We start from the raw sequence: 72,089 nt of genomic DNA on the forward strand, positions 1-72,089 counted from the left end.
TAATCTGGAAACCACACACTATATCTTTATTTTTTAGTAATCTTATTTAACCTAAAAAAATCAAGTATCAGTAAATTACTTTACTTTTCTAGAATACTCTTATTGTGGTCAGCTTTTCTATTTATATAAAATTTTTCAATTTAATTCTATTATATTTTAACCCCTCCTAAAATTAGTATTGGTTTTTTTGCATGAGTTTCTTTGAACTAACCACAGATTTCTGCTTTTTCAGTTCATTTCTTATTACATTTTGAACCTTCCATATGAAGCCATTTCAACTAAGAAAAAAAAAAAACGACATACTTACAAAAGCAAGGTGGTGAAATAAATAAGTATGAACCAAGAATTAATTTATTTGGATATTAAAGTGTAATCATTTTAATCGAAAATTTGTTCACTTAAAAGTCTAATAAGGTAGGCAAAGCCATAATTAAAGATAAAATAATGAAATTCACTCTTAAAAATAGATAATATAAAATTTAATGTTAAAAATTTTGAAAGTCTCCATCAATTACAGGAAAATTTTGATTACCAAAATCAACCCAAGAAGATGCAGAAAGCCTGAATAAATTAAAATTCATAAATAAAATAGAAGAAGTTAAAGAAGTTCCTTTAACAGAGTGCTAGGCTCAGACAATTTAAGGTATGAATTATTAAAATTCTCAAAAAACCAAATAAATAAACCTTATAATATGATTTAAAAAACCACAGCATAGAAAAATGATAGAATATTTTAGAATATTTTTTTTGGTCCGGCATAACATTAATGCCAAAATATGACAGACCATTAGAGAAAAACAGGATTTAGACCAAATTTTTATAAAAATTATCAAATTGGGGTGCTTGGATGGCCCAGTTGGTTAAGCGTCTGCCTTCAGCTCAGGTCATGATCCCAGAGTCCTGGGATTGAGCCCCACGTCAAGCTCCAGGGAGCCTGCTTCTCCCTCTTTCTCTGTGCTGCTCCCCTGCTTGTTTTCTCTCTCTCTCTGTCAAATAAATAAATAAAATCTTTAAAAAATTATCAAATTGAATTCACTGCATTTAAGTTTTAATATTCATATAAGGCTTATGTTTTAGAATTTATAAATAAGCCTATATTGATATATCTATTAGCTAATTTGTCATATCAAAGCATCAGAGGAGAAAAATATCATATTTACATGTTGAATATCTGTATAACTAGATCCATGATGTATTCTGGATATAAGGAAAACCGAGTAAATTAGAAAGATGATTATACTTCATTAATCCAATAAATAATATTAATTTCAAACCTGTGGTCAATGGCATCATTAACCATAAAACACAAAAGGTATATTGATAAAAATCAGAAATGAACAAAAGTACTTTCCTCACTATTACGTATCACTGCTTCTGACAATTTCAGCCAATGCAACAAGGCAAGAAAGAGAATAAGTTGTTTAGATACTGGCAACAGGAGATATAATTATTATTTGCAAATTTTGTGATTCACTCGGTGGAAAAACTTGAAAACTCATCCATTGTATTATTTCAGTTAAGAAAGATTTAGTATTTGATTAATCGGAAAATAACTAGTCCCAAAATCATAGCTTTTCTATTTAACGGTAATTACCAGTTAGAGTATATGATCTATAAAACATTTACACTAATAAAACTTTAAAAAATGAAAAACAAATTTTAAATAGAAAAGATTTAAATGAATCATGATGTACTAAGGAATGTTTTTTCTTTGTTATTCTAATATAACACCCAACAAGAGAGATCCATGTATGTTTCACCCCTTTCTTCACTTTAAGATCATCAAGGTAGCTCATCTTTGAAAGAAACAGGTCAATATTTAGGATTGTCTTCCCTAAAAGGAAGTGAGATGCATGGATTTATAGTAGCTGTCCTTGGATTGTTAGATTACATTACAGGAAAGAGTTTTTTCAGCCTTTTATTTCTATAGAGTGTAATAAATCATGGAATCCTGAGGAATTACTGGCACAGGCAAAAGGGCAAGGGTTACACACATACCAATTGAAACATGTCTGATTCCTTCCAGATAACACCTCTAGGGAACACCTTCCAAAGAAGGTGACTGAGTGAGTCAGTAAGACCTGGGTGTGGCTGAGTGAGGAATTCCTGACTCCAGCATTAGTAAGCAGGATATGGATTCAGTGTGTGCCCACTTCCTTTGTAGGAGCAGTTGATTTGGGCAAGTGGCTAAGCAAAACAACCCCATTACAGCACAAAAGAAGCAAAGCAGAGTGCAGATGTTTGCTGACAGTGCATCCTGTTCCATAAAAGGATAAAAAAAGGATAAATAGGGACCATGGACAGAGAGACGACTTCTCCCTGACTCTAACGTTGAATGTCTAGAGCTATCATTTGCAACTGAAGAAGCTTGTCAGCTCCCAATAATCTTAAATTATCCCAAGTTAAGGGAAAGAATTTTCATAGATTGGTACTAGACCTTCCACCTGTCTTGATGATAGGATCTAGAAAAACATCATAATACAATTTGATAAAATAAAGAAGATGGAAATATGACCCTAACTGTATCCTTTATGTTATATATATATATATATATATATATATAGTAAATGAGGCCCTTTTTGCATGATGGTGTGTCTTCTACTTTCTGTGACTCTTACTTTCTGTGAGACTCTTGCTTTCCATCGTTTTCTTCCTTCTTCCATTCACTGTCAGATCTTCAAAGGAGATCTAACTTGGGCTGTCACACTTCCACCCTAAGCACCGCCTTCCCAAGATTGCCACCTCTGGTTCTGCAACTTCCTATCTCTTCTCTCTCCCAACTCCTTCGATGGCTGTGGCTTTGATCCATGGGGCCTCAGACTCCCATTGAGGTAAAGCCCTCTTTTTTGGAAGGTAACATTATCATATTTCACCAACTACAGGACCCTACTACACTCTTTTCCTGCATAATCTTCACATTATTTCCCCGGTTACATGTAAATGAACATTTGTGTGTTCCCTTTCTCTTAGTTTTGCTGATTATATATATATATATATTATATATATATGTATATATTGTATTATATATATATATATATATATATATATATATAATATATATATAATACAAATCCACTTAATGGTATGGGATTATTTTTAACATGAAAAACAGATTCTAAAATTAACTTAAAGAACAAATGTATCCAAATAGTGAAAAAAATACTTTTTAAAAAAAACACTGTGATATTATTATAAAAATTTATACAAATCCTTAGAAAAGAAAGTCATGAAATAACCATTTGTCTGTTTTTTAGGAAGGGCAAATACCTGGCCTTTAGTAGATAAATGTTTTTATATATCTTAGGACTATTGGCTCAACTTAGAAATATCCTGATTTTAAAGATAATTGTCTCCTTGAAGCATAACACTTAATATTAAGCTAGCCTTGATTATTAGTTATGAGAAGTGGCATTTACACACAAAAGGTTGATTTTAAAAAATAACATTTTACCACATTTTATTATAGACAGCAATATTTGTTAAAAAGTTGTAAATAGCTTTGGTTGTTCACTTAAAATTGTAGACTATATTTGAAACAAAAGTTTGTTTTTAGCAGGTAATAATTAAACTGGTGATATACCATCATTCATCTAGCTCCAGTAAATTCAAGGAATATAAAAGACCTAAGAATATATTAAAAATTACAGCTGAACAACTCCACTATTTTTTTATTCTTGTAAAAAACAGTATGTTTTACAAGTAAAAGTTATCTGAAAAGATTAACTTTAAAACATAATGCAGAATATCAATTTGTCATGAGAATTATAGTGCTGTGATTCAGATGAAAAATTTCCAGAAGAGGATGGCTAAGAACAAAGGGCAGACCTCTTCAGTATCAGATATCCAAAGAATTGTCTAAGCAAAACATGTAAGATTAATAGAAGATTAACCTCCATTTTAGTCTCAGAGGGGAACTGCTGGCCTCTAATGCAAAACTCCAGTCTAGGACTACATCAGTTTATGTCTTTGCTGAAGAATCTATTAGCATCAAATGCTAAACAAGCTAAAGTTACGAATGCATTCATGGGTTAGGGATCTTAGGCTCTGAAGGTAGTGTCAACATATAATTTATATTCTGTAAGCATTAAGAGATATGAATATAAAAATCAAAGTAGGTTTAAAAAAGGGAAAAGGAAAATAATCTATGGTTTTTAAAACTTGAAATATTATTTTAGTTTTAGCATAATGTTTTGGACTTCATATCTCCCTAGGATAATTCTGGATACTTAAATAGTAATCCCTCCACACACCCTTCAAAGACTGTACAGATCCATAAAGAGATCTAATAAAACCACCCACAACTCACATGTAGAGCAAAACTAAGAGAAAGGGAACACACAAATGTTCATTTACATGTAACCGGGGAAATAATGTGAAGATTATGCAGGAAAAGAGTGTAGTAGGGTCCTGTAGTTGGTGAAATATGTTAATGTTACCTTCCAAAAAAGAGGGCTTTACCTCAATGGGAGTCTGAGGCCCAATGGATCAAAGCCACAGCCTTCGAAGGAGTTGGGAGAGAGAAGAGATAGGAAGTTGCAGAACCAGAGGTGGCAATCTTGGGAAGGCGGTGCTTAGGGTGGGAGTGTGACAGCCCAAGTTAGATCTCCTTTGAAGATCTGACAGTGAATGGAAGAAGGAAGAAAACGATGGAAAGCAAGAGTCTCACAGAAAGTAAAAGAGTCACAGAAAGTAGAAGACACACCATCATGCAAAAAGGGCCTCATTTACTGAAGACTTTATACTTCTGAGTACCAACAGAAGAGTATGTTCTTGAGCTAAGAAACCTAGTAAGCACCCAAACCCCTCATAGTTCTCCTCGGGGATGCGGGTTGTTGCTGACTTAGGAAAATCCAAGACATTTAAAAAGTGGTCAGAAAGTCAGACAACATCCTCATTAAGCTATAATAAAAAGAAAGGAAGATGCAATTTTTTCATTGGATGAATATATTCCTAAAAATGTAGCAGAGAAAAATTATAACCCAGCACTCAAATATAAAGTCCATAATACTGAAGTAGGAACGGCAAATAAGAGAACACACCGTAAAAACAAAGATTTAGAAATAAAGAATAAGAAATGACATGAATAAGAATAAGAAAGAAATGACAAAATATAGAAAGAAAAAGTAGAATTGGCCAAACTCAGGAAAGAAATGGAAAAAAAAGTCATTTTAGAAATAAAGACAATTACAAACTGTTCAACAGAAAATAGCTCCAGCAGTAAAATAAGGAACATTTGAATAAGGAATGAAAAGAGCCAAGAGAACATACACAAAATAGGAGAGAGGGAGAGAGAGAAGGGTATTCAAAAGAAAAATTCTAGATACAGAAAATAAGTAAAGCAAGTAGCGTGTGTGTATGTCACAAGAAGAAAAACAACTATGAAATTTAAATTTTGGTCAATTATGATACAGTATCTGGTAAAATTAATAGGCTCTAAAATTAAAGAAAAACCTCTGGGGCTTCAGGCAAAAAGACTGTCGGGAAAATATTAGCAATGTATTTCTTTTTTTAAACTTTTATTTTAATTCCAGTTAACTTACAGTGTTATATTGGTTTTATGTGTACAATATAGTGATTCAACACTTCCATACATCACCCCATGCTCATCACGACAAGTACATTCCTTAATCCCCATTACCTATTTAACCCAACCCCCCCGCCCACCTCCCCTCTGGTAACCATCAGTTCTCTATAATTAAGAATCGTTTTTTTTATTTGTCTTTCCCTCTCTCTCTCTTTTCCCCTTTATTCGTTTGTTTTGTTTCTTAAATTCTACATATTAGTGAAATCCTGTGGTATTTGTCTTTCTGTGACTTATTTTGCTTAGCATTATACTCTAACGCCATCCATGTAGTTGTAAATGGCAAGATTTCATTCTTTTTGATGACTTAATATTCCATTGCGTGTGTGTGTGTCTGTATACAGAAGATATATATATATATGAATAGATATATGTGGTATATATATATACACCACATCTTCTTTATCGATTTATCTAGTGATGAACACTTGGGCTGCTTCCATAATTGGGCTATTGTAAATAATGCTGCTATAAACATCGGAGTGCATGTATCCTTTTGAATTAGCGTTCTTGTATTCTTTTGGTAAATACCCAGTGATGCAATTGCTGCATCATAAGGTAGATCTATTTTTACTTTTTTGAGGAATCTCCATACTGTTCTCCAGAATGGCTGCACCAGTTTGCATGCCCACCAACATTGTACGAGGGTTCCTTTCTCTCCACATCCTCGCCAACACCTTTTGTTTCTTGTGTTGTTGATTTTAGTCATTCTGACAGGTGTGAGGGGGGTATCTCATTGTAGTTTTGATTTGCATTTCCCTGATAAGTGATGATGAACATCTTTTCATGTGTCTCTTGTCCATCATGTGTCTCCTTTGGAGAAATGTCCTGCCCATTTTTAATTGGATTATTTTGTTTTTTGTTGAGCTTTAGAAGTTCCTTATATATTTTGGATACTAACCCTTTATTGGATATGTCATTTGCAAATATCTTCTCCCATTCCTTAGGTTGTCTTTTAGTTTTGTTGATTGTTTCCTTCGCTGTGCAGAAGCTTTTTATTTTGATGAAGCTCCAGTAGTTCATTTTTGCTTTTGTTCTTCTTGCCTCAGGAGACCTATGTAGAAAGAAGTTGCTATAGCTGCTGTCAAAGAAGTTACTGCCCATGTACTCTTCTAGAATTTTTATGGTTTCGGATCTCACATTTAGGTCTTTAATCCATCTTGAATTTTTTCAAATTATTTTTGTGTATGGTTTAAGAAAGTGGTCTGGTTTCATTCTTTTGCATCTTGCTGTCCAGTTTTCCCAACACTGTTTATTGAAGAGACTGTCTTTTCCCATTGTATATTCTTTCCTGCTTTGTCAAAGATTAATTGACCACATAATTGTGGGTTTATTTCTGGATTTTATATTCTGTTCTATTGATCTGTGTGTCTCTTTTTGTGCCAGTACCATACTGTTTTGATCACTCCAGCTTTGTAATATAACTTGAAGTCCGGAATTGTGATTCCCAGCTTTGCTTTGCTTTTTCAGGGTTGCTTTGGCTATTTGGGGTCTTTCCTGGTTCCATACAAATTTTAGAATTGTTTGTTCTCTGAAAAATGCTGGTGGTATTTTGATGGGGATTGCATTAAATGTGTAGATTGCTTTGGGTAGTATAGACATTTTAACAATATTTGTTCTTCTAATCCATGAGCATGGAATGTCTATTTCTCTGAGTTGTTTTCAGTTTTTTTTTTTTTCAGTGTTCTATAGTTTCAGAATACAGGTCTTTCACCTCTTTGGTTAAGTTTATTCCTAGGTATATTGTTATTTTGGGTGCAATTGTAAATAGGATTGCTTTCTTAATGTCTCTTTCTGCTGTTTCAATATTGGTGTATAGAAATGCAATAGATTTCTGTACATTGATTTTTGTATCCTGTGACTTTACTGAATCCGTTTACCAGTTCTAGCAGTTTTTGGTGGAGTCTTTTGGGTTTCCTATATACGGTATCATGTCATCTGCAAATAGTGAAAATTTTACTTCTTTCTTACCGATTTGGATGCCTTTTATTTCTTTTTGTTGTTTGATTGCTGTGGCTAGGATTTCTGGTACCATGTGGAATAAAAGTGGTGAGAGTAGATATCCCTGTCTTGTTCTTGACCTTATGGGAAAAGTTCTCAGTTCATTAAAGATGATGTTAGCTGTGGGTTTTCACAGATGGTCTTTATTGTGTTGAGGTATGTTCCCTCTTAACCTACTTTATTGTGAGTTTTTATCATGAATGGATGTTATGCTTTGTCAAATGCTTTTTCTGCATCTAATTGAAATGATCATATGGTTCTTAACCTTTCTCTTATTAATGTGATGTATCACATTGATTTGCAAATATTGAACCACCCTGGCAACCTAGGAATAAATCCTACTTGATTGTGGTGAATGATTTTTAAAAATATATTGTTGAATTTGGTTTGCTAGTATTTTACTGAGAATTTTTGCATCTTTGTTCATCAAAGATATTGACCTGTAATTCTCTTTTTTACTGTTGTTTTTATCTGGTTTTGGTATCAAGGTAATGCAGTCCTCATAAGATAAATTTGGAAGTTTTCCTTCCTTTTCTTATTTTTGGAATAGTTTGAGAAGAGTAGGTATTAACTCTTCTTTAAATGTTTGGTAGAATTAACCTGTAAAACCATCTGATCCTGGACTTTTGTTTTTTGGGAGTTTCTTGATTACTGACTCAATTTCTTTGCTGGTTGTTGGTTCCTTTCAAATTTTCTATTTCTTCCTGTTTCAATTTTGATAGATTATATTTTTATAGGAATTTATCCATTTCTTCTAAGTTGTCCAATTTGTTGGCATATGGTTTTTCTTTTTTTTTTAAGATTTATTTATTTATTTGAGAGAGAGCATGAGCAGGAGGGGCAGAGGGAGAGGGAGAGAGAGAGAGAATCTCAAGCAGACTCCATGCTGAGCCTGACTCTGGGCTTGATCTCACAACTATGAGATCACAACCTGGGCGGAAACCAAAAGTCAGATGCTCAACCTACTGACTGCACCACTGAGGTGCCCCAGCATATAGTTTTTCATAATAATTTCTTATGATTGTATTTGTGTGGTGTTGGTTGTTATTTCTCCTCTCTCATTTGTGATTTTATTTGAGTCCTTTCTCTTTTTTTCTTGATAAGTCTGGCTAGAGGTTTATCAATTTTATTGATTTTTTTTTCAAAGAAACAGCTCCTGGTTTCATTGATCTGTTCTATTGTTGTTGCTTAGTTTCTATGTCATTTATTTCTGCTCTAATCCTTATTATTACCTTCCTTCTCAGCAATATATTTTAATAGCAATATACAATAGACTGAGAGTCTATTGAACCTACCACTTTTCACTCTTTCTTCATCTAGCTTAAATTTCATAGATAGTAATTATAATCATATCCTGCATCTGTTCTTCTCTCATTTCCATAACTCTATCCTGTGAAACTCTCAATATTGTGCTAACTTCACAAAAAAATCACAACCCAGGTTAAATTAATCTCTCCTCTTGCTTTATGTTAACCCCATGAGCTGGTAATAACTGTAGAAGAATTCAAAACCATATTCGTGACCACACACTTCAGGTGAGCCATCAATGCTATCAGATCATCGATATATATGTCACAAGTCTATTCATCCTCCTCTTCTCCTGAAGGAATATTGCATATCTTCTCTACTTTCCTGAAACCACTTAAACTTCCTCTCCCTTCCTCACCTCCAGCTGATGACATGCTTCCTTACTGAGAAAATTAAGCAATTGGAAGAGAACTTCCACAGACTCCAACCACCACATTTCCTCACTTACAAGTATCTGCACTCACATACTTGGCTTTCCTATGTGTTACTACAGATCAGCTACCCATGAGCCAGTCTGAGGCAGATCTCCTGGCTTGTGCTCTAGAGCCCATCTCCTGTTGCCTACCCAAAAATATAGCTTCAATTTTTCTTTCTTTCCTATATCAGCTCTTTACTAGATCATTCCCCTCAGCATATAAATATGTCATTTCTCCTAACATATAAAAAAAGAAAAATTCTTGGTCCCATTTCTAGGTGGCATAACTTTTCCCTCACTCTCCTTTGCATCACAACTCCTTGAAAGAGGTGTCTACAGGAATGTCTCCAAGTGCACCTTTTTCCTTCTCTTTCAAATTACTCCATTCAGATTTGCATTCCTTCTATGTCACCTAAACTGCTTTTTCCAAGGTCATCAATAGTATCCTCATTGCTAAACTAATATTAAATTCTCATTCCTCACCTTACTTATCAATGGCATCTGATGAAGTTAATCATGCTCATCTCCTTGATATATTTTCATTATTTGGTTTCTAGGACATACCACTCCTCATTAGTGGCTCCTTCTCAGTTTCCATTACCTTGCATTGCATTTCCCTTCTTCCCACTCTTTGACATGACAGTGCACCAGAGATCCATCCTTGCTTATATTTGCTATCTATCCTTATTCCCTTGGTGATGGCATTCAATCTAAAGGCTAAAAATGTCATCTATATGCCAGTTGACAGTTTGCTCCTAAACTCCAGGCCCCTATTACCAAGTACACCTTGAATTGGAGATCTGATAGGTATCTCAAACTCAGCATGTTCAACACTGAGCTTTCAATCTAACCCATAATATATATTCCACCCATACCATTCCCTATCTCAGTTAATGATAATGCTATCTTTCCAGATTGTAGGCCAAAAAAAAAAAAAAACCAAACAACAAAAAACCCTTGGAATCAGTTCTAACTTATCATCTTGCAAATCTCACATTTGAATCTGCTTTTATTTATTTATTTTATTTTATTATGTTATGTTAATCACCATACATTACATCATTAGCTTTTGATGTAGTGTTCCATGATTCATTGTTTGCATATAACACCCAGTGCTCCATTCAATACGTGCCCTCTTTAATACCCATCATCAGGCTAAACCATCCCCCCAACCCCCCTCCCCTCTAGAACCCTCAGTTTGTTTCTCAGAGTCCATAGTCTCTCATGGTTTGTCTCCCCCTCCGATTTCCCCCCCTTCATTTTTCCCTTCCTACTAACTTCTTTTTTTTTTTTTTAAACATATAATGTATTATTTGTTTCAGAGGTACAGGTCTGTGATTCATCAGTCTTACACAATTCACAGCGCTCACCATAGCACATACCCTCCCCAATGTCTATCACACAGCCACCCCATCCCTCCCACCCCACCCCCCACTCCAGCAACACTCAGTTTGTTTCCTGAGATTAAGAATTCTTCATATCAGTGAGATCATATACTTGTCTTTCTCTGATTGACTTATTTCGCTTAGCATAGTACCCTCTAGTCCATCCACGTTGTTGCAAATGGCAAGATTTCATTTTTTTGATGGTTGCATAATATTCCATTGTATATATATACCACATCTTCTTTATCCATTCATCTGTTGATGGACGTCTTGGCTCTTTCCATAGTTGGGCTATTGTGGACATTGCTGCTATAAACATCAGGGTGCACATACCCCTTTGGATCACTACATTTGTATCTTTGGGGTAAATACCCAGTAGTGCAATTGCTGGGTTGTAGGGTAGCTCTATTTTCAACTTTTTGAGGAACCCCCATACTGTTTTCCAGAGTGGCTGCACCAGCTTGCATTCCCACCAACAGTGTAGGAGGGTTCCCCTTTCTCTGCATCCTCACCAACATCTGTCATTTCCTGATGTTAATTTTAGCCATTCTGAATCTTTTTAAAAATATTTTTTCATAATGCTTTTTGAAACTGAGTTATAAGACATACAGTAAAGTACAAAAAGTGATTTTTTACTAATTTATGCCCCTACAAAACCACCATCCAGATTGAGATATAAACTATTATCACCACTCCAGAAGCCTACCTCATTTCCTTTTAAGGTCAATACACTTTCTTCTGACATTTATCAAAATAAAGAGTAACTACACTACTTTTTTTTTTTAATTTTATTTATTTATTTGACAAAGAGAGACACAGCAAGAGAGGGAACACAAGCAGGGGGAGTGAGAGAGGGAGAAGCAGGCTTCCCACCGAGCAGGGAGCCTAATGCGGGGCTCGTTCCCAGGATCCTGGGATCATGACCCGAGCCGAAGGCAGACGCTTAACGACTGAGCCACCCAGGCACCCCAAGAGTAACTACACTTCTGACCTTTATCACAATAGATTAGTTTTGCCTATTCTTGACCATCATATAAATGAAACTACACAATATGTATGTTTTTTGACTCAATATTGTGTCTGCTAGATTTATCTATGTTGTTGTGTTCAGTAGTTGTGGGGTTTTTTTTCCATTACTAGGTACTATTTATTCACTATCAAGTTGATGGATAGTTGGAATGTTTCTAGATTTTTACTATTATGAATAAAGGTAAAATGACCATTTTTACACAACTTTTGATAGACATACACAATAATATTTCTGTTGCACATATACTTAGAAGTATAATTGCTGGGTAGTATGGGTATACACATGATCAGCATTAGTAGATTCTGCCAAAGAATTGTCCAAAATTGTTCTATCGATTTATACTCCTTTCAGCAATGTGTGATAGCCTGATTTCCTGTACATCCTTGCCAACACCAGATATTGTTAGTTCTTTTAATTTTAGTCAGGCTTGTGGGTGTGTAGTAGTATTTTATTATGGCTTTCAAATGTATTCCTGGTGGCTAATTCTGTTGATCGCCTTTTTATATGTTTATCTGCAATTTCTACATTCTTTTTTATACAGAGTCTGTTCATATTTCTGTCCCATTATCTTTTTTATTGTTTTTTACCTATTGATATGTTAGAAATTTTTTATATTCTGGATATGGGTTCTTTGTGCGATATATGCACTGAAAACTTTTTCCAGTGTTCAGTTTACTTTTTACTTTTAAAATCTCTTTTGATGAATAGAACATCTTAATTTTTATGAAGTTCACCAATTCACCAACTATCTTTTATAGTGTGTTGTTTTTTTTTTAAAGATTTTGTTTATTTATTTGACACAGAGAGAGAGCACAAGTAGGCAGAGCGGCAGGCAGAGGGAGAGGGAGAAGCAGACTCTCTGCTGAGCAGGCAGCCCAATGTGGGGCTCGATCCCAGGACCCTGGGATCATGACCTGAGCTGAAGGCAGTCGCTTAACCGACTGAGCCACCCAGGTGCCCATGTAGTGTGTTTTTGATTCCTATGTCCTTTAACTACCCCAAGGTCCTGACGATGGTTTAGCTTTCACATTTCAGCGTATGCCCTATTTCCAGTTGATTTTGTTTACTATGTAAAGTCCATTTTTTTCAACGAGTATACAATTGATTCATTACTGTTTATTTAGGTCTGCTTTAATTTCTCTCAGCAATGACTGTAGTCTTCAATTGTGTTACATTTATTCCTAGGCATTTAATTTCTTGGAAACTTGTTTATGTATCTTTATATCTCATTTTCTAATTCCTTGTTCCTAGTATGTAGAAATATAATTTGTTTTTTATATTGATCTTGTATCCAGTGACCTTGCTAAATTCACTTACAAATTCTAATCATTTGTAGATTCCTTTATATTTTCTAAATATTCAATATGTTACTGAAAATTATGATGGTTTTACTTTTTTCTGTCCGAACATAGATTTTATGTTCTTCTCTTGAATTTTTACAGTGTTTAGGAGTTCCAATAAAATTTGAATAGACCAATTTGTCTTATTCCAAATTCTTAGGGAAAGTGTTCAATATTTCATTATTTATTATAATTTAACCATAGGTTTTTGTGGACATGCTTTTTCAGATGAAAGAGGATGTCTTCTATTCCTATTTGTGAGATTATTTTTTATCATGAATTGATGTTCAATTTTATCAAATGCCTTTTCTGCATTTATTAAGATGATTGTATAATTTTTGTCATTTATTTTGTTAATGTGGTCAGTTACAATTATTGATTTCTCTTATGTTGAAAACTATCTTACACCACTGGAATACACTTCACTTAGTCATGAGGTATTATATATTGCTGGATTTGATTTGGTAATATTTGCTCAAGTTTTGTGCATCTATTCACAAGGAAGAAATTGGCATGGAATTTTGCTTCCTTGCAATGCCCTTGCCAATTATTACCCTATGAGAAACACAAGAAATGGGAAGTGTTCCTTTTTAATTATTTGTTGGAAGTGATTTCTCAAATTGGGATTATTTCATGTTAAATCTCTGGAAAGTTTAAAATTGTGGCTTCATTTTCTTTAATGGATATAGGAATAAGCAGAATTTCTATCTATTTTTATGTCAGTTTTGGAAGCAAGTCTAGCTTCATGGGCATAGAGCCTGTGAAGTCACATGCACTTATAAATGTCTTACACTTAATTTAATGCTTCATTCTCAACATCTTTAAATTTTTTATTAATGTTTGAACAAAGAAACTCCTCATTTTGCACTGGACCCCTCAAGTGATAGAGTTATTCATGTTTTGTTATATGTGGTTTTAAAGGTATTCACTTATTTTATCTAAGTTATCAAATTTATTGGTATTAATTTGTTAATAACCATTAGTTCTATTTTCAGTATCTTTAGAATTTGTAATATCTGTTTTTCTACTTACTATATTGATAATTTTTTTAAAGGATTTTTGTTATTTACTCATTTATTTAAGAGAGAGAGAGAGAGCACAAGCAGGGAGAGAGGCAGAGGGAGAGGGAGGAGCAGACTCCCTGCTGAGCAGGGAGCCGGATGCAGATTTGGGACTTGATCCCAGGACCCTGGGATCATGACCTGAGCCGAAGTCAGCCTCTTAACCGACTGAGCCACCCAGGCGCCCCTATGTTGATAATTTATATTCTTCCTCTTTCTTTAATATCTTGCTATTAAAAAAATACTTCATTAATCTTTTTTGAGAAACAATTTTTGTCTGCGTTTATTTTCTTTAAAATTATGTCTGCCTTTTGGGGTGTCTGGGTGGTTCAGTCAGTTAAGTGTCTGCCTTCGGCTCAGGTCATGACCCCAAGGTCCTGGGATCAAGTCCCAAATCTGCATCCGGCTCCCTGCTCAGCAGGGAGTCTGCTTCTCCCTCTCCCTCTGCCTCTCCCCACTGTGCTCTCTCTCTCTCACTCTTGTCCTCGCTCTCTCTCAAATAAATGAATAAAATCTTTTTAAAAATTATGTCTGCTTTTTGAAATTTTAATTACTGTTATCTTTATTAACTTCCTTCTACTTTTTAAGGAGTATTTAAATATGTTTAATTTATAGTTAATTTTCTAGTTTCTTGAGATAGTAGATTGGATTTTCAAACTTTCTTCTTAATATACTAATTTAGAGCTAAAAATTTCCCTTTGGTCACCATTTTAAATGCATCTCAGAATTTCTGATACGTCAGATTTTTTTCATTCAATTTAAAATATAATTCATTGTGATTTTTTTTTTGACATGTGTTATATAATAGTGTGTTTAATCTCCAAACCCTTAGATATTTCCCAATAATCTTATAATGATTTCTAGTTACTCTATAGGATATCAGTTCTTTGGAATCTACCTATGTACATTGCCTACATAGATCAGCAAATGGTCCATTTGGTAAATATTCCAAATGCACTTGAAAATGTTTATTCTGATTATGTTGGGTGTACTGTTCATTGTGTTGTTTAAATTTCTTATGTCTTTAATTTTTTTCTTGTTCATTTACTAAAAAGTTTTAAAATATCAAATTACAATCATAGATTTGTATTTCTTTTTAGTTCTCTGTGTTTCCTTCAATGTATTAACCTTTTTAATAGATGTGTAAACATTTATAATTATTATTTCCTCCTGTTGGTTAAATTGAACCTTTTATCATTGTGAAGTGTTCCTCATAAACTTAGTTAATTCTTGTCACTCTTCTTTCTCTTCTGTTGATAGACTACAACAGCTTTATTTTGATTTTTGATTGCATGGTATGCATTTTCACCTTTTTCTTTCAGATATTTGTAACTGTATATAAAGTATGTCTCTTGTAAACAGTATTGAGTTAAATTTTGAATTTTTATTTTTTTTGTTTGTTAATCTAACCTGACCGTTCTCCCTTTAACTGGAGTGCTTAGTCAATTTAATTTCATATTACTGAGATGGTTGAGTTTGAGTCAACCATCTTGCCATGATTTTCTAATTGTTTCATCTTTGTTTCTTCATTTATCTTTTCTGGCCTTCCTTTGGATTAATCATTGTTCCATTTTTTTATTCATTCTTTCCTCTATTAGCTTTCTAGATATATATTTTTTTGTCATTTCATTGATTACTCTTAAAATCACTATATGAATTCTACATGGTAAGTTGTAATACTTCCCAAGGCATACAAGAAACTAAAATAGTTTAATTCCATTAACCAAAACACCTTTGGTGCCATCAATTTCATATATTTTAAATATAAGGTTTTATATGCATAAGATATAATAGTTAATAATTTTAAACAGAATGTTTTGTGGGTTTTTTTTTTTTTTACTGGAAACAATAAGCTGTAGGAAACTAAAAAGGAGTAGAGTGAGAATTCCTTATAAAAATAAAAAGAACATATACAATTGTATCTTCAAGAATTTTCATGGAACATTATGACCCATCAAATTAAGGTATCCCCATTCTCTAACAAAAACAAACTGAGAAAGGGCAGCATGAAAATATTCTAATGCAGTGCTGCCCAACACAACTTTCTGTGATGATGGAAATGTTCCATTATCTCTGTGTTGTCTAATATAGAATCTATTAGCCACATGAATACTCACAATGTACCTAATGTGATTGAGGAACTGAATTTTTAATATAGTTTAAATAGCCACATGTGGCTAGTGGTTACCAATTGAACAGCACAGTTCCAATGCCTCATGGCTCAAAACCAGTGGTTTCTTTGGGGGACTTCTCTAATCACTGCTGAAGGGTGTAGAGGGTTGAGGGTGGAAAGAGAGGAAAGTTCTTAACAGATCTATTTAGTTACTTAAACAAGTTCCACAGCTTTCAGGGGCAGGGACTGAGGAAAGGACTCTAAGGGAGACCTGAGTATGCCCTTGAACTCCTGGCTAATGCCAAAGGGAGTAAAAGGCCTAGGATTTGGCTCTTGGATAGGAAGAGGCCTGTGGTGCCACACACAGAATCTGAGGCTTGGGCCATCTGTGCATGGAAATCATCCACTATGGGGCTGTTGGGAGGTGGGGATGCTCATTTCTGGACAGGGTTTCTGGGGCTAGAAGAGGATTTAGAGGTGGAGGGAGGACCTGAGGGCCCTTTCTGGCCAACTGCAGGCTGGATAAGCCCTTTCTTTTTAGGGAGCAAGGTCTTGTTCTTGCTCTTGAACACTTTGCTGGGATCCAGCTTGTTCACAAAGGAGTTGGTCTCTTCTGCGAGCAGGTTGGGGTTGTAGGTGATAGGTTTATGCAGGTTGAACCATTGCTTGGCCTGTGAGCTAATGCCGTAGCTGGTGAAGGCATACTACCACTGCGGCAGGCCCAGGTGCATGATGAGGAGGCAATAGTAAGTGGTAAAGGTAGCCGTGAGAAAATGCCAGTATAATGCTCTGTCCAGGAACCAGATCTCAGTGTCTCGTGAATGCTGGTTTTCCTCTTTTGTAGACAAGGCCAACCTCCCCATTCAGATTGCAAGGATCCAGCTCAAAAACCACACTGGGAGAATCCAAGTGAGGCTTCTCTGGCTGGTTCTCACTGGCTCCAAGTGCATCAACTTCCAGGTCTGCAGAGTTGGTGCATTAGGGAGTGCATACACAGAAGACTGGTTGGGTTGAGTCGGTTTTGAGATGCTGTTAATTGCCATGCTGCCCAGTGGAATGGTGTGGGCTTCATGCTCCATGTCATGTGGAAGCCATTTGTCATCAGGTAGCTTCATGCTCCATGTCATGTGGAAGCCATTTGTCATCAGGTAAAAATACTTCACATTCTCAGGTAGCACACAGTTTTTTTGTTGTTGTTGTTGTTGTTGTTGTTGTTCCTATGAGGAAATCATGACACTCAGCAGGTGGCTTTTCTAAGATAGTGACTTCTGTCACACCTGGGGAAGATTCTAGGCTGCAGGTGATCCCCAGGGTCAGCTTCTCCTGGTACAGCTTGCTGCAGCCTGGGGGAGCATCCCCGCCATGGCTCACGTCCCACTCTGAGCTCATTTATAGTTTTCCATGTTTACATCTTCAAGTGCTCTCATTCCATTTTGCAGTTATGTGCTTCCATCTGGGATCATTTTCCTTCAGAACTCCCGGTAATGTTTCTTGTAGTGCAGATTTGCTGGCAACAAATTCTCTCAGCTGTGTTTAACTGTAAACATCTTTACTTATCCTTCGATTTTGAAGGATTTTTTGCTGGATATAGAATATTGGTTTGCAGGGTTTGTTTGTTTTCCTTTAGCGCTTTAATGTTAATCTTTCATTTTCTGACATCCATAGTTCCTGTTGAAATGTCAGTCATTAGTCTTTTTGATGCTCATTTGGAGGTATTCTCTCTGTTTTTCTAGGTATGCAAAGATTGTCAGTCTGTTTTTAGCTTTCATAAGTTTAACTATGATGTGCCTAGTTGTGTTTTGTTTGTTTGGTTTTGTATTCTGTTTGGGGTATATAGAGGTTCTTGAATGTGTAGTCATATGTGTTTTAATTAGTTTGGAGAAATTCTTAGCCAATATTTCTTCCAATATTGCTTTTTATATCCAATATAATATTTCTTATTGTACATAAAACCTTTGTTATCTCTTTGTTCAAATGTTACTGTGTTTTACTGAGGAAATATCTCCTGATCTCCTGGACTTTGGCACAAATATCATACTCTCTGCTTTCCTGTAATGAGGTCACATAATCAATTTAAGAGTTGAGAAAGTGTTAAATTAACCCAGCTTTCTGACACTTCATGCAGTAATGTAACATCATAATCCAACAGGCAGAAAAACCAAATAACATCACTTTTTCCACAAATTAGAAGAAGGTATCTATAAATCATATAACAAGGAATTCTTACTCAGGATGCATAAAAAATACATGTTAATAATAAAAGACACAGAGTAAACTGGAAAAATGGGAAAGGAGTATAAAGAGGCAATTTATAGAAGAAGAATAGCCAATAAAATGTGAAAAAAATAATTTTCAATCCCATTACTAATCAAGAAAATAAAAATGAAAACAGTAATGAAGTACAACTTCTCATTTATATGAATGACAGTAAAGACTTCAGTAATGCACAATGTTGTAAAAAAAACTTGAAGAAATATAAATTCTTATACATTGCTGGCTACAAATATTTGGAGAGCAATTTGGCAAGATATAGTAGGTCAAATGGATATGTTTTTAGCTATTTCACTTTCACATATATATGTACAATGAGCTATGTATATAAATATTGTAATAACCAAAATTTGGGACTAAACTAAATAGCCATCAACAGGGAAATGAACACACTGTGCTATATTTATGTAACGGAATACTAGAAAATAAATGAAGCAGATCTTCATGAAACAATATGGATTTATAGGGTATATCCGAAACATAATAGTAAAAATGCATGATGGCAATGGATACACATGGTGTGACACCATATATAAGTAACTCTGAAACACAAAGAATGATACTTCATATTGCTATGGGTTATGATATTTATAATACAAGCATTGAAATATGCACAGAAAGTATACACTCCCAACATCAGGAGAGCAGTTGCTTCTCATGAAAGTGAGAAGAAATAAGAAAGAGGTGCATTTTGAGTCTTGAGTTCTGTTAAAATAGAAAAAGCGCCTGAAACAGATCTGGCAAACTCCTATCATGTTTGTTAAACTGGGTTGATTATACTAGTTTCCTGTAATTTTCTGTACATTTGAAACCTTTCACGATTAAAATTAAATTGTAAAATTTAAGCTCTATTTTTATGTTTAAAATTTTAAGCTAAGTTTAAAGGGAAGTATTAACCTTTAATGGAAGAAAACATAAAATTTTTAAAGGTTCAACCTTAGTAATAATCCTGGAAATACCAATTAAAATAATGATGAGCTACCATTTTATTGTAACAAAGAGTGATTCGTTTTTCTGTTCCTTTAAAACCCAATGTATTGGGCATTTGCATACATTCTTAGATTCTTAGATGGTGATAAGCTGATACAACTTTAATGTAATTGGTCAGTACATTCTGAGACCATTAGCATGTTTATACCTCTTGACTGAGCTACTTACACTTCAAAGAAACAGAAATGTGGTTGATAAACATCTAGTGCTGAAATTCTGGATTATTTTTATTTTTATCCTTTTATATACTTTTAATGTTTATACAGTATGCAATATGTATAATAACCCATTTTAAAATCGAAATATAATCTATCAATTTTGCATGAAAAACTTGAACACCCTAACAATAAAACTCCTAGGAAAACAATTAAGTGCTGTATTAGTGCAACCGGGAAGCTGTACTAGATACAGGCAAACCCACAGGGCACATGGTCAGGTCTGCTCGAGGTAGGCCAAGGAATGCTGTGCCAACCAGAAGATTCAGCTTATCAAGAGGATAGTAAGGAGGGAATGATATTCGTTTCAAAGGAAAAAAACCTTACACTGGCATAAAATAGTGTTCCTCAAAGTATGACACAAGTGTACCTCCTAATCATCTGCAGTCATTGTTTGTAGTGTACATCTCTGCCAACTCAAACCCACTAAATCAAAACTCCAGGGCATGGGGCATAGGACCCTGCCTTAGGCCTGGCTCCCTGGGTGGTTCTCACACACAAAATTTGCTAACTACATTACAAAAAACCAAAGCAGTATGACATTCTTTGGAAATTGACCGTAATTTAGTGCAAACTGAATTGTAGCTTACAGGTGATAGTGGAATGGGGGGGAGATAAATCTGGAGAGGAATGTCATGGTCCAGTTGTAGGAAGACTTAAATGGCACAGTAGGAACTTTGACAGTTAACATGAAGATCCAATAGGAAACCACTGAAGAGTTTTAAGAGTAGTAACCTGATACGATTTTTTTTTTTTTTTCAGAAAGATTACTCTGGCATCAGCGTGGATGACTGGATAGGGAGCAGACAGGCAGGAAGGAAACTTGGGAGAATGTATTAATTTTCCTGGAATAAGATAGCAGCATTAGTGTAGACTTGAATACATACACTTGGTGACCAATTGAATACTGAGTGAAGGGAGAAATAATTTGGGATGAATCCGATTCCCACATCTGCTTGCCTCCATTCTAGACTTATAACAGAATATCTAGACAAAGAATATCTTAAAACTACAAGCTGTACTTTTCTGCCTTTGCTTATTTTTATCACAAGACCTATATTTTACTGGAAACATGAAGCCTATAAAGATAAGCTTGTGCAGCCACTATAATAATACAAGGACAGACACTCCAGAGGACATTCTCTTACTGAATAATATTGTTAGCTAAATGTCTACAAGACTGTCAGCAGAGATAGGATGTATACTTGGAGATACTGTGATCCAGGCAATCTTAAAGGCTCCATTGCAGTTTCTGTGGTTCAACATGTGACAGTGTGTGTGCATAGGGGAGGAATGAGTGGTGGTCCAGAGTAATTTTTTTTTCAATAAAAGACTATTTTATTAAAAGCCAGCCCATTCTTTTTTGCGTCATTTTGTGTCCCACAATGAGACATTCCTTTTAATCAGTCTGTCTGGTAAAACCACAGCAGTGACTTGTCTTCAGGCTGATTGTGGCAAGAAGGAATTTCCCTTAGACTGCAGGATGACCTACGACAGCTTTATATATTTCCTCATTAAAATAAAATGGCAGACGTTTGGGGCATTAGAAAATTGTTTTCCAGAGGCTCTAATTCCTACCCAACCTGAACAGACAGCTACAGCTGTAGCCTGAATGTAGGCTGAGCAATCTCCTGAGGTCTTTGGCTGCAGGGGAGTTAAAGGGAGCAAATACCAAATCAAGCTTCCCTGTAGCACGAGGAATCCCCAGAATTCCCAAAGGCTCTGTATCACTCACTGGACAATCCCAGAGCACATAAGATCCTTCTGTTGTAATCATTCTCAAAAGCCACCAAAAGTAGTCCAAATACAGGCCTTACTCAAACAAAAACCTTTTAGTGATATGCTGCTTTTTGGTTACATCCCATATAGAAGCTATGAAAGCACTCCTCCTCCCACTCCTTTTAAAAACGTCACTGGTTTCTTGGAGAACCTAACGTATCTGTCCTATAGAGTGTCCAACATTATGGATTTGGCCGATTGACCTTCCCTGGTTTCTTGTAAATTGTGCCTTTATCCCCAATATTGCCTCATGATCTGGCAATATGATAGTGAGATCTAGAGGTTTGATTAACTTCTGGTTCAATTTTTTCTTTTTTCTTTCTGCAAGATTCCTTCATGGGGAGGAGGTGTGCATTACTTATTGCATCATATCAAGAAGCAAGTAATGTCTATTGGCACATTTTTATTAATGTTAAAATCATCCATGGATTCAGAGACATAAGCCTAATTTCTCCATCAACCTTTCATGCCATGGTTTTAGCATCCACAGATGATCATTACCCAGATGTATACTTTCATTAGAGCTATCTTCTCACATTTTAGTGCATGTGGTAGGTGAGATTCTTCTGTGAATAGCTTCCATATACTAGTTAGTTTCCTGATATAATTTTAAGGATAAACAAAAAAGGATAAATGCTTTATTCTTTCTGTTAATTTATCATTTTTCAAAGTAATGAGAGAGTGCCCTAGCAACCTCCAAAAGTGACCAAGGAGGTGTGTATGTGTGTGTAATTATTAACTTGTTTTGTACTCATTTTTATATATTTATATATATTGCAGTCATTTGTTTTGATGTTCATAGTGCCTCATTTTATTTATTTTTTTTTACGATTTTATTTATTTTTTGACAGAGAGACAGCGAGAAAGGGAACACAAGCAGGGGAGTGGGAGAGGGAGAAGCAGGCTTACCGCCGAGCAGGGAGCCTCATGCGGGGCTCGATTCCAGGACCCTGGGATCATGACCTGAGCCGAAGGCAGATGCTTAACGACTGAGCCACCTAGGTGCCCCCATCTTGCCTCATTTTAGATCACTGAAAGGCCCTTAATGTTACTCTCCTGTTTTTGTGACATGATTCAAATAGCTTCTTGCTATCTGGAATAAGATGGCCCAGGTTCATCTTATATATTTCCTGTCCCAGACCTGGATTCAGTGATTTCTCCTAAGAGACCTGGTTCTTCTTAATGAGAAATCATATTTAGAGACCACAATCTGAATGGGAGGTGTACTTACTGGATTGTCATTGCTTCAAGGACTTTTCAATGAGAGAGTGGAAAATACTTTTTTTTCCCAAAGAGAAAATAAATTTTGATTTCATGCTAATATTTATATTCCAATTTAAATGTTAAAGATTTTTTCTTAATTTCTTAATTTCATACTTTTTCTCTTAACACTGAAAATCTTGACTTCTAAAGAAATAAATTCTTATATTTTCTTACAGAATATATAGTATAATGTAGCATTCTATGTAAGTTCAAAATAACAATATCAATATTACTAATAAGACTACTAAACGTATTTTCAGATTTCTTCACAATTTATTTGACCCTTAGATTATATCCCTTAAATGATAGTCAAAATACTGGCTTTGAAAGTCACCAGAAATAATTATGTATTCTCTCTGTAGTTAGGCAATTATCTGATATTCATTTGGGTTCAATTGTTTTGGTTTGTTTTCAATTGTAGAAGGAATGCTTTCTATTCTTTTTAATTTTGCTTTCTTATTATGCAAAATGTTTATATGGTCTAAGATCACAAGTATATAATAAGGTATATTCACATAAATTTTATCTCCATGCCTGTCCCATCCTGTTTCCTCCTTCCTGCTATAGGTAACTATTTTTAGTATCTTTATGTCCTCTGTGATGTGTGTATTTATTCATGTTGTTCTAGACCCTTTTTAAAAATGTATTCTGAGGATCAGATGATATCCATATATAGATATTTTGCTCATTTTTCATCCATTTCTTCAATCCCCTACTGATGATTATCTGGTTTGTTTCCAGTTTTTGATTCTTCCAAATAATACATCAATGAATGTCCTCAGGAATATACCATTTTGTATTTTTGTCACAATACCTCTGGGATAGATTTTTTTTTAAAGATTTTATTTATTTATTTGAGCGAGAGAACACAAGTAGGGGGAGCGGCAGGCAGAGAGAGAGGGGGAAGCAGGCTCCCCACCAAGCGGGGAGCCCAATGTGGGACTCGATCCCAGGACCCTGGGACCATGACCTGAGCCGAAGGCAGACGCCTAACAACTGAGCCACCCAGGTGCCCCTGGGATAGATTTTTAAAAGAGGGACTGCTCAAGTGAAGGGCAAATGCACTTACAATTTTGCTAGATTGGGGGCATATTTTAAATATATTGATCTTGCCATGAAAATGTAGGAATTTTTAAAAATATTCTTATTACAGAGAAAAGAAAAAACTTTAACTGGAATGATCACATTTATCAAGAATAATTCATTAGTAGAATTTAAATTACTAAATTCATGGTCTGTAATTTAAGTGAATGCCTTGAACAGTTCAAAAATTTTAACAATTTTAGTGGTTTCCAATCTAAATATCTTTGGAAGTAATGTAAGATCTATATGTATAAACAAATACATACATGTGAGTGAGGATGGATGGGTGGCAAGGTAGATAAAGAGAGAGAGAGAATTTTATCCCCAGAAGAAAGCATTTCTGATTTTAATAAATTTACTAACTTCTTATTCAAAAAAGTTATTTTATTATCTTCTAAATGACACAGTAGATAAAGAAGTTAGTCATGTCTATATAACAGCACTTGTAATATTTTCTAAAGTGTTGGTAAATCTGCAAGTTTGTTTCCTTGGACCTAAAATATAATCCAACTTTTAAATGCAAAATAAAATGTATTTGCTGGTCCTTTTTATGATCATATGTGTTAAGAGAATATGACTATATTGTCTCATGCTTTTCAGTTACTTTCACCTTCTGAAATCATGAAGAACAACTCCAAGAACTGGGTGAATCATATTTGCTTTTATATCTTATGCACAGTAAGAATTCAACTACATTAAAATATATGTGAACAGTAAATTAAAAATAATAGATTCACATTTGAATAGCAGCTAGTGATGTGTAAAAATACACAAAAAAGTAACCTGTAGCAATAAAAACTGGTGTATAAATCATTAATGATTCATTTCCCCATATCACCATATTCTTCTTCAGATATAACCATAGAGGCAATAGCTCCACAAGATGACATATAGGGAAAAAGGTTAAAATTACTTCTTCCAAGTTTTCACCCTTCTATGAGCAAAGACAATCTTTGGCATCTTCTTATCCTTTTGCTTCCTCACAGCTGAAGTCAACAAAATAAAAATAAATATCATATATCTCCAGTCCATAGGCTTACTTTAAATAATCAACATTTCCAATATGCTTACACACTCACCTCAACTATTTTTAATGATTATAAAGTCAGTTTTACTCACTATCCACTCAATAACTTTCTACCTCTAAAAGGCAAGGATACAGTTACGGTCTTTGGGAGCTAGGCAGTATGAGCATTTAACCAAATCGATCAGTCCTAAAGTGCTCTTTATGTAGAAGTGGTCTAGAAATGGCAATATGCTATTAGGAACATGGATATATAAAATATAATTTTGCTTATGAATTATTTATAAAATTAGTTTAAAAATTGAATAAGAAAAAGACCTACCTTTTATACAAGCATATGTGCAGTCCTCCATGTTAACAAAGTTATTGTCATTCCCTCCACAGCCAGTATAAGTGAAGGTCTCACAGGCTTTGTGTCTTGGATTAAAATAATAGCGAGTCACATTAGCAGAGCATAGTCCCCCATCTTTCGGACTGTGACAGTATGACGGAACTTGATGAAAAGGAAAACAAAATTAGAAATGCAATAATACCAAAATTAATAAACTGTGATGATTACTGAAGTAACTGAAGAAAATCTAATCCCACTGAAGCTTCATTCTGAATTCAAAATATCATACTAAACCATTTAAAAATTGTGTCTCAATTTTCAAGAAAGCTTACATGCTCTAGTTTGTTAATTCTAAAGTTTTTATAAAGTGGAGAGAATTTCTTCTGAAGCTATGTCCTTGTATCATTTGAATGTGTTAAGAAATTAAACCCAAGAAACAGATATGGTCAGGTAGAAATCGGCTGGGTTTCAAGGATTGATATATGACATGCTTTAGTAAACCTTCTTGTGTTGGTAGGTTTATTTTAAATGTTTTTATCAGCTCTCCTTCCATCATTAATCAAGAATACATTTATGTAATTCCCAAGTAGGCACTGGAACATTTACCTTTATACAAAAAATTTAAGGAAACAAGCAACAACCATCTCCTCATTAACACAAGCTTTTGCACACAGTATAGCTATAGAGCTTCCTCAGATCTCTCCCAAAGCAAGTTTTCCTTGTTTGTTAAGTTAATATATCTTTGGGTATGTGTGTCTCCGCTGTGCCTAGGGAAAATGTCTGTATTGTCTCTCTCTACAAAAGTATTGCCCAAGTAAGCCATCATTTCAGGACTGAGGGGGTGGGGATGTAGATAAGAAATCGGAGTGGAAAAAGGAAGGATAGAGAGGTCTTTGTCCTGCAGTTTGCAGTTGCTAAAGGATGCAGAAATCTAGCTGAAGACTTTAGACAGAAATTATCAAGATTCACCATCTGAGGTCTGTATATATTCCGCTATCTCCTATACACAAGTGATTCCTTACAACCCTGAGGTCATGGCGTTCAGAATACTGTGATTAATTTAAAGGTTTTATTTAGTTGAGAGAGAGAGAGCAAGAGGGGGTGGAGGGGGCAGAGGGAGACAGAGAGAGATCATCTCCACACTGGGCATGGAGCCCACCTTAGGGCTCAATCCCAGGACCCTGAGATCATGACCTGAGCCTAAATCAAGAGTTGGATGCTTAACCGACTGAGCCACCCAGGCACCCCCAGAATACTGTAATTTTTATGTGTAAATTAAGTAAATGAGAAATAGTTCTAAAGAAACAATCCAGAACAGGAAGCAAAAACTTCCTAGCCCTGAGACTTCCTAGCCCTGAGAACTTAGCAAGTCATTTACCTCTGGTAGCCTGTACTCTCATATGTAAATGGGGAAATAATAATACTCCCTCACAGGGCACATATATATAGTAGGACTGATATCCTACTGTATGTGAAATCATCAGAACACAAGGCATGTTAATTATACATCAAATTATTTATCTTTTCACCCTAAGATCTTAAAGAAATGAAATAGAAACCCCATAAAAATAGTATTTACTTTTCTTTGGTGCACAGAAGCCCATACAAGTATCCTCATCCGGGAACCTGTTCTTATTGCTGTGACACCCGCCAGATATGAATTTTTCACATGTCATGGAACTTAGATTGAAGAAATACGCTCCTGTGTGCGCTCCACACTGCCCCTCACTGACTTCCAACCTGCAAATTTTGGGAACTTCTAGGAAAAGGAGGGCATAAAACAATGCTAGTCAAAAATTAGCTTTCTTAGTATGACTTAGTATTACTTGCTTTTAGTAAGTAATACTTAGTATTAACTTCAAAACTTTACTGTATTTTCAGAAACAACTAAGGAGAAAACAGTATCACATTTAGTACTGGGATAGTAAATCCCCAAAAGACTTTTCCTTAATCCAGGTATTCAGCTCTTTTTTTTTTTTTTTTTTTTTTTTTTAATAGTGGCTCCAGACCTGAGTCAGCCAAATTCAGTGGAAATTCTCTCTGTTCTCTCAGGGTGCTCTGATTTTTCTACATATGAAGTTAATCAAACTTATTCACAGGAATACATACACATTTTTCCTTGGCTTAGTTCCTTGAATGGCAAAGTCCCATGTTTTGTTACTGGCCTTAATAAATACAATAAATATGATTAAAATGAAATAGAAACCATGATCATGAATCTCTACTATATCCCTGTACTAACCCAAAACAAGTTTGGGTGTCAGGGGACAAAAGGAAAAGTTACAGTTAGCTAAATCACACTTTAACAATAAAATCCGCTGAAAGTATTTCAGATTGATGGGTAATTGACACGAGGAAATGGTGCTCTCGAGGAGGCATAAAAACCATAGGTTTAGAACTAGTGATAAAGAAAAGTACCTATGTGGCACCCAATAATACATCATACCCCTGCATCATTATGCCCTACGGTGAACTCTTGCCCTGAGTCTGCGCGGACACTGAATTATGATAAATGCCACTTAGGAGAGAAATTTGTTAGCCAGTGTAAACTTGTGATTACTTTCTGGAAATAATAAGTTAGCCTTACTTAATGTTTGAGAAAATGCAGGCTACGACTTACTGCGGAAAATGGGATCTGGGAAATTAATTTACTAGCAGCCCTTCTGTGTAAGGAGCCGTGCAAGGGTTCTGAGCTTGAGCGCGGCCACTTACTCTCTATCCTCCAGCAAGCTTCGTTGCAGTCCTCCAAAGTTTCGAAATTGTTGGCGTTGCCCTGGCAGCCCCCGTAGAAGAACATGCGGCAGCTCTGCGTGTACCTGTCGTAGTAGTAACTGGGGATCCGGGCCCGGCACGGCCCCACGTCGGGGGACAGGAGGCAGATGTCTGCATTGTTTCCTTCTGGAGGAGCAGGAGAGCCCGAGAGAGGGAAGGAGGTCAGCCACGTCCCCGGGAAGGTAGAGGCTTCCCAGGGACTTCTGTCCCTCCGTTTCCCAGCCCAGGGGGGTTTGCCCAGAGAGAAAGTACAAACTTCGGCACGAATATCCCTTCCCGCGGCTCCTAGACGCGCCCTGTGCAACAGGGGCCCGGGGAAAGCCGGGCGGAGAGAGCGGGTGCAGGGGACCCCACAGCTGCAGCGCCCGCGCTGCCTACTGCGGGGCGGAAGCCCGGCGCAAAGAGGGGGTCCCGGACCCGCCAATACCTGGCTCCTCCTGAGCACCGTTGCCCAGCGCGGTCCCCATCAGGAGCAAAGGCAGAAGCAACAGCCCGAGGGGGCGAGTAGAGTCCATGCTGTCCGGTTTGAGTGGCCCTGGGGGCGAGGCGTTCCTTGAATGTGCCGGCGGGAAGAGGGTGCACGGAGTCCAGCCTCCAGGCAGCCTGGGTGCCGATGTGGTGGGTGCCTGCTTTATGTAGGGTGAGTGTCCTCCCGACCCCGGACGGGGCGGAGCGTGCCTGTGCGGAGCCCGGGAGGCTGATTCATGCCCCACAGGCTGTGACCCACAGCCCTGTGTTGGAAAGTGTGCGGGGGAGAGGAATTCCCCACCAGGTTGAACCTGCCTCCCAAACTTTCTCCTGTCTTGGCCAGAGTGACTAGATGCGGCATTGTGTCGGTGATGGGAAGTGGGCAAGCTAGAGGAAAATGACCTGGGGGTGATTGCACAAGGTTCAAACTTGCAGCATCACTCCATTATGAAAGCACGAAGTCCAAGTATTTGAAGGGCAGAGACAAAGTGAAATTCAGTGGACTGAGGGGAGCCTGGCTCCTTGCAATAGATTCCTTTATTAGATTAGAAATTTAAGTATGTGTATTTATTTACATGTATACATACGTACATATTTCAATCGAGATTTAATTTAATAAAAGGCTCATAATATATCTTAAGTGTACAGCACCATTCCAATCAAGAATTAGAACACTTGCAACACCCCAGAACATTCTCTCATACCCTTTCCCAGTCAATCCTCCCAATCCCAGGCAGGGGCAACCACTTCTTATCACAGGAGATTGGTTTTGCCTGTTCTTGAATCTCATGCAAATGGAATCATAAAGTGTGTATTGTTTGTACTTCTTTTGCTCCACTCCTGTTTTAAAGACACATGATGTTATTGCATAGTTCATTTCTTTTAAATGCTGAGTCCATTCTTCCAATGTATGAATGTACTACAAATGTCCTGTTACTGGACATTTGTGTTGTTTCTAGTGTGAGACTGTTATGAATAAAGCTGCTTTGTGCATACATGCAGCTTTTATTACTCTTGGGTAAAATATTTATAAATGTTAAAAACTGCCACTTTTCCAAAATGATACCGTTTTATACTCCCCCGCCCCTATCAGCTATGTGTAAGTATTGTGGCTATGTCTTTTTGAGCTGGAACATGAAAGTCCATAGAAAGGTGGCCGTAGGGGATCCCAGATCAATCCCTTCCTGCACATTTCCTAATTGTCAGTGCATTAACGTTCATTGTTCCTCTGACATATTAGCCTGAGTCTAACTTTTTTCTTTATACAAAACAAATTATTTATGCTCGGATTTCACATGAAATATTGAAGCTATTTTTGGCGAACATTTTAATGGATTCTCTTGATGACTGTGTCTTCCTCCCCTTTTTCCTCTTGTTGTATTTAATATTCTCAATTTTCAGGAGAAAAGTTACTTCAAGTTTTCATTCTTCTGAATATGATTTTCATTCTTCTGAATGTGATTAAATATATCTCCCATATGGACTAAAATAAATTCAAGGACTGATTCAGACTTGTCACTTAGCATTGACTATTGTCACTTCTGTTCTTTGTTCTCAGGTGCTGGTACTTTTTGATCATCTTTTGCTTCATATAAAAAGAGGAATCTTTTGTTTGTTTTAAGATTTTATTTATTTATTTGACAGAGAGAGACACAGCGAGAGAGGGAACACAAGCAGGGGGAGTGGGAGAGGGAGAAGTAGGCCCCCCACTGAGCAGGGAGCCCGATGTCGGGCTCGATCCCAGGACCCTGGGATCATGACTTGAGCCGAAGGCAGACGCTTAATGACTGAGCCACCCAGGCACCCCAAAAAAGAGGAATCTTTTGAATTAGAGCAGGCAATTTTGGGAAATTGCATGATGCAATGGGAAAATGAATTTCATTCCTTGCTCCTTTGGAGAGTCACATAAACTCTCTGAGCCTCAGTTTCCTTCTCTGTAAAATGGATATAATGACTGTACTTTACATGGGTGTTATGAGGATAAGGCCAAGCGCCTAAGCACTCAAAGGGATGGGCTTTAGCGTCTTACTCACAGGCACAGACTCCAGCCTGATTATCCATGTTTTGATTCCCATTGAGAGCCTTTGCACAAAACTTGAAGATGGAGTGTCAACCACAGTCAGGAAACAGCACCGTGAACTGGCCTTGTAGGACTGAAGCCTGCAACATTGCTCTCACCAGCTCTCCTCTTTGGCTGAGCTCAGAGGCCACCTCCCTGCCTAGGAAACTGTCACACAATCAGATATAACTTCATGATGGTTTCTTCTGGGGAAATGAGCTTAGGGTTCTTTCAGCCAGAGCAGAGTCCTTAGTCCTGCTAAGGACTCAGGATGCTCTGGAACACCTGGAGAGGAAGGAGAATGGGGAAAGGGCCAAAATCAGGCTTTTCACCCCTCTGTGGTGTAGAGTCTGTGGACACAGGGCAAAACTCATGTTCAGAGGTACTCCAGAAATGTTAACTTCCTTCCTTTATTCTATGCCAAATAGGGTGCATCTTTAACACCCCTGTGACCACTGAGCAGAGACAGGGAAGGAGAATTCAACAAGTGGGGACAGTTAGAAGTTTGAGATGATCAGGCCAAGTTATCAGGAAGGAAATTACGCCTCTTAATTGCAAACAACTTGAGTATTTTTATATCCATGAAAAGGATATCTTCCAATGTAAGGGGAAGCTAAATTTTCTGGGACTACTTTAAATTACTGAATTTCTCCTTAGGACCATGTGGAAGGAGCCATGTGACCACTGCAACCAGCCTCCATAGGGATGTCACAGTACTTCTGTATCCTTAAACCAGTAACTAAGCCAAAAGGTTACCACATAGCAAAGGAAAAGAATTCCTTTATCCAAAGTCAACAGGACGTGCAAGTCTGGAGGGAACTGCAAAGAACAGTCATCCAGATTGATTTGTCATTGTTACACCAAGTAATAGCTTTAGTGGCTATGGCTAAAAATTGAGGTTCAAAATAGTTTGGAGTTCTGTGAAATAAGGCATGGAGTTCTTATAATTTGAGTGTTGAAGGAACTGTAGATATCGTCTATTCCACTATTTTCATTTTACAGAATTATACATTGAGACCTGGTCATGTTTACTTACCTTAGTTGTTGGCAGAGCTGAGACTAGGACCGAGGTTCTTGATATTCAGCCTTGTATTCTTCCTAACATTCCCATACCTGGACTCTTTCTACTGTACCGAGACCTTAGAGCAGAACAGTAAATACCAGAATGAAAACACACAGAGGCTACAGTGATTTCAGGAACACCTGTGCATGTGTCAGATCCGTGCTTCTGTTCTTTCTCACCAACCCACTCCCGGCCCCGTAAAAAAAAAAAAAAAAAAAAGGATATGAAGTTGATTTGGAACACATTAGCTCCTAGAATTTCCAAGTCTCGAGTATGATGTTCTGTCTTCTGAGAGCCACACATGCCTGGACAGTGATCGTGAATTTAAGGGGAGGATTGAGGCAGATGGTCTTCTTCTCTGTCAGACGCCTTAGAGAGAGGTGGCATGTTTAGCTCATAAATGAATGAGGAGAATTCATCCCCAGTGATTTGGGGATATATATTACATAACATAGTCACTCACCGAGTTACATTGATACCTCCCCAATAAACAAAATTGTCGCTGCCTGTTAGCTTAAGCCAAAATAAAATCTGAAGTGAGTCCAGCTGGCACGACCAAGAACTTTACGCATTTGATAAGAAAGGCAGTTCATCTCTTCTGAGAGATTAGGGATCACGAGGATTTTGTTCAAGTTTAGGCAACTCCTTCACCGACAAGGTGTTTTTCAAGTGAGTTGGGTCACGTAGGAAATGTTTGCTCTAGTGCGCCCTCTGTCGGAAACAGAGTGCATCTGTGAGCATTGTATAATAAGGCGGAGCCACGTAAGAGGATGAGACATTCTCTATGCCTAATTTTATTATTCTTGTTCTCCTTAGGGGAACGATATAATGGGGTATTTAATGTGTCTCTTACCGTGATCATTTTTTCATCCATATATTTTTAAAATAAGCAGAATTACTATTTAATATGTGCCAAACCTTGTGCTAGGCGTTTGGAATACAAAGACAAATAACATGTAGGGATCTCATAGCACAATAGAGTAGACAGATGAACATCACATAACCCAATTGCAATATAGTGTTTTTTAGTACAATATTAAAGATATGTACTAGGTTTTATGGGATCATAGAGGAGGAAATGAAATTTTAGCAAGCGCTCAGTTCTAAACAAAAGCCAATCTACACAAACAGATCTAACATTATATTTTTTATGCCTATGGGACACAGAGACTCACTCCTTCAACAGCTGGTTGCTTTGGTCGGTTTTTTTTTTTTTTTAAGGTGTTGTGATTCTAGCAAAGCATTGCCTTCTGCAGGAAGGCAGAATCTTAGAAACCCCCTTTCTCTTCTACCTAGATGTATGTTCACTCAACTATCATGCCTACTTAAGAGGCAGACCATCTTTCCTCTTACTCAGATTGCTGCATACTTACCTATGTAGGGCACCCAGAAGGCTGGGACAGAGTTTGGACCATTTTATCCAAGATGTTTCTGGCACAGTATGGCCTTACCACCTGCCCAGAATTCTAGCCTGGGCTACCAATCCACCAGAGAGTGGCACGTCAGGAAGGGGGGAAAGACAGAGAAAATTGCCCCTAATGTCTGTATATCGTGTGGGAATAGCAATAACTATAATAATGAATATGACGCTGATTGAGAGTTTACATTGAACAGAACAGAAGTGACAATAGTCAATGCTAAGTGACAAGTCTGAATCAGTCCTTGAATTTATTCATCTCCCACAATAACCACTGAGGGTGATACTTTATTCTCCCCACTCTGCAGATAAGCACTGAAACTTTAGGTGAATATGTGACTTGGTCAAAGCTATACAGTTACCTCAGGCCGTCTGAATCTTGATCCGCTGGTCTCACTCACTGTACAAGCTTCTTTTTCTTACACATTAGTGGGGCCCGAAGTCAGGCTTATTATATGTAACACGTGCTCATGATCTTAGTTCAGTACCTGGACAGCTAGATTACAGACTTCTCACTCAAACATAAAGTTTATAATTAAGAACAAACAGACAAACAGATCACTACAATTTAAATACATTGCTATAATGCTCTAAGAGAAGCATCTGCCAAAGTTAATAATCAGATTAAAGGATTGAGAGAGTTAATCACTAAATCCTTACTTTCAGGGTTATATTTAGCAGAAAGTAATGGACCTTGACCTTTCAAGTATAAAGACACTCTTTCTTACAAAAATATTGTCATGTTTATACCCTAGCCCAAATCACATGTTATACATTACTTATGTGTCTGTCATAAACCCTCCATATGTTCATTTGTTCTAGTTTTATGTAGAAAAGCTTTTGTATCTTAAGTCACACAGAAGGGACAACCTACCATTTGGGGGCAGGGGGAGGCCATAGTTGCAGTTTGAAAGGGCAGTACATCTCCTAAGACCCTTACTATTTCACTATTTTTTTCTCCCTCTTGACTATTAGCCAAGGAAACAAACTGAGTCAAACTAAAATGTCTGTATTGGAAGAGAGTTGACTACGCTAGCGTGGACTAGGGATACTGAATGAGCCAGAGAAGTGTGAGCTGTTCCTACTGGTGGACAGGATCTCCAGCACTCTCTTCCCCTCGCTTACAATAGAAGTCATGCCCTGGTCCAACCAGACACCAACCTGGTAGCTACTGCTCTGGATCCTTTCACCTCTTGCCTTCTCGAGGACTTCACTCCTCTCCTCTGCAACATCAGTTCTTTCAGTAGTTTCCATTTGGAGTGCTCTATCTCTGATTTTTTTTTTCCATCCCAAACTTAAACTTCATATTTGACTTTTATCCCTTTCCTGTTAGAGCCTTATTTCGTTGCTCCCTTTTCCAGCAAAACTTATCAGAAATGTTATCGTCACTCTCTACCTCCACTTCTTCATCTCCCCTTCCCCCATCCCCCATTGCACTCCAATTCAACTTCTACATTGGGAAGAAGAAGAATAGGAAGTGCTCCCGTCAAGAGCACCTCATCATGTTGCCACATCTTACTGGACCTCTCCATTCATATGACACCCAAAGCAGCTGCCACAGAGGTCACCAAGGACCACATTTTTCCATCTCAGCAGTATTTAACAATTTCAAATTCTTCCTCATCCTTGAAATGCTTTTCTTTTAGTTTTTACTTTACCACATTCTTCTGGTTTCCTCCTACTTAGTTGAGTATTCCTTCTCAATCTGTCCTTCTCTGCCTGCCCATTAAAGGTGGGGTGACTCAAAGCTCAACCTTGAGAACTCTTTTCTAACTGTACTTTCTTCTTATGTGATTTCAAGTAAACACACACACAGACACACACACACACATTTGTGTATAGTCTTGACCTCACCTCTGAATTCCAAACACTTACATCTACTTAGTATCTCTACTTGGATATCTAATACACATCTCAAATATTGTATGTCTTAAACTGAAGTCTTGGTCATATACCCCAATATTCCTTCTTTCTGTCAATGACACTTCTACTTAGACTTTCAAGCCCAAAACTGTGGAATCACTCTTGATATCTCCCATCTCTTCATCACCCAATCCATCAATAGTCCTATCAATTCTACCTCCAAATCACATTTTTAATCTGCCCATATTGCTCTATATCCATGGCCACCAATATTGTTCAAATCTCTCTGTTCTTAAAGGACTATTATGTTAGGTTCTTACATAAAATCCCAGTTTCCACTTTTGTTCCCCTTCAACCCCACACAGCAGAGTGTTTTTAACACATCAGAACACCTCACTTCCTCAAAATCAAAACCGTTCATTAGCTTCTCACTTTATTCGTCACCATTCCTCTGGCTGACTCTATGTGACGTGGCTGCTCTCTCCCTGACTGACTTCACCCCATCACTCTCCCTCTTTCTTACTCTACTCGTTACACTGTGTTTTCTGTTCTCCTTGTACAACAAATCTGTCCCCACTTCTGGTCTTTTGCATGCGCTGTTCTCTCTGCTTAGCCCTTCTTTTTTTTTTTTTTTTTTTAATTTTTTTATTGTTATGTTAATCCCCATACCTTACATCATTAGTTTTAGATATAGTGTTCCATGATTCATTGTTTGTGCATAACACCCACTGCTCCATGCAGAACGTGCCCTCCTCAATACCCATCACCAGGCTAACCCATCCTCCCAACCCCCTCCCCTCTAGAACCCTCAGTTTGTTTTTCAGAGTCCATTGTCTCTCATGGTTCTTCTCCCCCTCCGATTTCCCCCCCTTCATTCTTCCCCTCCTGCTACATTCTTCTTCTTCTTTTTTTCTTTCTTAACATATATTGCATTATTTGTTTCAGAGGTACAGATCTGAGATTCAACAGTCTTGCACAATTCACAGCGCTTACCAGAACACATACCCTCCCCAGTGTCCATCACCCAGTCACCCCATCCCTCCCACCCCACCCCCCACTCCAGCAACCCTCAGTTTGTTTCCTGAGATTAAGAATTCCTCATATCAGTGAGGTCATATGATACATGTCTTTCTCTGTTTGACTTATTTCGCTCAGCATAATACCCTCCAGTTCCATCCACGTCGTTGCAAATGGCAAGATCTCATTCCTTTTGATGGCTGCATAATATTCCATTGTATATATATACCACATCTTCTTTATCCATTCATCTGTTGATGGACATCTTGGCTCTTTCCACAGTTTGGCTATTGTGGACATTGCTGCTATAAACATCGGGGTGCACGTATCTGCTTAGCCCTTCTTGCATGAAATGTTCATCTCCTGATCTTCACTGTCTCCTTCTTGACAGTGTTGGTCACACTGGCACTACCTCCAATCAGTCTAGATGATGTTGCTTCACATCCTAGTCACTCCTTATCATAAACTATAGCATTTATCAGTTGAAATCACTATGTTTATTCATTTTGTTTCACTTGTCTGATCCTCTCACTATTATGTAAGCTCTGTGACAGCAGGAACTTACCTGTTGTAGTCACCATTGTTTCCCAGTGCTAAGAGCAAGACTTATGGACAGTAGGATCTTATAAGTGTCTGTGGAATAAACAAATTACTTATTATACCTCCCCTAGCACTTATCACAATATAACATATGGTACATTTTATCTTATTTATTGTCTTTCTCCCTCATTAGAATGTATGTTCCTCATGGGCAACATTTTCTATATTTTTCTCTGCTCTGCCCTCAAGCATCTAGAATAGTGTCTGGCACATAATAGCATTCAGTAAATATTTGTTGAATGAATGAATAAAATGTTAGCTATTTTTATAGTCCTAGGTATAATGTCAGGATGAAAAAGAATAGTACAAGATAAGAACATTTATAGCCATATGGTTGCAAATTTATTGTACATAATATAGTGGATTTGTTTCTGAAAAAAAAAGTGTCAAATGGAATGTTTATAAATCAAAATATTTAAAGTGTGTTAGCAACATTTCTATTTCAAAGAATGTGTGATTGATCCGCTGTATAAAACAGGGGACTTCTAAAAATAATTTTAATAATTTCCACCAATATAGCCCTTATAAGTTAAATATTTTGTCAAGTTGCCTTACTTCAAAATATACTTATCTACAATGTGTAAAAACAAACAGAAAGCAGGTAGCTTTTGAACTTTATACTAGCCCACTTTAATTCTAGAATAGATTAGCAAGAAAGCTAATGGAAGATATTAGGGAGACACTTAAGCTACTCTACATAGTTCTATCTTCCCTACATCCCTTACTCACACTCACAAAACCCCTGAAAACCATAAACAACCTGACATATTTTCAAAAGGCCCTGGAGGGGGCAGTATTTCCCCCCACAGAGAACCACTGTTCTATGAATGGGGTACAGCTCTGAGGTACTTTCTCCCCCTCCTCTTCTCTTTGCTATATTGGACCTTACCGCCCCTGATAGTAGTGCAAGATGGAAGAAGGAGTAAAAGGGCAAACATCTTCTACTTAAGGGGGTATGTTCTGCCCTCCCCCCCACCCCGAGTTAGCTGTAAATGCTGCCTTAGCTTGTTGGTCTGAGTCTTCAGTCCTCCCCTTTATATTCTGGTGGCAGTGGGGTAAGGATGCTTGGTAATATGCCAGTAATATGACCTAGCCCCTCTTAGAACTTCCTGCGGAGAGGTGGCTCAACGTGGAAGCTTTGAGCTGCCCAGGTATGGGGGGAAATACGACAGAGTGGCTTAGTGCCTTTTGTTTTCAATTCTGTGCCTTCTTTCAGTGTAATTCTAAAGTATGACAAAACAAATCTATTCTTTTACACTAATTTGGAAAGGGTAACAGAGAGAAGTGTGCTGGAGTTGAAAACACCCCAGACCAAAAGCCAAACACCTGTGTTATAGCCCCAGCTCTGTTGCCACCCATTTTATGATTTGGGTCCACCTTTATTCCATCTGTAAAATGGGATTAAGGATGATTAGATTATGCCATATCTGAATTCATTTAAACTCTTCAGTGCAACTCTGAGCCTTGGGACTCCATGCAGACAATATACACTGCCCTTCTCTGTGTGTCTGGCTGTCTTTGAGGGAGGTTAGAGTTTTGATCCTCCCTCTTTGAATTTTCTCATACAAGTCCCGTGGCATCAAGTTTGGCAAGCATTCTCTCATCTTCTAAGATTCACCTCCACCAAATGAAATGTGTTTTACTTAAAATATTATTAAATTTTAGTGTTTGGAGATCATTTGTTAAAAGATTGAAGTTAGGTACTTTGCACTTCTTCCTATGACTAGGTGAATATTGATGACATAGGTTGCAAGTGACTTTATGTACACTCCATGATTCTCTTTCATATATTGAACAATAGGCAGGAGTAAGGACATAAAAGTTATGAAAGATATAGATGCTCTTATAAAGGTCCTTATAACCCATTGTGTCTTAGATTTGTTAGAATCAGTGCCTAAGACAAGGATCCTTGTCCAAGTGATTTATCAAGGATGAGCTCTCACGAGAAATCTCTGAAGGAAGGTAGAAAGCAAGTTGAAGCAGAAGTTAAGCAAGGGCGTAGTTTCAGATGTCTAGCTTATCCTGACCCCATGGGGAGCTCTGGAAGGTTCTCAATTACAAGGTTTTTCAGCCCACAGGCACCTGGTCTGAGCTATTAGAACCCCACTTCAGCCAGCCCTGTGCTACAGGTCACCCATAGGAGCCAATCGAAAGCATAATCTCCCAGACATCACCAGTTGAAGTGGTTCCCATCAGCCAGGAACAAACCTATGCAGAAGGCTTGCCCTTGGCGGTGAACACATGCACCTGCTGGGAAAATGAACACCCCACCCTGGAAATGGGGTCTAGGAAGGGCACCAACAGCATCTGCTATTAAAGGAGCCAAATCATGTCCACATGATATCCCTTAAGAGCACTTTTAGAGCCACCTAACAGAAAATGCCATGTAAGACAGCACAGTTTGAAAGTCTAGAGGTGCCGAATAAGTGGGTACTCCAGCTAACATGTACCGAGGACTTGTTTTGTGTCACATACCATTGTACAATCTTGATTCCTCTCAAGAAATCTACAATGTAGGTAATCACATTGCTCCGATTTCCTAGTAAACTGAGGCACAGAAGTTAAGTAACTTGATGAGGGCCACACCCCTAGCAAGAGCCAAAGAGTGATCATTTCATTGGCAATAACATGGTAGGGATTCTCTGAAACAGAGAAAATGAAATTCTTTTTTTTTTTCTTTTTTAAATTTTATTTTATTATGTTAATCACCATACATTACATCATTAGTTTTTGATGTAGTGTTCCATGATTCATTGTTTGTGTATAACACCCAGTGCTCCATTCAATACATGCCCTCTTTAATACCCATTACCAGGCTAACCCATCCCCCACCCCCCTCCCCTCTAGAACTCTCAGTTTGTTTCTCAGAGTCCATAGTCTTTCATGGTTCGTCTCCCCCTCTGATTCCCCTCCTTCATTTTTCCCTTCCTAAGCCCTATTCCAAATCAAAGCCTCTTAGATTGCGCTCATATTTTAAAGTTCCTAAAGCGATTCTTATATACACTGAAGTGTTAGAGCCATTGCCGAGTGGAATTAGTTTTCCAAGATGGAGAAAAAATATGCAAAGGACAATATCAACAGCTAAAAATGATCAGCAGAGGTAGATACGCTTGTGAATGGTTACAGATAGTCTGAAGGCAGTGAGAAGGAAAGGGAGAATGAACTTGCGCATGGGCTCTCGAATACCAAACAATAATTACACAAGAAGGAACAACCTTTGTGTTGTCATATTGTTTCTTAAGGTAAGAACAGAAGAGCAAAAATAAAAAAGTACAGGAAACATTGACTTTGGGTACTCACTGAGTGTTCTTTTCTGTATCTGTGCTGGCATATTTAGGCATTTGCCCCTAAAAATATGTTAAAATGTCTATTTCCCAGAGAAGAAGAGTCTATTATAAGATTGAGAAGGGAAATAATATTTCCTCAAAGGTTTTGGGAATGATAACACTGTATCATACAAGGAAATAAGTTAATTGCTGATAAATTATTAGCAGAGTATTTTTATGTAAATATACAATGTTGTTCGCTGAAATAGCATGTGACCTAAATATGTTTACTTTCATAAAAATATGTCATTATAAAAATTGGACCAGGGAGACAAAGGAGAAGAGAAGAAAACCAAAAAAGGAGAGATTTTAAGTGTGATGCCACTTGGCTACAATGAAATATTTTCCAGACAATTGCATATGGGTACCACCAGCTACTGAACCATCTTCCCCCATTGTCCATTGATCTAATTAAGGAGAAGAGATTGCTGAGAGTGCAGAAGATCCTTCTTTTATGATGTCCATCAGTATACCCACTATGTCACCTTTAACCCACTACATTTGGTCATCATTGCTTTCCAATGCATTGTGACAATTACACAGAACTTCCTGGTATTGTTTAGAGACACATTCTAAGTAATATGCTAGTTTATTTCTGATTAATGAGGTTGTTTGCTGTATCTCCATTCTCTTGGCTTATATTTCAACCTATTATATTTATAAAGAACTTATAGTAACAGTTTTTGTATAGTTCTCTGTTAATACCAGATTAAATGCTCTAGTGATTTAGGGGATTAATGGGCAGTCCTCAGAATGACCTCAAACTAACTTAAATGGCATATATCATATGATGGAGGACTCTCGTGTTAGAGATGAGGGTTGGAAACCCAACCATTTACACCATGCCCCCCACAAAAAAAAAAAAAGGGAAAAGGGAAGGCTTTGGATGTTTAAGACTATATGCTGACTAAACTGACCTCTCCCCACATCCCCACAAACCTACTAGCAGGTGGTTAGAGTCAAATGCTTGGTTTAATCATATTAGTGAAGATTATAAAGAAGCTTTAAAATTGCAAGGCTAGTGTGTGGTGCTGGAATTGTTCAGAGAGCATTCATAAGAAATCAGTTATAATAGAAAGCTAAAACAAAGAAACAGTTCACTTAGTAAGTTAAGAGCTGAGGGAAGGATTGGCTAATATTGACCTGAAGCATGTGCAGCAATTTGGGTGTATGAACTGTCTTTTTTTTCAGCAGGCAAAAGATGCCAGTGATCAATATTGAAGACTTGACAGAAAAAGACAAATTGAAGATGGAAGTTGACCAGCTCAAGAAAGAAGTGACCCTGGAAAGAATGCTGGTAAATTGCTGCTCTCTTCTGAATTTTATTTTAAACTATAGATTATGGTAGGACTACCAGGTTGGTCAGGAACTGTTGCAGGGGAGCAGAATGTGCCACCCCAAACAAAATATACCTCCTTGACATAAGTATTATTTTAGACTGGTTATTTTATTTTTTTAAAATATTTTATTTATTTATTTGACAGAGAGAGACATAGCGAGAGAGGGAGAAGCAGGCTTCCCACGGAGCAGGGAGCCCAATGCGGGGCTTGATCCCAGGACTCCAGGATCATGACCTGAGCTGAAGGCAGACAATTAACAACCGAGCCACCCAGGCACCCCTAGGCTGGTTATTTTTAAGAAACAGCAGATAGTGGAGAATATCTGGAAACCAAGTAAAAGTTGCCCTTTTGTAAAAGATATTTACAGTTATAAGAGAAGTCTCCATTTATAAATGTGTCTCCCTCTCTATACCAGGAAGAGAAGGATGACTCTAAAACTCTTATTAGTAGAGAAGGCAAGGACTTAAATGTGCTTGATTTAAGTGGGCTTTTGATGACTGCTTTTCCTGAAAACCTCCCATAACTGGCCTTTCCTCCCCCACCCCCCAACATCTTTTGTCTTCAGCTGGAGATGGTATTTAAGGGGGTGTCTTGGGCCATTTCAGGGAGTTACTTGGTTTTCCTGGGTCTCTCCCATGTATAAAGGAGGTGTACATGCTATTAAATTTCTGTGTGTTTTTCTCCTGTTAATCTGCCTTTTTTATTAACAGGTGTGTCTCAACCAAGAACCTAAAAGAGTAGAGGGAAAATGATTTGTCCTCCCCCACACCATTCACTGGAAAGGCTCAATGTAGTTAAAAATGAATTGTTCAGGCAAAAATTCATCAGAAATTAAGAAAATTAATAATCATAATTATCTCTTGATTTAGACTCTAAATCAAAGGTTTGGCAAACTATTTTCCATGGCCCCAATCCAGCCCTTAGCCTTTTTTTTGTATGACCACTAAACTAAAAATGTTTTTCCATTTTCATAGAGTTGTTTTAAAAAAGAAAGGAAGAGAGAGAGAGAAAGGAAATGAAGAATATGAGACAGAGACCGTATTTTAGCTAAGCAGTAAAATGAAGCAATGCGTATAGGCATTTTGCTTTTGCTTTTCTAAATTGATAAGCTTCTCTTTATTTAATGCAATACTTTGATGTTTAAATACTTTTAGCCAAGACCTCATTTCCTCCAGCACTGTCATGGCTAGTAATGAATGAGTACATTCTACTCCTTCTTTGCAAACAAAAATGAGTTCAAGCACAAGAATTCACTCATTCCTCCTAAAAACATCTAACAGATTTGGAAATGGTTACCAAGAGTTCTCTTCCAGGGGCACCTGGGTGGCTCAGTCATTAAGCGTCTGCCTTCGGCTCAGGTCATGATCCCAGGGTCCTGGGATCGAGTCCCACATCGGGCTCCCTGCTCGGCAGGAGGCCTGCTTCTCCCTCTCCCACTCCCCCTGCTTGTGTTCCTGCTCTCGCTATATCTCTCTCTGTCAAATAAATAAATAAAATCTTTAAAAAAAAAAAAAAAAAAAAAAAGAGTTCTCTTCCATTAAAAGGAGAGGAATGGCAAAGGAATAAAAGTTTCCTTCAAACAAACAGTAACTGAAGCTTGGAAAAGGTAAATATGTATTTTAGATCTCTTCATTTTAGGAAAGTAAGTAGAACAAAAACTCCTCCACGAGTGTTAAGAGTATATTTTATATTTTTTCCAAAACTCATTTTATCAAGCCAAAGCAGAAAAGGAGTTTGTATTATCTTCAAGACTCTTATTCCCAATAAAAATTGGAATTTTGGCTTCTTTTACATTTATAATTGTCTCAAACTTCCCTGGTGCCCTTTCCATACAGGCAAAACATATTTTGCTGTAAAAATAAATATATAAACAGCACAAAAAGCTTGGAACATATAACAAAATGGTTAAAATCTTTATAATTTGGGAAAAATAAACTTTTGGGGTAAATAAAGTTATTTTTTCTTCTTGACTTGAAACATCCAAACGCTGTTTCATTATTTATTTACTCAGGATTGTTGTTTTGAAGGCAGTTTGATTGTATTCATGTTTATTATTCATTTGTGGCAAGCTCACCTGGGAGTTTTTATTTGAGGCAAACATCACATACATCACCATCTATCAGGTTTGGGGGTTCCTTTTCCCTGCTACTCAGAATCTCCTTGTTTTTGGAAGTCAAACTAATTTACTGCCAGAACTAATACACACACACACACACACACACACACACACACACACACTCTCTCTCTCTCTCTCTCTCTCTCTCTCTCTCTCTCTCTCTCTCTTTAGGTCCCGAACCTATAGTTCTGACACAGGATGGCATAGCGTCCTTATAGAATGGTCCAGTGGATAGACACTGGAACCCTAGCCCTGGTTCAGATTCTGGCTCCACAACTTTCTCCCTGTGGAACACTCACCTGAGATATCTTCTCTAAAATGGGAGTAGTAACAACATCTAATTCAGAGGGCAACTGGGAGGCATAAAAGGGGTAATATATCCAAAGCGCTGAGAACAAATACCTAGGACATAGCAAGTGCTTTCTACTATGCTTATTATAATATAATTATAATAAAATTAAATACTTATAATATATAAATATAAATATATAAATATAAATATAATTATAATAATTATATTATTATTTTTATTTTAAATTATTATTTGATGTCTTTGAACCAGACTGGTTCATAATATGCTTCAACCTATTTTGCTATCAAGGCACTAGTATTGTCAGAAGACACAACGCTTTGCAGCCAGTTTTTTAAAGCTGACAGATTTGCAATGACTGTATGTCAAGGCAATAGGCAAAGACTAAAGATAATCTTTGTAGTAATAGTCAAAAAGAGCCGCCATTTGACTGAGCATTCGTTGTATGCTCGGCACTTAATGCAACCATTGTTGCTCTTCTTTTTTCATAGATAACGTAACTAAACCTTAGATGAACTCTCTTAACTAACAATAAATACAGCAGGGAAATGGGTAGAGCCAAAATTCAAAACTGGGGTGGCCTGAATCCAGTGTCCATGCTCTCCACCATGCCATTTAATCCTATATTAAACTATATATACTTAAGGGGCGCCTGGGTGGCTCAGTTGGTTAAACGACTGCCTTCGGCTCAGGTCATGATCCTGGAGTCCCGAGATCGAGTCCCGCGTCGGGCTCCCTGCTCAGTGGGGAGTCTGCTTCTCCCTCTCCCGCTCTCCCCCTCTTGTGCTTTCTCTCTCAAATAAATAAATAAAATCTTTAAAAAAAAAAAAAAAAAAAAAAAAAAAAAAAAAAAAAAAAACTATATATACTTAAAATAAGCTTCACTGAAGTAATTTTTGAACACACACACTCACATAGGATTTTAGGTAATTTATTGCTCCTTATAGCCTCAGAACCTAGATAGATGTCAAAACCAACCCTTCACGGACTCTAGAATTAGGACAGTTCTGACACCCGGTTGGGGCCAAAATAGCTGGTGTTTGGAGGAGTGGGGAAAAAAGTGAACCTAAATCTTAATTTTGAATTTTGAAAAGGGAAAAATGTGAATCTAAATTACTGCATATTTCAGAATTGTGTATAAACTATGAGTATCATCATATGAAGGAGCCACCTGACCAATGCCTTGCCCCAGTTTGAAATGATGTTTCCTATTATGTAGATAATGAATTTGCAGTTATAAAGTAATCTTAAGTCTTATGTTTAATGTTGCTGGAAATTTGCATACAAAAATGATATAAATATTGTATTTAAAAAACACAGTAAATTCGTTAGATAGCTAATGGAATGGCCACCTACTGGACTGCCAGAAATGAAATAGTTTCGTGTTAATATCATGAATAGTAGATTAAGTGAAAAGGAAACAAGTTGAACGTTAAAAGAAATTAATAATTTGAGCTTGTGTGTATATGCATGTGTATACACACACATTTATATATGTTATAGAACATTAACTCATTCTAAAAGGTGTGTTAAGTGGTACATGGACCATTTAAGCTCTGGCTGAATCCATTAAAATACTAAAGCCTGATTTTTCATGAAGTCATTACTATAATGGTGCAGATGAATGAAGAGCAAGCTCATAAACAAAAATAATGATTTAGTTCAACAAATACTTGTTTACTGAGCACCAACTAAATGCAGTCTCTGTTCTAGATGCCTGGGATACATGTGAACAAGTCAGCCAAAGGTCCTTGACCCTTTGGAGCTCACCTTCTAGGGCACTGTCATGATCAATCATTGTAAATGAGTTTAAAATAAAATTATATGTGATACTTCTGAGAATTCAGGAGTGGTGATAAGCCTGGAATTTAAAAGTTATTCATTCTCTTCCACCTTTACAGGTCACATTTCTGGAATGAGGAAAAAGATTTAATCAATGTTTACTCTGGTGACACTGTTGACCTTGTGGCCAGCTATTTTCTGATCCCTGTTCTGATCTCCTTTAGAGAAGCTAGAGGCAGTGTCTCCTGAGAACCCTTAGCTGGAGTGTGGCCAGATGGTTCTCCTTTGCCTGAAGATATCCAGGAAGACAGGAAAAAGAGCAGCTATTTCTTCTTCTCTCCTAGAAAAGACATATGCACTGGTGGAAAGCAGAACCACATTAAAAAGAACACAGAAATTATAATACATTCTTGGATTCTGCAGTATTCTGTTTTAACCAAATGTGTCATTTCTTTCTCCCTTCCTTTAAGGTCTCCAAATGTTGTGAAGAAGTAAGGGATTATGTGGAAGAAAGATCTGGGGAAGATCCACTTGTAAAGGGTATCCCAGAGGACAAAAATCCCTTCAAGGAGCTCAAAGGAGGCTGTGTGATTTCATAAGAAAAAAAAATGCCATGGAATAGCTTGAGCTTTAATGACAGTACTAATTTTTGGTCATCTATTACAATACTATTAAGCATGTACGTAACCTTTTAATTTATAAATATAAACTTTTAATAAAAGTTGGGATGTGATAATGCATAAATCTATATTTTTCTTAAAGTATTTAGCACAGGGTTTAGCACATAATTGACAATAAATATTGATTGACCCCTTTCTTTAACAATGACTATTAGGGGGCGGCTGGATGGCTCAGTAGTTAAGTGTCTGACTCTTGATTTTGGCTCAGGTTGTGATCTCAGGGTCGTGAGATTGAGCCCCGCATTGGGCTCCATTCTGGGCATGAAACCTGCTTGGGATTCTCTCTCTCCTTCTCCCCCTTCCCATTCACACTCTCTCTCAAAAAAAAAAAAAAAAAAAAAAAAACACAAAAAAAACCAACCAAACAAAAAACAATACTATGTTTCATGAACGAGTCTATATTATTCTGGTTGCCAGCATATAGTTAATGTTTTATGTTTCTTAACTTCTCTTTCAACACTACTAATATTCCAGTAAGAAATTTCATGGTTAGCCTTATATTTTTTCCAACCTTTCTCTTCCTTTATAGAATAAGGAACTCTATTCTTTTGATTCATGGAAGTCCTATCATGACAGAATATGTGCTCTGAAGATTTTCATTGTGGATGTTTTGTTTTCTGTTTCCCTTGCTCTCTCAACTCCCAGTCAGCAGTGATGGTTTTAACATAACCTCTTCCTACATTCTTACCATTTTTACTTGTTACTGATGATATAACTTTTTACCGGAATACCAACTGGATTAAGAGGCAGTCTGTGGTCATGGAGCACAGTGGATTTAACCAGCACCAGACTAAAGGTTATAAGAAGCCAGAGAGTTCTGGCTCTGGCATTTTAGCACCTAACTGACTCTGGATAAATTACTTACTCTTTCTAAATCTCAGTTTTTTCTCCTGTAGGATAGGAATAATAATAGTCCTATCCCCTTTTTCATGGGGCGTTATATATTACACTAGGGTGATTATGGCACTTCGCATACTGCCTGGCACATAGTAACAACACTCAGTAAGTGTTAACTAGTATTGTTACTGAGAAAGAAACTGGACAAATATCCAGAATCCTTTGAGATCCATGCTATTCCATCCCATCCCTAAGAAGACTTTCACTAGTACAGTCCTTTTTCCTGTAGCAGTGTAAGAACAAGATGATAGAAAAATAGCTATCTTCTGCATCATCTTACTAATCAGTTTCCTCCTGGCATCTTACTGAGTTGACATAAACCAAATTTCACTACCTTTGTGCTAATGACTAAGAGATAATTGCCTCTGATTCTGTAACAAATGATGAGTGCTGATTACCGTTACTTGGAAACTGTTTTTGTTCCGCAACTTGGAAACTGTTTTTGTTGATAGTGTTTCCTTTTTGCTATCTCACATTTACAGTGCTATTTTTGGATATGTCAGTGATCAGAATACAAGGAAATGTTAACTGATTGTCATCCTTTTTAAAAACAAGAAGTGTCTATTATTTGGTATGGAAGGGAATCTCACGGAGGTCCCAAGTTTAGCTCCTAGCACAGTCCTTTCCACTCTGACTGTAGTAAATGCTCAATAAAGATCTACTGAGCCTCGTCCAACCCCTTCATTTTGAAATGGAGGCAATCCAGGTTTAGAGAAATGAGTTGGCAGGTTTCTCATGTCCCGACTCCGGATCTCTGGCTGAATGGTTAATACCACACTCTACCACATATCAGATATGCTTTGGGTATTAGGAGATTCCAGGATACACTATTGGAGTTTATCTTTTTCCTCAGGAGACACTCTCTTCCCTTGTTTAAAATTACAAAACTCCTCCCCAACAACCCCCTCAGCCTTTCCTATCTCCCTGTTCCACTCTCTTGTCTTCCATAGCACCCATCACCATCTAGCATACTATACACTTCACTTGTTTATTTGTTTAATGGTGGTCTGTCTCAAGGGTATTTCTGTGTGCAACTGAGTGTTTATTATGTATTCCTTTTATCTTTTTTCCCCTGATTAAAAAAATATTAGAGTCTTGGCTATGGCATTTAGTAATATGTATGGTCTTAACCAACATCTCTAGCTTTTATCTAACACTGGAAATAGATTTGGGAGGCAGATGATTCTAAGTTAAAACCCTGGCTTGTCCACTTTCTACTTCAGCTCTTTGAACAGCAGGTTTTTTTTTTCACATATAAAATGGAAGAATAGAATGGATTCTTATATGAAAATTTAAAAATCACTTAGAACAGATATAGATAAAAACCTAATAAATGTCCTCTCTTATAATAAAACCTGGAAACTTCCTGTAGTCAACAAACTTAAGTATTTAAATAATCCCTGACATGACACCCCATTTCCCCACCTTCTGCAGTTTAGTCAGACTGATCTCTCCACCTGAAATATCCCTCTACTCTAACTCATTTCAGCCTTTTGAAATCCTACTCCTTCTCTGAGGCTCACTATAAACTATCTCCTCTGTCCCTCACTCCATCCCAAGAGTATTCTATAAATCTTTTAACTCATTTAACATTGCTTTGCTTTCTTTTATTATAGTCCGTATGGTTGTCTTACTCTCAATTCTGTATTGTAAATTTCCCAAGCCAGAAGCTCTGTTCATCTTTGAAGCTGCCACACCAACTCATAAATTGTCTCTACAATTGAATTGCCTTAATAAGTGTTCAATTAAAAGCAGGAAAGGATAGTACTTTTTCTTTTGGAGAATTCAGAATTCTTATTAGCTTAACGAAGGAATAAATCAACAGGAGGGTAACATTCTTGTTGCTCAAAAATACAGACTGTCTGCAGGAGTTGGAATAAGATAAAAATCATAGAAAGGAAGTAGAGAGAAAGACAGTCTAGGAAAGAGGATGTGAGATCATGACTGCCCCACAGGCTACACACAAACCATGAGTGATTTTTTTTTTTCCCAGAAGTTATTTCAGGGCCATGGATTGCTAGGTTAAAAGGAATGAGGTATGACTACAGGGAAAGAGAAAATACTCTAGGCATAGCCTTAACCTTTGGCTCGTCCACAAAACTTCCCGGTACCAGTAATGAGAATGGGTTAAGCATATACACTTACTGTAAAATATCATTTGAAATACTTGCACCTTGTGGGTATTTTGTACACATAGATGAGTTTAAGCTTTAGCAAGAAAAAAAAAAAACACTACTATTTTAATTTGAATTGATTTGATTTTAGCCAAATTTCAAAACAAGGCTAGTATCAAACTTCCTAAATTCCGAAAAGAATGTATTAACATGAGGAAAAGAGCAAACTGAGTAACAAGAATGACCAATTACAATGGAAATTAAAGTCTTGTAAAAGCAGAATTGATAAATCATTTTGATATGAATTATAAGTAGCTGTTAAGATGATCAGAGCATTAGACATAGGTCATCCTATAACTTCACATATCTCCATCTAGAAAAGGAAGCTTATGCACATAGTTACATGAAATGGGTGAGTTTATGAAATGTTCCATGTGATTTTTATAATAAATTGAACTAAAACAAAGTGAACTGAGTGCATCAAAGATGTGTTAAATATGTTCCTTAGAAATCATCATTTTAATAGCCTAAATAGTCACCATTAACTTTATAAATTCTAGAAGAGCAGAATTTGGGAAATAACCTAATTTATTTCCACCAACAAAAAAAGGCAGAGAGTCTATGTCTTGCAAAAAATCACAAAATAAAGTAAAACCAGAACCTGGTCTTTTTGAGTTCAACCTAGCATTAAATCAACTCCAATATAACTGCTCTTGATATTTCCTTATACAGTTTCTTTTATATGGACTTTTTAACAACATACTTAATACATAAGAAAAATAGCCAAAGAATTGTTTTTCCTTTTTTTTTTTTTTTTTTTGCATGTCAAGGTAAATATTTCATGGTCTTTGCTCTTTTATACTTTAAAAGTAGAAATAACCACACGGTTAGTTTTCTTAAGCAGATTTCTTTAAAACATTTGTCAAAAGACAGTGGGCTAATAAAAGTTATTTTTTGATTATACTTTTTATTTTCATTGCAGAGTGGTTTGTACACATACTATTTTGTAAAACAAGTTTTATTGAAGGTAATATGTAAAATATAAGTAAAAAGCTAACATGACATTTGGATATAACTCATATGGATTTTAAACTTTGTTTATCCAAAAAGTTTTGTTAATAGAACATTTCTGTGAGAATACACAAGAAATTGTTTACCATGGTTGCTCTCTTAGAGCTAAATTCCATGCTTAGGGATGGGGGCTACATGCTCTTCTAAAAAGAAAAGTGTTCCCATCATTTTACCATTTAAAACCAAACAACAACAAGAAGACATTTTTCAGAATGAGGATTTCAGCATTTCCCAATTCACTTTAATCAGTTTACTTAATATGGTATTAGCACCGTGCATTATTTTGTAAGAGTAAAAACTAAAAAGCAAAAAAAAAAACACCAATATGTATTTCATCTCCAATTTAAGTCTCATAATACTGGGGAAGAATTTAAATAACCACTACAGATTTATAACTGTTTATCCCTGCATGCAACTAGATGATTTCATACAGAAGAAATTTCCAGGCCAAAATAATTCTATTTTTATGATTTGGAACAGACATACATTAAGCTACTTAACCAGCTTATTTAATTTGGGCACTGAACTTATTTAATTTGGGTGATGTTAACTACTTTCACTAACTTATTTATTTTTAACCAACCTTTTAAATTTGAGCAATGGGGAATCAAAAAATATGAATCGCTTTTGGAGACAGATGTGAGTTTTTTGTCTTGGCTCACCGCATACTGACAGGGGAAAACTCTGGCAGCTGATTTAACTTCTTTGAGCCTGGGAGATCCTGGAATGTGTGGTATTTCAAATACAGAAAAAGAACCTCCTAAACAGTTTCCTTTGTGAAAGCGATTTATCAGATGTGGATGCATAAACGCAATTAGAAACAAAACATACCTTAGCTAATTCGCCATTCCCCTGCCCCATCACCCCATCTATTTTATAAATTAGAAAACCAAAATCCAGAAAAAACTTCCAGTGATAGCCGGTGGCAGAGCTGGGACTAGACCCAGAGTACTCACCACGTAGCTCATTGTTCTTCTCCTTCCAATATATTCATTGAGGATAAGCGGGTGGAACCTAGAGAGAAATTAGGAACCAACAAAAACCTGTGCTTACAAAATAGGGAGTGGCTTGGGGTGTCTAAGTTCAGGTACCTGAAATCCACAGTTCAGGCCACCACCCTTAACTTGATTTTGACTCTGTGGGCAGGAGGTCATCTCCAAAGAGAGAAATATCTGACTGCTTGGGAAGGTTTCTAACCTCCGTGAGTTATTTTTCTTCTAGTCTATTAAGGATCAGTAGTTTATAGTCAAAGGGAAACTTTATATTGCAGGTAGACGTGTCACATCCGACACTTTTCCTGGCTTTACAAAATGGCAGCAAGATGAATCCTGCTTTCCAGCTAGTGGAGAAACCAATGCTGAGTGAATCCAGGAGAAACCAATGCCTACATCCAGGAAGTTGCAGGAGCCAGGAATTCATAACCCTTGGTGTCAACAGTCACCCAAACCTTGGTTGATGGGGAGTGGACAAACACTTTCTGGTAAGAACTTTGATTCCTGCTTCTGTCTTCTCTAGTATCATCCGTGCATCCTCCAAATCATTACAAAACATTCCCCTGAAGAAAGAATAAGAACTCTGCTGTGGAGGATGCAGTTTGTTAATGTCAGAAAATGGCCCTGCAAATTGTACACAATAGTCACATCCCGATGCCCCCCTTGATCCCCAAATGTGTCAGGATGTTTCAGGCATTTAACAGACTGGACGGACATACATCAACAGACGTGGTGGGTGTTTCTGAGATTACAGCTCTGTTTCATTTTCCTCTTGGGCCTTTTCTTAAGCGTTCACATTTCCCACAATCCGCGTGTAACCGGGGAAAAGTAACATGCTGTGTATTTTTGAAACTTGGAGAGGTGAAGGGCCGTTATTTCCTGCTGGGTAGTGTCCTCCTTTTCTTCACAAACAAAACCCGGATGTGACTTGGGAACGGGAAAAAAAAAAAAAAAAAGGGAACAAAACGTAAAACTTGAGTTGTTTCTCCAGGAAAGTGGGCTAGCGCAACCCCAGCTGTCGGGCCCGCAGCCCTGGCAGGTCCCCCGCGGGTGTGGCCGGCTCGGGAGCCGGCAGGGGGCCAGCGTCCCGCCCGGAGCTGCGGCAGCGCCCAGCTTCTCAGGCTCCCTCTCGACTCAACCCTCCCCGGCTCGCTGGGGCAGGCCTGCCGCGGTCGTGCCGGCCGGAGAAAGAGCGTGGGACGCGGGGCAGGGGGGCGTGAGCGGCCGGCCGGCAGGCAGCCGAGCTCTCGGTGCGCTGGGGAGCGCGGCGGGGAGGCGGTCCCGTGCAGCGCCGGCGGCGGGCGGGGTGCGCCCTGGGGTGCCGCACTGCCAGCCTGTCCGCTTCCAGAGCTGTCCCCGGGCCCGGTTCTGGGGCGAAGATGCCGGCCCTTCACATCGAGGATTTGCCAGAAAAGGAAAAGCTGAAGTTGGAAGTTGAGCAACTTCGCAAAGAAGTGAAGTTGCAGAGGCAACAGGTAAGTTGGCTGTCCCAGAATGTTTCCTTCTCTGAAATGAACCAAGGGCAATTTTTCCTGGTTTGTTACAGTAAAACAGGACAGCTTTTCTGGGCTTTGGTTTTTTGTTTTTTGTTTTCTCCCCCCCCAGCTCCTCTTGAAGTAGGGCTTTGGTGGTACCTGGGAACTGCCAGTTGATGTGGGGAAATCATAGGAGGTAAAGGAGAGAAAGGGTCCGCTGAGTAATTTAAAGCCAAGTGTCACACCATCCGAGCCTAGGATTGGGGAAGTGGACAAAAAATTCTGCCTGCTGTTATTTGGTTTTAAAAACTCAAATTGTAGGCAAAAGGCAGATGGCTATTTAGTTCCTTGATCTTTTTCATAATGGGACAGAATGGTATTTTAGTGTTTTTTAATCACTATTTAATTCATCACAATTTAGGTAATTTGAATTACATAATTTTGAATTTCACCAGGCCTCTCCAGAGGTATGCAATGAACAGCTCACTGGGGCTTGGGAACAAAACATTACAATTTCTATTTTTATTTATTTGTAACTCTCATCCCTTTATACTTTTCACTTTGTTTTATAAGTACTCACAGTTAACTAATACAGTAGTATCTGCATTTATTTATAAATAATTGTACATATACTGAGGTGCATATGAAAATTCTTTTTAGCGATCATGATTAAAAATTTTAGAGACCACTGAAGTGGATTACAAATTCAGTAAGAACAAAAGTCTCGGTGTTCAGAAGTCTCCACTGAAATGTGTTGAAGATTTTGTACTTTTGACTTCTTACTGGTAACTTGAGCATGCATTTCTTCCTTTTTTCCTCCGTCAGGCAACCTATAGTCCGGGAATAGGTTTTTTGGATTTTTTTTAAAGGAAATTATCTAGTCCTTTTTCCACAGCAAGAAAAATATAAACTAATTTCATTTCTCCATGGTTTAATACTATAAAAAATAAGAAAAAATAAAATTAAAAAATGGCAATTAAACAGGTATGGTAAATAAGCTCCTTTACTTTCCTGCCCTAGTTATGGCAAATCTATTCATGACAGAGTCCTGTTACTCAGGATGAACATTTTGAATGATACTTGGAAAATGCAGGTGTTTTTGAGTTTTACTCTTTACATGTTTCTTTTTCTGAAATTTAATCTTTCACTTCCAAATCCCTATTCTTCCTAGATTTTGGAGTGCGAAGTTGTTTCTATCCATGTTGAAAATTTTTGTAGCTTTAAAAATACTGCTGTGTTTAAAGGAATAAACAAAGCTGTGGGACCCAAAGAATAGGGTAGTTTCTTGAAACTTTAAGGGACCCATTTTGTGGATGGCAACGTGCAGTCTGTGTTGGCCACTTAGATTTTTTTTTTTAAGATTTTTAATTTATTTATTTGACAGAGAGAGACACAGCGAGAGAGGGAACACAAGCAGGGGGAGGGGCAGAGGGAGAAGCAGGCTTCCCGCCGAGCAGGGAGCCCTATGTGGGGCTCGATCCCAGGACCCTGGGACCATGACCTGAGCTGAAGGCAGACGCTTAACGACTGAGCCACCCAGGCGCCCCTGGCCACTTAGATTTTTTCATGCAATACATCTTAGAGGTTACATATTAAACAGAGTTGCATAGACTGAAGTATAGCACTGTTAGAATATCCTAGTACCAGAGTGTGCAGAACTTATAGGAGAAAAAAGAGACAAGTGTCTTCTAGGTATTTTAAGCTTCATATTAGAAATGGGGCAGGGGCCTGGATGCAGCTGACTCTGTAGAAATTGAAAGTATCATTCATGAGCCGTTCCTCCCTGCCAACTCCCCACCTCCACTCCTTAGGACACACCCTGCCCCCTGCTCGATCAGTTTTCCAACTCCAAGTGTATGTCAAAGGGAGAGAAAACTTAGGGGATACAAGGAGAGGCATCTAAAATCCTAATAATAATATTCAAACATATGTTATCACACACTTCGATTTATAGAGTTTTAGTGCTCTACAACCATCATGGCTCTTAGAGATCATTCAGTGCTCTCATTTTTAAGAATAAAAAACTTGAATCCCGAGGAGGCTAAGTACCTCCTTATTTAAGACCTCAGAGTTATAAGGGTGTGTACTAAAACACATGTGTTCTGATGCCCAGTTCATTATTCTGTCAATAAATTGCTCATGTCTGAGCTGTGTGCTCTGCTCAGGCCAAGGACACAGAATCCGCAGGCTGAATTCTGGCTCCAGCTAATTGTTGTTCAAACATATCTTCTTGATCATGGAAGGAAATGCTCAGAGGAGCAACTATTCACTTTTGGAGGTTACAGATCTCTTTGGAAACCTAATGAAGAAGCCTCTATAAGAACAGATACAATTTGGGGGAACTCTAATCTTATCCACACATATCTCTGAGGAGACACACCCCAGGTTATGGTTACTTGCATCTGTACTTCTGAAAATTCACATAAAATGCATGCACTATAAATGTCAGCAACAAATAAGAACAGTTGTTACCCAAGAGAATGGTACTTGAAAAGATTTCTGTTTCACCACATTTTAAGTCATATAACTCCATCACCTAGTTCTAAATTTTAGAACAGTGGTCTTCACATTGTGTGCAAAAAGTATGTGGGGTATGGGAGTAAAATATTAAAATTTCTACTTTAAATCTCATTTTTTGACAGTTTCCAGCTTATGTTTTATAATTACACATTAAGTATAACACAGCATCTATACTTATTTATAAGTAAATAATTACATATTATTACATAGTTATATACATTTTGGGATACATATGCAAACACGTTTTTGTGATCACCATTAAAACAATTTGAAGATTACTAATCTAGATTACGAATTCAATGGGAACAGTTTCCCAGGGTTAAGAGGTCTCTATTAGTTTGTTGGAGCTTCTGTAATTTTTATTTCTAATTTCTTCTTAGCAATAGGCCTTCATTAAGACACTAATCCTTTGTTTTTTCCTTTTTTATTCCTTTTTCTTTTTTAAATTCGCTCTTGCAATCTGTCTCTGAAGGATAGAGTTTTGGAAAAAAACTACTCAATCCTTTCTCCATTGCAGAAAAAGTTTCAACTAATTATATAAACACAAGAATCTCGGATAAACCTAATAAACCTCAGATAAATCTTTCATTATGATCATTGCCCTCAAGCAATGGGAAGGAATTCCAAATAGAGATACAAATGGCATGATTGGGCAACCTCAACCTCCCCAGCATCAGACATTCTTCAGTGTTTCTATCATTTTGTAAAATTGCAGAACATGGCACACACCCATGATAAGTGAGAATTTTGGCAGGACACAGCCCAAAACATTTGGGGATTATCTCTTACCGCACCTGTTCATTAGCATGGGAAATTGAAAATGTGGTATGTTTTAGTTCATAAAATACTATGAATACATCGTAATTGTATTTTAGCAGGGGAAAGAAATCATATGAGGCACAGTGGATAGAAATTGCTGGGGATGGTCTGTTTAATACAATGACTTTCAAGCTTTCTGACCCTCACCATAGTGAGAAATATATTTTAACGTAGATTGTGTCATTCGTATATAGCGTATATATTATACATGCTTTGCGCTACTATTTTTATACTATTTCATTTTTTAAAATGCTAGCTGTACTCAATTATATTAATTTCACTAACGGGTGGTAATGAAGTGTAGACAATCCTGATCTAATTCATTCTTTTTTTTTTTTTCCTTAAGGTGTCTAAATGTTCTGAAGAAATAAAGAACTACATTGAAGAACGTTCTGGAGAGGATCCTCTGGTGAAAGGAATTCCAGAAGACAAGAATCCTTTTAAAGAGAAAGGCAGCTGTATTATTTCATAAATAACTCTGGAGAGAAATTTCATCCTCAGTAGAAGAACTAGTTTGTTTTGGTTTTCTGAAATAAAACCGAAATTCCTTTCAAAGAAGGAAAACAAAATTTAAGGACTTTCTTAAACACTTATATTGATATGGTTATGTATAAAAGCTGTGTGCTTCTCATCTTTGCTCACTATACCCCCTTGTTAAGAGGGCAGAGTATCAAATGTACAATTACGGAAATAAGGACATTACTTGTGCATGACTCACTTCTTTCAGTATATTGCTTGATGCCTTAAATAAAGTTTTATCTCTGGAAAATGAGTGTTGGCAATTTTAAAAGGTGTTTTTTTTTTTTTTTGGCATTTACTTTTATATTTTTCCCCATAACCTTTCACGTGTTTGGGACATGTATCAAAGGATTAGGGGATTTGATAGATAAGTTCTCTAATCCGGCTCTCTACCTCAAATCTCAGTTGGTTTACAATGCTGAGTTCTGACTTCTGGAATGTTTCTGATCTAATTTTATCTATTAGGGAACCGAGTGAGTAGAATTCCTAACATTGACGGATTGAGTCAGGAACCACATTAGCACTTGAGCTCCGCATTACCACTCACCATACAGATCTTGGTCAAAGTGTTGCTTTCATAGTGCTGTTGGGGAAGGGCCGTGTTTGGGGTCCAGGAGAAGCCCCCAGGAGGTCAGCCCTGCATGTCCACCCTCAGGGAGCTGCATCTCCCACAGGATCTGCCCGTCTTGGGCACGGTGACCCTCCGGCTCTGTGGCATTGACAGAGACACCTGGCTCCGACCTATTCCTACCAGCCTTTTCCAGCAAGCTTAGGCCAACCATACCGCCTTTCCTTCTCCTCCAAAGGGACCAGTTAATCTTTTGCCCATTTCTAAAATTAGCTTGTTTTATTCTCCCCCTCATTGATTTGTAGGCATTCTTCATATATTTCAGCCATTGTCAGTGATAGGTGTCTCCAATGCCTTCTCCAGTCCATGGCTTAACGTTTCATGGCAGGATGGTAGCTGCCACGGCTTTAGCCCCTGGGTGCAACGCCCCAAGGTACACGGCCCACTCGAGTTCTTTATGAAGGCACCTGCAGCAGCGACCTCAAAGAAAGCAACCTTTCTTCTTCTCTTGAAGCATTTTCCCCCCATCCCTCTGTTTTTTGAATGGCAGTTGTTCAGCGTTTGAGCCAAAAGAAAGACAAGCAAAACCCTTCCAGGTAAGTTCCGATTCTAATGGGCTTAGTCCCTAACGCGCCCTGCAATTTTAAATGTGGCACCAGAAGCCCAGGTTTGTCCTTGACTAGGTTTTTTTCTCCTGCTTAGACCCAAAAGTGTAACTTATAAAGTCAGAGAGGTGTCCGTGACTTCTAGCAGCTTCCTAACGCGTATCAGCCTCCTCGCTCTGAAATTGCTTTCCTTTTCCCTCTCTGAGAGGGAACAGGATGCCCCAAGCTTTTGAAAGAGCAGGTTACAGCGAACCAAGAGCAGGGACTATTTCCTTCAGTTTCCTGCCATTTTCCAAGTGTTGACGTCAATTGGGATTACTGAGAGCCCAAGGATAATTTTAGCCCAAAGCATACTCTACTCCAAGATGAGATTTAAGAAAAGTAAAGGCATAATTTTTCCAACTGCCATAGAACAATTTGTATTGGGATGTGTTGCTACTATTAGTCATTTCACATTTAAGTGGCCTGGGATTTTAATACTTTGGGGCTTGTGAAGTTTGACTTTAATGCACTGTTTCATGTCTCTCGAGTCATGGAGTTTTCTTGTGTTGCATGAGGAAGCAAGCATCTATTCTTATTCTTGTTAAGCCAGATCAGATCACCTGCTTTCTTCATGGAGGGCCAAGTCAATGGATTTATCCTATAACTTGTTCAGACTTATGGCTGAGAAGGCTGTGCCCTCAGTTTCTATTAGCCACATTCAGCTGTCTGTTCATATACCCCTCCAAGTCCTAGCCTTTGCTTTTCATGTACTTTCAGCTAGATGACAACTTAGCCCACTTCTGCTTTTTCCTTAATAAATTCCCAATCTTATAGATGTTTCTACTAAATCTAATTCTGTTCTTTTTTTCCCTTACTGTTTCATCATAGTAATTTGGCAAATATGCAGAAGTGTAATAAAATCCTCTTGATTTTCAAGTGTTCAACTGCTAAAAACTTATTAGCTTACATTAGGAAGGAAATTAAAAATATGGTAACTATATATTTGGGTGTATTATAAAAAGTAACCTTTAGTAAGTGGGAATTTGTTAAGTAGAATTTAAATCATGTGTTCAGTTTCTTCCACGTATATAGTTGTGTTAATCATTTGGTATCTGATTAAATAGTTGCTATGCTTTGTGCATTGAGACTCAGGTTCTATGAACTCATTAAATTAGCAAAATTGGCTTCTGTATTTCTATTCCTATTTAAAAATAAAAAATAGAACAAGTTTTATATTACTATGTTTAGGCTTTGGAGAGTAACTATATTTTGGTATTAATGTTCTATGAATCAGAAATAAGTCTGTCTAGTCAATATGATCTGATTAATAGTATATTTGGATCTATTCAGCTCATCCCACCAAGTAAGACAGAAATATTAAGTCAGTAATAGTTATAGTCCACCCTTATCCCCTCTAACTGAGTCTTAGATGGATGATAAGCAATGAAACATAAGCCCCTATTTCTAGTATTACAGTCTAGGAGAATAGGGACTAATTAGAAGATGTCTTTGATTTAATAAAGCAGTAGAATGGACACAGAAGGAAAGCGCTGTGGGATCTCTCCTGTTAGAATAAACCCTGATACCCTACTTGGTATGTCCACTGTCCTAACCAGGGAAGACCAGGGCATCAGCAGCACCTTTTCCACTTGGGCTACCTTCAGTTTGAGGGGATGAATCCACAGACCATTAAAAACCATCCACTGGCACTAGGAAAACGTAGAGACACATTGATGCCATTTCTTCCTTTTTCTTTTGGTTCACACACACATTAAATAATGGCCTTTTTTTTTAAACCTGATATTAAAGAGTACATAATTTCATTGAACATGAAAATGGGCAGGAAGGATTAAAATAGGTGGTTTATAAATTTCAGAAATTGACCTAAAAGTTAATGTGCAAAAGTTACACTTAAAATGAAAGGAAAAAAAAAATAAAATGAAGGGAAAAGATCCTTGTAAAATTAACAGTCATGAAAAACAATTCACATTGGCATATATAAAAATGTATGCATTTATTTATTCAAAACCAAAAATATTTGGAGATCTATGTACTAGGCATGGTTTAGGCCCAAGGGATATCGTGGTGAATGAGACCAAGTCCTTAACACCATGAAATTTACAGAAATTATAATTAATCAGATGTAGGTGGAAATTACAGAGTATCTTATAATGTAGAGGTTAGGATAAATAGGAAAGTGGTTTTTCTACTTTTTAATGATAACACTGATGATGGCATCATGATGATGTTGATGATGGCGAGAGCTTACACGTATGAAAGCTTAGTATTCATTGGGCACTGGAATAAGCCTTTTTACACAGATTATGTCTTTTAATTCTCACAAGTACCTTATATGTCGGGTAAATAAATTATACAAAGTCATATAACTACTTAACTGGCAACACAGAGACTGTGCCCTAAACAATACGCAGTACTCTGTCTCTCGTAGGAGCCAATATATATGCAGAGTGAAAGGAACTATTAGCTCAATAATTTTCTGAAGTGGTTTTCGGCACACATACAGCCAGCTACTAGAGCCTCAGAAATGCTTAGCCCTTGTGTATGACATAGCATTTTATAGTAGCTTGTTTCAGTTGTTTCTACTGGTGGGTTGGTTGGTTAGTTGGTTGGTTGTTTTTCTGTAATCACAGCCTAATATAAAAATTTTAACCTATACAAAGGGGGTGAATTTTGCTTTCTTAGTAAAAATCCTATCACAACCTAAATTTTTGTAACAGTGATAACCTCTAATTATATACCAAGTAGCACTTGCTCATTTGCTGAATAATATAGTATCTCAGTTTAGTACCAGAATTGAGTCTGATGGAAGCTACATGAATTATGGTAGAGTGTCTAGAAGAAATAAATCAGACTCTGTAAGGACTTTCTTTACCAAAATTATTAACTTGTAGTTAGCCCTAGAGAATTCCGTATAGGTACCAAAGAATCTTTTCTAAGAAGTGATTGAACTCATTCTCTGTAAAAACTTGTATGTTTTCCTTGATAAAATTAGCCATTGGCTTTAGCTCATGTCATCCCAGCCTCTTCTTACAGCCAGCCTGAAACGCAGTGTGAATGACCTACTTCCCAAAGTTGTCTGGGAATTATTGAGCCTGATTCTCTAGGCTGTGAGTACAGCTCTTTAAATCCATAAAAAGTCCTCATGTTTTGGTATTGATCAGTAAATACTTTCAAATCCCTTTTGGAAGTAATCAGATTAAATATAAATATATAAAATATATATTTATTCTGCAGAATTAGTGCATTCATTCAAACTTTCACAGCTCTGTTTGGTGTAGCATACGGAAGGAAAGAAAGGGAGTTGGTCTCACCTTACTGAGTGTTTTGAAATAGTATTGAAACCTGTATGTGTCTCAATCTAAGAAGGAAAAATGAAGAGAAGAGAGAAACATTTAAACTTGTATTAAATCATTTGAAAACATAATCTAAAAACTGATAAATATTAACATAGTTCACTGATTACTTAAGAACAGTTCAAAGGCCATTGTTGCTAAATGTTTCATCTTTATAACTGAAGTTATAACTGGTTAGCAAGGAACACCACAATATGGACTTGGGTGCTCTTTAATTGCTAATACTGAGACTTGCCTTTTTTTCTTTTTTGGTTTTAATTCATCTTTGAAAGATTGCATGCAATTGGATTTTCAGCTGATTCTTATTTACACACATTAATATAAAAGCAGATATAAGGTAGAATAAATTAATATTTATTAACATTTGGATTTTTCAGTTCGGGGCAGGGAATAATTTAGACATTTAAAAACAGTTTGTTTTAATTTGATTTAACAAATGGATTAAGGACCTGTAAACATGACACTCTTGGACAAGTTCAGCCAATATTTTTCTTGCATTCTAGGAATTGGCAGTCGAAACAAATGGTAGTGACATTTATCACAGTCCAATTAATTAAACCAATTTATGTACAAAATGTAAGTGGATTAAGTGCTTGAGAAAAAGGGGATAATAAGTGAGTGATTAGTTGAGTAAGACCAGAACATTTTCTACCCTTTGAGGGAACATTTCATGGAAGGAGACACAATCGCTAAAATGAAGGAAAAGAATTTGTAAAGTATGAAACTAATAGGAAGAAATTTCACTTATTGAGTGCAGCTTAGCAGACTAAGAAAGCATTTGCCAAATGTATAGAACAAGAGCAGAAGGAACCTATAGCTAATTGGATACACTGTCTTTGGTTAAAAAAAAAAAAAGTCTTTGAAATGCTTTTTTCAGTTATTGTGGGAAACAAATTACACCAAATTCAATGACTTAAAAACAATACATTTATTATTGCTTATGAGTCTACCAGTCAGTGCATCTGGGCCTCACTCTGTTGATCGTGGCTGGTTTCATTGATTAACGTGCAGTCAGCAGCAGCATCAGCTAGGGGCCAACTGGTTAGCTGGTGTTGGCTAGGGCAAAGTCGGTGACTGGGTTATATACTTGCTTGGGCTCGTTCTCATAGCATGGCACAGTTCTAAGAAGAGTAGAAGCGTAAAAGGTGTCTTAAGGTCTACAAAAAGAGCTAGCACATCATCACTTCCACTGCATTCAATTGTGCAAAGGAAGACACAAGGCCAACCCAGGTGCAAAGAGCAGGACAACAGATGCCCCCTCTGGAGTGCAGGAGTGGCAAAGTCATATGGCAAAGGCATAGATCCAAGGAAGGGTAAAAAGTTAGGGACGGTTTACAATCTATCCATCACATTGGGTGAGGATCTTGGCTCTAACCTTGGGCAGCGGGAAGCCAATAGGACTAACCTAGGGCTACGTGGGCAAAGATGCTTGGTTAGGATAAAAGCCAGAAGGTTCTGATGATAAGGGCAAAATGTGGGGATGGTCAGGGCACACACTTAGTAATTCAAAAAGTTGGGAAGGGATGGCTTAGAAATCTGTTGTGAGAGGAGAAACATCCCAATGAATTTGAGACTTGACCAATCCTCACAGCTACGTGGCAAATCCAAATTATGTGTAGGAGAAAATGAGCAGCCTCTCAAAAAGCAATTTTACGAACTCAACTTATAAAAACATCGGTTTCTAGAAAGCAGAAGACTGCAGGTACTGATTATGCCCTTTTTCTCTTACGTTACAGAATAGAAAAGAGTTCTGCAACTTGATGACCCCTTCAGGCAGAGGGACTCATTTTCAATAAAGCCAACCTCCAAGAAGTCACAAGATTTGTTCCCAGCACTGGCCAGCCAATCTGGTGAGGGTAAGGGCTAGAATAAGCCAATCCTGCCAATATTTCAGAAACTGATGATAACGTGCCACTCCTAGCTCACCCTTTGGCAGCCTGCATTTCTTTCTAGTCTTTTCTGAATATTCAAACTTAGTTGGCTGCAATGAGAGAGATGTCCAGAGAATTCAGTTTGCTGTTCAATTTACAGTTCACCTCCCAAATTTGTTCTTGTCATAATTCTTCTGAACACTCCGCTTGAATCTGGACTTGAGAGGGACTTCTATTGATATTTGTTTGGGTATTTGTCTGTGTGGACTTTTTTTTTTTTTTTTTTTTGCATAAGACTTCTCTTAGTAAAGTTGAACTCCTTTTCTTTAATCCTGATAAGTGTTTTCTGAGGCTTCTGCTTTCTTTTATTATGCCAGAAGTTTCTCACATAATTCCTTATACTTTGCTGTAGTTGAAAAGAGTGCAGTTTATCTGGAAGGGAAGGAGTTTGCAAATACTTTTTGATTAATGAGTAACACAATCACAAGTTTGAGGGTACACAAATCATGAGCTTAAAGTATTAGACAGTCTTCGTGCATCCACTGCCTGGAAATAAGTGTTTCTTTTATCCTTTTTAGAAGGACATTTCCTAAAGCAATGCTAGAGACTCTCCTTCACAAAATTTACTTGGGTACCTGTAATCTAAACTTTGTGTCATCATCATGCATTTGTATAAACTAAAAACTGGGCATAAGGTTATGCATTTGTCATATATGAGAAGGGCTATAAGGCAATATTGTACATGTATTTTCCCAAGGTCATAAGTCATATTGGTACACTAGAGCAGAAGGTTGTCAAACTTTTTCTCTCAAGGGCCAGATAGTAACTATTTTAGCCTTTGCAAGCCGTACTATCTCTGCGGTAACTACTCCAATATGGAGGCAGCCACACACAATAAAGTAGATAACCAAATGGGTGTGGCTGTGTTCCAATAAAACCATCTTTATACAAACAGGCAGCGGGCTGGATTTGGCCCACAGGGTGCTGTTCTAGATCAATGTTTCATTTAGTGATCAATTTAGTGAAATGTTACCAATAATTTAATAAAATAAAATAAAATATCAGAATACATTCCATAATGTAAAAGGGTATTTATCTTTTAAAACATAGGTGTTCAAGTCAACCTGTAAAAATTCATCTCTTTTTGTAGGTTCCAGTTGATGAAAGTCTGAAAACTGTTAGTCCAGAGTGTTAGAGCTGAAAGTTTGGCTTTTTATAGTATATAGTAAAGACTTTAAACTTGCCCAAAGAGAGGCCTGGCTTTTCCCTACCTTCCCCCCCACCCCCCCGCCCCACCCCCAGGAGCTGATCTCTAAGCCATTTGAATGTTCTGCCTGATAAGAGTGTCTTGTTTACCTGGGGACTTTGGGCCATGCCAGGAAGAATAACAGTGTGACTTATGGTGAGTCTTTGAATCTTGTGGTATCAGCTTGATTTCTGGAGAGGGTGGAAATTGAGACCAAGCATGTGGGTAGTTGACTAGGGACCCCCAATAAAGACTCTGGATACCAAGGCTTTGGTGAATTTCCCTGCTTGGCAATGCCCTATGCATATTGTCACACATCATTTCTGAGAGAAAGAGGAACATGTCCATAATTCCATTGGGAGAGGGCAACTGGAAACTCCATCCTTGGAATTTTCCTGGACTCGGCTCCATGCATCACTTCCCTTGGCTGATTTTAATCTGTCTCTTTCAGCTGCAGTGAACTGCAACTGTGAATATAACAGCTTTCAGTGAGTTCTGTGAATTCTTCTAGCAAATTATTGACTCTAAGAGTGGTTTTGGGTACCCCTGAACTTGTAATTGATATCAGAAGTGAAAGGAGTACTGTGGACTATGTCCTTCGTGTTTCCAAGATGTGGAAGCTGTGGGTCAGTGACATTTATAAAGGTCATGCAGCAAATTAGTGCAGCAAAACCACAACGAGAGTATCCGGTCTGTAGTCTCCTTATTTAGAGGCTTCTTCCTCTTCCTGTGCCTATTCCTGAGGCTTGTTGACATTTGTTGAGTTTATCTGACTTTGTCCCAAGGGCCTTGTGCACACTAGCCTGTTTTATCCTCAGAAGGACCCTATAAGATTCATACCAGTGATCCAGGCTGGCCAGGTCCAAGGACCCAGAGGTGGTTCCACAGGACCAGCCAAGAGGGTCCTTGGCTTCATGCAGGATAGAAATCAAACATGAGCTGAGAGGAAGTGGGAGCAGAGTTTACTGAAATTTATTGAAGAGAGGGAGCCGATATAGACAGAGCACATGAGAGTCTCAGAGAGGAAAGGAGAGAGAGTCTCATCTTTGCTTGGGGGTCTGGGGTTTTTATAGGATAGTGGTCCGCTTTATGTGTCCTCTCAAGCAACCAGGAACTGGTCAAAACAAGGATGAATGCTCAGGTGGCCTCCACGATCACTTATGCCCTGGAGCCAGGGATTTTGGCATCAAGGTGACTGAAGTGAGTAGTCTTGGAAAACATACATGATGACCCCATCTGGTCACTCCTTAGATGTTATCAATTGTGCTGTAAGACTCCAGAGAAATCATTAACTCCTTCACCTTTACGAGGAAGACATTATCAGTACTCTAAACCATGTATAGGGAGGGTCAGGGTACAGGTCCTAGCAAGAATAGAAGCAGGAAAAGGAGCAAGAAAGCCGGGTTGGTTTGTTGTGGGTTTTGTTGTTGTTGTTATTGTTGTTGTTTTTTATGGGGTCCCTCAGTTTCCCTATCTTGGTAGGATTACACCCATTTTACAGCAACAAAACTGAGGTTTGGAGAGCTTAGGTAAATTTCCCAGGGTCGTACAGGTTTTAAATGGTGAAACCAGGATTCCAAGCCAGAGACTCTGTTTCCACTGGAATCTTATACTCTCATTGCTTAATATTGTTTCCTTGGATGTTGTACATTCCATTCTCTAGAGAAGCTGATTTTAATTTATTTCACAGGAAACCATCAGGTTATCTTGGGCATATGTATATAACAAAGACCTGCATCATACACATCTTCTGTATTCCCCTTAGTACCTGGCGTAGTTAACCCTTAACAAAGAGAGGGTGAAAAAAATGAATGAGGATAAAGAATAAAGAGCATTGGGTTAGAATCTCATATATCTTCTTGGTTTTCCACATTGTTGATGACACACTGGTTTTCTTTCTCTGCATCTTTTTCTTCTCTTGCTCCACTCTCTCCCCCTACTTTCCTCTCCTCTTTCTCTTGCTTCCTCTAATTCTCGTCCCCCATCTCTATGCTTTTTATTATTATTGGCAAAATCTGATTAGACTAATCTAAACCTCTTAATTGCTTAAAAAACTGAGTTAAGCCAAAATTGCAGCTGACTGGGGTATTTGGTTGGACTTTGTTTAAATAGATTTTTGCCATAATACTTTCTCTAACAGTGTTTTCCTGCTATTTACTACACAACGGAACCCAAACTTTCCCTTTCCCCCCCTCCCTCAGGCATTTAGGGTAAGGATACCCAGAAAAGGAAATCTGAGAAGAAGCAATGGAAAAATAGGCACTGTATAATTCCTGCCCATATTTATAATGCTCTGAAGTCTAAAGTCAAAAAGACTGTTCTAACCATCTAATTCATAATTCAGGCCACTTGAAGAATCTAAAGGAAATCTCCCTTTTGAAATGTATTTAATTGAATTTCTTTTTCCAATCCTAATTCCAGAGTAGAGATAAGGAGTTTCACCCATTTACTCACCAGTGGGAGGAAAAAAGATGTTTTCCTGCTCCTTGTGTATTCAATATTCTAGGAAAAGCTAGGTTCTTGGGATGAATAAACCAACAAGTAATAAATAAACGTAACACTAATAGTGACTTCTATCTATTTGTATGGTCTTTTGACACTTCCTGGGCACCATCACATTATTTCATTTGATCCTGGGGAGAAAGTGTAGGTATTAAACCCCATGGGATATTGTGATCTATAAGTAAATATATATTTGGTCTTCCTCCCGTTTCTCGCACAGAGCTCCTAAAACCCTTGGCCCTGCCTACATGAGGAGAGCAACAAAGGTGTCTGTTGTATGTGAATGAGGTGACTTTTGGAAAACACCTAACAATGGGGACTGGTTGACAGGAGAACCAACCATGTGAGTAGAGAATTGGAACTCTTAGTCCCACCCCCTTACCTGGGGGAGGGGAGAAGACAGGGACTAGAGGTTGAATCAATTGCCAAAGGCCAATGATTCAGTCATGCCTATATAATGAAGCCTCCTTAAAAAATCAAAAGGACAGGGTTTGGAGAGCTTCTGGTTGGCGTGTGCATCTCTTCCACCTGGCTGTACCTGAGTAATATCCTTTTATAATAAGCCAGTTATTAGTAAGTAATATTTCTCTGAGTTCTGTGAGCCTCTGCAGCAAATGAATCACACCCAAGGAGGAGGACATGGGAACTTCTGATTTATAGCCAATCAGTCAGAAGCATAGGTAACAATCTGGACTTGCAGCCGGCATCTGAATGGGTGGCGGGGAACCAGTCCTGTAGCACTGAGCCCTTAATCTGTGGGATCTGATGCCATCTCAGGTGGATAGTGTCAGGATTGAGCTGAATTCTGACACACCCAGCTGATGTCCAAGAATTGCTTGGTGTCGTGTGGGAACCCCCCCACACACACACCCCTCCAACACTGAAATGCCTCAGAACATCTAAAGACCTCATAACTTATTTTCAGCCCAGAGATGACAAGATTAAGTACCCCTGAGGTCAAGGAGTTTCCAAAGGTCATACATCCAAGTCAGGACTTCTGACTTTCCTTTGTTTAAATAAATATCCTCAGTTGGTGAGCTCTTTCTTCAAACACACATTTTTTTTTTTTTTTAAACCAAGAACTCTTAACCTGTAGTATGCATGAATATATGTGAATGAGTTTCAGGAGTCAGCTAACCTTCTGAAATTCAATTTAATATGTTGTGTGTATATGCTCAACACCCTCCCCCCATAGTAAGGCAGTCTGTTTTATTTTTATTTTTTTAAGATTTTATTATTTATTTGAGAGAGGGAGACACAGAGGGAGAGGGAGAGGGAGAGGGAAAAGCAGAATTACCACTGAGCAGAGAGCCTAATGTGAGGCTCGATCCCAGGACCCTGGGATCATGACCTAAGCCGAAGGCAGACGTTTAACCGTTTAACCGACTGCGACACCCAGGCGCCCCAAGACAGTCTATTTTAATCTCAAAAGTGTCAATAAGTATCTTAAGAAGCAGATTGTCTACATAACCCATATGAAAGAGGTTGCTTTGGGCCTTTAGTCTAGACCAGGTCCTGTCTCACTATATTGAGGACTTCCAGGAGACTTAGCCCCGTGTACCCTCCTCTGTGTCCTGTCTCCCTCCCATTCCCCAGTAATCAGACTGACCCATATTCCCAATTGTCTCCTTCCATTAGCTTTTCCTGTTATCCCAGTCAGTCCAGAGACTGCTCCTTCTTCCACACATTTTCCTTCACGCCTTAAGGGGCCTCCACTGCCGTATCCTGACCACCATGTGATTGCCTTCATTTAATGTTTAAAGTTCAGGCTGCTCGATCCTCTCAAATGCAATTAGTTAACCTGCCATCCTTGCTTCTTCCTTGATGACATCAGAGACCTCGACTCCACCTGCCAACTTCTAAGACGATGACCCTCTTCCCACTTCAAACTTAGAATTTCTCATCTCCTTCACCCAAGTGATTACAATGCTGGTTTTGTACATTCCACTATTCCATTATACTGTGCTGCTTTCATGCATTAAAGTACTAGTATTTTTATTGGCATATCACCCATTTGAGATATAAATAATTTCTATCTGGAGCTATGCCCAGACAGTATTAAAAATGTGAACAAAATGACGGTGAACTTTTTACTTTTTTATTTGTGTGGTGTTGTTTTGATTTGTGGTTTTTTTTGTTTTTTTTTTTTAAAGATTTTATTTATTTATTTGACAGAGAGAGAGATAGCGAGAGCAGGAACACAAGCAGGGGGAGTGGGAGAGGGAGAAGCAGGCTTCCCGCTGAGCAGGGAGCCTGATGTGGGACTTGATCCCAGGACCCTGGGATCATGACCTGAGCCGAAGGCAGACGCTTAACGACTGAGCCACCCAGGCGCCCTTGATTTGTGGTTCTTGAATGAAGAGCAAGTTGCATATCTTTTCTGCTCTTTTCTGCTTTTTGGCAGTGAATTTTTTTAATGTAAAACTAATCTATGGGGTAAGAGGTCACGATTATGGTTGCTCTGAGGCGTAAAATGTGACTGCAGGCAACAGGAGGCTGGTGATGTTTTTGGTGTGGGGTGAGGGAGGTCCTTCATTACACACTTCTGCTCACTTTGTGAAATATTTCTTTGTGTCGTATTCTCTGAGGTGATATGCACTGTTTGCGATCACAGAAAATATTCTGAGGCCCGGTCTCCCCTCTGAAGCCATCTAAAAGATAATGTTCTGGTTTTAATTCGGACTCCCCAGGTTACCAATGAATTGCGAATCTTAGGTTTTAATCATTTGTAATTCTCCCAAAGCCAGTTTGTCCGGCACTTTATGGGCTCCATAAGAGGGTCTTAAAACTTGAGAGCCGGGGGAGGGACAACAGGGAGAACGGAGGGTGTGCGTTAGGGGGCTGTGGGAGGAGAAGAGAGCAGTGGAGGGTGGGAGGTCACTACCTCGTCCAATTCCCAGGCCGGCCCTGCGGGCTGATTACTGATGCACTTCACTCTCCTCCTCTTCTTATTCGAAGCCTGGTAAATTGTCAGGGGCCTGACCCCTGGTGCTCTTAGATGATTTATTTAAACCAGGATTTTTTTCATCAGTCATCTGAGCCAGGAGGTCAAAGGCACCTCAGGCCTGGACCCTGACCCTCCTCCAGGGAGAGCATCACCTCGGGCAGAATATAGAATCTGATGACAACCGCATCCTGCTGTGTGATAAATCACCAACTTAGACATTAAAATACCAGCATTGTCCTCACGCCTCCGTGTTGCAGGGACCACTCTGTTAGCATTCCCTTCTTTCCCCTTTACCTCTGCCAGCAAGCGGTTTACCTGAAAACGCGTTCATCTTCAATCCCAAGCTGGTGAGTTTTCGGGGACTTCGTTTCTCCCTCTCCTTTACAGAAGCCCGGAGGCTTGTCCACATCCTCCTTTTGTAGTCCCTTTACTTTCCCCCATTTTCCCCGACAGGCTGAGTTTCGCTGCTTCCCCCAACCTGGCCCAGGCAGCCAGCCATTTTCCCCCATTCTTGTATCACTCCGAAGTCAGGTAATTTCACACCATCCTTGAAGAGTTTGACAGAACTCCCTCAGCTCGCCCGTGGCAAGTACCGCGGGAAGCCAGGGTCCATGGATGTGAATGCCTGAGGCTTACCTTCTCCAGGTCACCTCTGGTTCTGAATCCTACCCCACTCATCCTCCCCAGCCCCCTTGCATTTCACCTCTGGCCACTGTGCTCTGCTCTGAGTCTTTTCTTCATCTCCCCACAACTGTTCTCACAAGGCAGTTTTGTGTGTAGCAAATATCATGGACGACTTAAGTGAAGAGGCAGTTACAAGATAAAAGAGAAAACGACCTCAAGTTGAATGTCTGCTGTCTCTGGTACCATCTTCCTGCCATCCTTCTCGGCAAGCCTCGCTATCCAGTCCTCCTCCTGCGTGTCTCCTCCGTATCCCCTATTTTCTGCTCTCTCTCACCTCCAAATTCCAGTTAATTTCTAGTGAAAATCCATCTCTCCACCATCATCGTCTGAAGTTTCTTCTGCTTTCAGGCTGTTGACTAGGTAGGGAGAAAACCTGGCTAACCTTGGCTAGGCCCTTTGCTGCCCTAGGATTCTGTTACTTGTCATTTGAATTCTCCACCATGTCAGTCACCAACTCTCTGTCTTCTCTTGAAGAGTCCAGCCTTGCTTCTACCTGCCGTCTTGCTGGCAGCTGTCCTACCCTCTTCCTCAGGAGAAAAGTTTGAGAGCATCACGTGTATACTCTCCTACTTTTCTTCATTCCTGTAGGAGAATGTCTCAAACGTTCATCTTTCTTTCTTGGTCCCTCTATTTTCTGATGGACAAGCAAGCATTTTCCTTTTTTGTTGCTAAGCCTATCTTTTTGAGCTCTTATGTCCCTGGATCTCCTGGGACTTAAGTCTGTAAGTCATGCTGTCTCCCTTCGATTTTCTAATTCTCACCCTCAGTGAGCTTCCTCTTTTCTGCCTAAAAATGTAACTTGCCCCCTCCACCTGAATCGATGATAACCACAACAATTATAATAAAACAAACAGAGAAACTTTGCCTTGTTCTGCTTCCTGTGTGAGCAATACCCCCCATGCTTTAATTCCATTTCCACTCTTGAGAGCATTTTCTGTATCATTTGCCTGACTCTATCCCTTACTAATTGCTCATTCTTCTGAAATCTTGCAACCCCACTTCCATTCTCACTACTGACATTCTCCACGTGACTCTTGGTCAAATCCAGTGCATTTAAATTCTCACTCACTGGTGACCTTCTCAATTCTGGAAGCTGCTCTCTACTCAAAGGCCTTTCCTCCTTTGACTTCGGAACTTTATCCACCATGCTTCTCTGCCTGCTTCTGCCTCTTGGAGCTTTTCCACCCTGTATGAGAGGCATTCTTTCCAGGCTCTCATACAAAGACATGCTGTGACCTCTGCCCTTCACACTTTTCTCTTTCCCCCTCTTCATGAAGAATCTCATCAGCAATCCTATAATATACTTCTTCTTTCAGAAACCTCTCATGGCCTTATTTTGCCTGCTTGAGGATGTAGGTACAAATGACTCAGCTTGACTTCAAGGTTCCACACCAAACATTTTGAATCTACCATTGTCCTCCCATTGTTCTTCTGTATATACATATCCAGGTGACTGCTGGCTGATGGCTAAGAAAGCCTTAAGCTTTTCTGCGTCCCAATTTTTGCAGATGCCCTTTACTCAGTGTGAAAACCTGTCTTCCCTCCCCACCTCAGCCTCTGTCCTTGTGGCATCAACGTTAGCATGCAAGCTCAGCAAGGGAACTGCAACTGGTTCTGGGTTGTTCAAATAAGAAACTTGCTGAGCTACTAGCCTTTCTTAATATATTATTCTTAAACAACAAGTTAACTTTTTCTCTGCCTGATCTCTTAAATAATGTTCTACTTTCAGAAGAGAAAAAAATATAAATTCTACTCTATTTATGGAAGTGTTACATGATATTAGAAAGCAAGTCTATTCCTTTTTTGGATTAAGAATTCAAATATGATGACTGCATTTTCTTTTGGTAAGAAAGGTAAAATTATATTATGATGATGTTCCTCATTTTTTGTTTCATTTTGT

General features: G+C 38.0%; 3 protein-coding genes, 1 long non-coding RNA gene and 1 pseudogene across 4 annotated transcripts; 3 read left to right on the top strand and 2 right to left on the bottom strand.

Annotated features, from left to right (window-relative positions):
• Positions 1–16,668: 16,668 nt before the first annotated feature.
• Positions 16,669–17,623, bottom strand: LOC118549021 (tubulin polyglutamylase complex subunit 2 pseudogene; annotated as a pseudogene).
• A 6,854-nt stretch (positions 17,624–24,477) lies between these two features.
• Positions 24,478–29,412, bottom strand: TFPI2 (tissue factor pathway inhibitor 2). Its single transcript, XM_036113267.2, has 5 exons — positions 28,390–29,412; positions 27,903–28,088; positions 26,770–26,949; positions 25,182–25,352; positions 24,478–24,821 (listed from the first exon to the last, which is right to left on the bottom strand). The coding sequence occupies exons 1-5, from the start codon at positions 28,475–28,477 to the stop codon at positions 24,745–24,747; spliced, it is 702 nt and encodes a 233-aa protein (XP_035969160.1). The 5' UTR covers positions 28,478–29,412; the 3' UTR covers positions 24,478–24,744.
• An 11,563-nt stretch (positions 29,413–40,975) lies between these two features.
• On the top strand, positions 40,976–45,981 carry GNGT1 (G protein subunit gamma transducin 1). The gene is made up of 2 exons (XM_036113273.2): positions 40,976–41,072; positions 45,794–45,981. The coding sequence occupies exons 1-2, from the start codon at positions 40,977–40,979 to the stop codon at positions 45,920–45,922; spliced, it is 225 nt and encodes a 74-aa protein (XP_035969166.1). The 5' UTR covers position 40,976; the 3' UTR covers positions 45,923–45,981.
• Positions 45,982–52,058: 6,077 nt separating this feature from the next.
• Positions 52,059–56,681, top strand: GNG11 (G protein subunit gamma 11). The gene is made up of 2 exons (XM_078059267.1): positions 52,059–52,552; positions 56,238–56,681. Exons 1-2 carry the CDS (start codon positions 52,457–52,459, stop codon positions 56,361–56,363), a joined length of 222 nt encoding a protein of 73 aa, XP_077915393.1. The 5' UTR covers positions 52,059–52,456; the 3' UTR covers positions 56,364–56,681.
• Positions 56,682–66,783: 10,102 nt separating this feature from the next.
• LOC144379662 (uncharacterized) lies at positions 66,784–68,634 on the top strand. The gene is made up of 2 exons (XR_013442988.1): positions 66,784–66,901; positions 68,197–68,634. It is a non-coding gene; the product is annotated as an uncharacterized LOC144379662 (long non-coding RNA).
• The last annotated feature ends 3,455 nt before the right edge of the window (positions 68,635–72,089 follow it).

Source organism: Halichoerus grypus, chromosome 12, assembly GCF_964656455.1.
Source record: "Halichoerus grypus chromosome 12, mHalGry1.hap1.1, whole genome shotgun sequence".
Classification (NCBI taxonomy): domain Eukaryota; kingdom Metazoa; phylum Chordata; class Mammalia; order Carnivora; family Phocidae; genus Halichoerus; species Halichoerus grypus.

Excerpts from the sequence above, each read along its gene's own strand:
- TFPI2 (XM_036113267.2), bottom strand. The coding sequence starts at position 28,477 with ATGGACTCTACTCGCCCCCTCGGGCTGTTGCTTCTGCCTTTGCTCCTG. Across the intron at positions 25,353-26,769 it reads CTTCTGTGCACCAAAGAAAA|TTCCGTCATACTGTCACAGT; the intron begins GTAAATACTATT and ends CTTTTCATCAAG. Across the intron at positions 24,822-25,181 it reads CACATATGCTTGTATAAAAG|CTGTGAGGAAGCAAAAGGAT; the intron begins GTAGGTCTTTTT and ends TGTTGACTTCAG.
- GNGT1 (XM_036113273.2), top strand. The coding sequence starts at position 40,977 with ATGCCAGTGATCAATATTGAAGACTTGACAGAAAAAGACAAATTGAAG. Across the intron at positions 41,073-45,793 it reads TGACCCTGGAAAGAATGCTG|GTCTCCAAATGTTGTGAAGA; the intron begins GTAAATTGCTGC and ends CCTTCCTTTAAG.
- GNG11 (XM_078059267.1), top strand. The coding sequence starts at position 52,457 with ATGCCGGCCCTTCACATCGAGGATTTGCCAGAAAAGGAAAAGCTGAAG. Across the intron at positions 52,553-56,237 it reads TGAAGTTGCAGAGGCAACAG|GTGTCTAAATGTTCTGAAGA; the intron begins GTAAGTTGGCTG and ends TTTTTCCTTAAG.